General features: G+C 35.6%; 1 long non-coding RNA gene across 1 annotated transcript; it reads left to right on the plus strand.

Annotated features, from left to right (window-relative positions):
- Nucleotides 1–8,730: 8,730 nt before the first annotated feature.
- On the plus strand, nt 8,731–38,237 carry LOC131698539 (uncharacterized). Its single transcript, XR_009307624.1, has 3 exons — nt 8,731–8,780; nt 21,217–21,305; nt 38,118–38,237. It is a non-coding gene; the product is annotated as an uncharacterized LOC131698539 (long non-coding RNA).
- Nucleotides 38,238–60,948: the final 22,711 nt, after the last annotated feature.

Consider the following 60,948-nt stretch of genomic DNA (forward strand, 5'->3'; position numbering starts at 1 on the left):
CTCACAATTTCACAATTACTTTTAATTTCCTTTTTATATCCACTTTAATGTGGATGTAATATAAACTGTACTCCGTATGGTTTCATGTATTGTTATTTGAATATTTTTTCTTGTTCTTAAACATGGACTTTTCAGCAATTCATTTTAGCTGAGCACATGGAAAGGTTGAGCACCGTACTGTACCATATCAGCTGCAATCTCATCTTCTTGAGACTTCTATGGTATAGATCTATGGAACCTTGTTTAACCATCTGCAAGCACAATTGTTTGTGATAAAATGTCCCTCTGATAGCCTAATCCCCCTGTTGACATTGAGTTATATTTATTGCAACATGGATAATGTGGTTCAAACTTGCATCATAATAACATCATAGGTGTCTACATGTCCAGAGTATGTGTTTTACAATAAGGTGTATCAGGCCCTTTTAAAGATAAAGGTTACTTAGACTCTAACTTGACCCATTAAAAATATTTGATAATTATGTATTGAAGCATCTGAGCTGTTGACTTACTCAGTACGTTTATAAGTGTTCGGTGGCTACCTTTCATCATGCTGAGAGTGTTTTCCTTGCACACGCTTTATTGTGTCAGAACCACGACCAAAACATGAATAGAGGTAAACCACAAACACTTAACCTTATTATACGTCATTACATCTAAATCTGTTTATATAGAACGTATTATACTTTAAACATTTGGAATGATTTGGCATTGACATTCTGAGTACAAGACCTACTCTCGGCAAAGTTATAAATGTAGTTGCTACTAATGCATTCTAAAGAGGACATGGCTTATAATTTAAAATGAAGGAACTGTAAATAGCTTAATGTATGCCAAAATAATACTGCTTTTTTAAGTCAGTTGTATTTTAGCTTACATTAAAAGTGGCTCCATAAATACTTGCAATATCTTTCATTAATGTTTCATTAACCTGTGGTGGTCCACAGAATTGGACTGTTCACAGAAGGTTGTATTTAAACTATCTGCAGCTTCAGAATTACTTTACCTTTTGTATAAAGTACAGTACATTTTATTGGTACAGTATTGTACCATACTTAGTAGACTTAGGAGTCAATTTGATCAAACTGTACCCCATCAGAATGTTGGATTTTATTGGAACAATTAATTGCACATGGGAATCACCCTAGATTGCATATATAGGCTAGTCTAGTTTATCTTAGTATTCACATGATCAAAGGTAAGGAAGGTATGGATAAATCGGCCCAGTTCCCTCTGGCTTTCTCCTAAAAAGAGCAGTAATGAATAAGGAATTCCAATTTAATTATTCATGATTTGTCTTTAGTACAATTAATTGTACAAATTTCACCTACAAGTGAAACGTAATAGAAATATATTTTGAAAGCTTTTAGTTGTTGTGATCCCCATGCTTAATCAGACCATAAAAGGATGAAAATGATCTGAATAGCGAATGTTTAATGAATGATGCCCTTGGGGTCCAGTGCACACTAAGCTGGGAAATGAAGGATTTGGACGGGTGTCACATATAGAGGAGTTTAATACCCCTTAGTTCTGCAGCAGTCTCTGGTCAGCCTATTAGAAAATATTTAAGAAGATCCCAAGCATTCTGACAGCCTTCCGTCATATTTAGAATGGCTACAAGCATCTTCTGATTTGCTCATCACTTGCCTCATCCTTTGTTATGTCTATCGTCTCTGTGGCCTGTCCTCAGGGAACTTAAACAAATGCTATTCCTACAAATCTGAGCCAAACCGCATTTCCTAAGAAGTGTTAGACGTTTATTCAATTAAGAAAGCTCAATCCTAGAAACTGTTAAATCTTGTTAATAAACAACTGATAATAGTGTTATCAGTACTCAGTACTAATTTAGTACTACCTACGAGCAAATTATTGTTGATGAGTTATAAGTGAACTGACCACAGCAGGTCAAATGGATCCCTGTGGCAGAGCAAGACCTCTGCCTGTAAATAGTGTGTTTTTGTGTGTTTTGGTAGTGGTTGAGAATGTGGCTGCTCCCAAATAGAATAATTGGTGATAATTGGGAGCAGCCACATCCTATAAAAGGAGAGCCCAAAGCTCCATTCAAAGAGAGAGACTACCAGGGAGCAAAGAGGAGATACAGTGTTTGGGTTTATTTGTAAAATGTTGGGTTTTTGTGACCGGTAAACAGCTCAGCTGTCTGGTATTGTTCAGAGCTGAAATGTTTAGGTAGCACTCCTGGAAGGCATTAGGATTTTGTTTTGTTTATTTAGTTTTGTTTAAAATAAAGATACAGGCCTGCCCTGTTTAAAAACCTACCTGTTCTCTTGAAGTGCTGGTCTTCTACACAGAAAGACAAGTGAAGATGGTCCTGCATGTGGCAAGCTCAACTCAGTTTGTAACAATCCCCCTTATTAAAGTTTTATTGCAAACTGTATGTGTTGCCATGCAATAGTTCATTGCTTAATTTTCTTATATAATGGATTACTTCTGTTTTAAGACAACTAGATACCTCATGACAGATTTCCTTTCATTTTATCAGAGTCACAAGCTGGCAGGAGCTTGTCAAAATATTTTCTGGTCTAAGAAAAGGTGTGATTTCCATGAAATAGAAATGATACCTCCTCTTTACTCAACTTAATTTATGACTCCAAATTTCCAAGCTGTAAATAAACTGAAAGCTTCCATTTCTGTGTGTTTCCCAGTACAAATCAACTTGCCTGTCCCCTGACACCATGAGATTAGCTGGAATGTTTTCATTACCGGTACAAGAGTGTCTCTTTGTCAGGTGCCAGTGGAATAAAACATAACCATTTACACTACTTGGCAAGTTTGTTCATGCTTTTAGTATTGGTTTGGAAATTATATTAGTATTGAATGCAATTGCCATGCGATATTCCCAACTATATCAGTTAAAACTCCAGTCCCATATGTAGACTGTCCTGATACTTTTTGCATGTTTAAAATGTAGAAGAAAATGGGCAAAAGCAGACACTTTCTCTAATATTTGTCACAATAGTTTAGCCTGAATGCTCAAAATTGAACCACGTCACAGCATGCACAGTTAATGAAAGGTTTTTGTAAGGACTGTGCTGATTTGAACTGAAACCTAATAGAAAGAGATGTTGATGAATGGGGATGGGGTGAAAGGCTTTGTAATGGTTTTGTGCAAACCATCCTACCATGAAAAGACCATTAAATGTAGACGAATGTACGCCACAGAGCAAAGTGCAACGGGCTGTACAGCTCTATCCCAACCTTCCCCAGATATGTATTTTGAAGATTAAGTAACTCTGCACTGAATAACCTGCGATAATGACTCACACACTCCTAATTCCTCCCTCTCCTCCTACATGTACAGTAAATAATTAAAAAACACCAACTTTGGCATAGTTTCCTTGATTCAAAGCTCAGTGTATAAACTGAGCAGAGCACTGTATCATAGAGAGTAGGGACAGAGAAAAGAAATCAAGGGTCAATTCATGGAATATTAAGGACCATTGCCATTGACAAGTGTGTAAACACATACCCCCACCCCTCTTAAGGTCTTAACTACTAACCAATAGCAAGGTGAACCAAAAGGTAATTTTCTGAGAAATAACTTTTTTCAGTAGAAAAACAACAGCACCATCTAAGCTTCATGAAGGATATTTTAACTTTTCATAGTTGTAAAAAACTTAAATGACATTATAATGCATATATTTTACAAAAGCCATGAGCACCATTTTTTCTGAAAGGAGAAAAGAAATGTCGGAAATGTTTTTGTCCTAGCACACTTTCAATGTGATGAGTTCCGCTTCCTTTTGACCCAGTTCACAATAGTATACAGATATTGTAATAGTAGTCCTTATCAGTTTCTTTTTTGAGAAAAGAAAAGAAAACTGACAATGGGCCTGCAAACCTTCACTCAATGTTACAAAGCTCTGTGACAGGCATAAAAACCTAAAAAACATGCTAATGCCAATTTTGAGAAAAACTTTGAGAACCTTGCTCAACATCTGTTTGCTACTACTTTGCTAAGTAGCCTATAAAGGGTGTTATACATAATGCAAAAGTAGAATTGGATTATATAAAAAAATTACATGAAAATACATGTGCTTGTGATTTGCTAACACCAAGATATTGTATATTCATCACCCTTTCAAATGGGAATACATTTATTCAGTGTTCTTAGTTTGATGCCTTAGTGGAGTATTAAATAGAGCCTCACAGTCTTTTCAGGTTATTTAAGTCAAACAACTCATATCATTGCTTAACACTCCATTAAGCAAACCAATGTCTTACACTGACCTGTATGATAATCAGTCCTTTCAATTTTATTTTAAGCTACATTCTCTTGCAGTACATGTTCCTGGAAATACCCAGCAGTAATTCCATTAGTTATAAAAATTAAACTGGAAGCTACAAAGGACATTGTGGATACATGGAAGATCAAATACCACTATTAGAACAAGGACAATTGGTTGTGATAGGTAATAATTAGTCAAATATAAGTATTAATGCCCCAGAAGGTTGAAGTTGAATCCTATTTTATTTACCTTAAATCCCCCTTTAGATGTGGTTAATGCTGATACAATCCAGTACATCATTATGTTTGGTTACACATTTGGTCTTAACACTATAATTAAAATGTAATGCCAACACATGTAGCAAGTTAAGCACTTGTTTTTCAGTAGACAGTAAAGTGGCAAATTAAATTTGGAATTCATTTTCAGATCACAATATTTTTTTTAGATTATCATAATGAAATTATATGTAACACATCTGTATTTAGTGTGGTGTTTCTCAGGAGATTTCCATTACACAAGAGTAGATGTTAAAATTGTGTATGGAAGGTCAGGTCTTCAGGATGTGCACATGGGCTTCAGTGCCTTCTCCCCATGATAGGTAAGCTTTTTAGAATGATGAAACCTTGTTCACTAGCATTCATTATATGTAGAAATTATACCAAGCGTAGCTCCAAACAATTATCCAAGAATACTTAAACCTGCTCAGGGGACACTGCTTTGCACTTGCACTGCCTGTTTTATTCAGGATTATGCATACATTAACATGGAAAATGAGACCGAAGGGTATAGATGGTGCTTTTATATTGTGCAGCACTGTGCTTTTGACACTTTATAAAAATGCATTGCCTCAAGGTGTTTCGATTAGTGGTCAGCAGATCTTATAGGTACAGTGCAAATAATACAGCCAGGGGAAGGCAATGTAACAGTCCCCCAAGATCAACAAGCATATAGATTCTTGATGACAGATACCTTGAAACACTGGAGGTTTAATCTCACAGCTTCAAAGAGAGCTTTAGCAGGAATTTATATCATATCCCAAGCAGTGGAACAGACAAAATCTCAAGGTCTTTTGACTGTCTGTTCTACTCTCCCTCATTGTAACTTTGACTCAATGCTTTCATTTACAGTTTTTGAACACATCCACCCAGTTGAGCATTTGGAATAGTATGTGTCTTTGAGCTGTATGGTACCAAAAACATCCCATGATATTGCTAGATGATGCTAAAATACAGCAGTGAGATGGAATTTTCATGAGTCAGTGGAAAACAGGCCCACTTCCCTATGGACGCATGGAATGAGCTGTCATGGATGTATACTGTAGATCATAATGTTAAATTTAGTTTGGTTTTTAACTGTGAACCGCCTACTTATTGAGAACATTGTAAATCACGCAATCAGTTATTTAATTTAATATTTGTGACAATTGCTGTCATTTGAGTGGTGATTCAGTAAGTTAATTTAGTCATCTTTAATTGAGAATGTCAAGCTAAACATACATGAGCTACCTTCACAGTTTCACAGCATGTATTGAAATTCTTTCTCATAATCTCATATCCCAACATTTTTTTCAGATTACTCATGAGTAAGGCTGGGATTAAGTCAGGGTTAACGCTATATGTATTTCATGGTTTAAATCTACAGCAACAAAGCTGTCCTCATTGTTGGATAAAACTAAAAATTGTGTAAGCAGATAACAGGGATTTAACCTTAGAGACCCACACACCTATTTGAATACAGTCTATCTGCATCTTTTTTTCTGAAAGATGGCCATTGTGCCTCAGACTCCTCCAGCTCTCAGAGAGTAAACATTGCTCCGTCTTACAGTAAAAGCTGCGCCATATTCTTGCTGACGAGGCTTTGCAGAATAGTCTGTTCTAGATGAGCAATCTGTTCTCTCTGAGCTGCGAAGTAAATACGTTTGAAAAATTAATCTTGTCAGTTGGCCCAGTTTTTTCCGTCTTATTTTTCACAGAGCAGTGCTGAGAAAGCTAAGGACTGTCAATTACAGTGGTAATCGTGCTGGCCCACAAAACAATCAACGTGTCTCAAAATCTGTTGCCACTATGAAGAAAATATATATATATATATATATATATATATATATATATATATATATATATTCCACATTTTATTGTGTTACAACATGGAATCAAAATGGATTTAATTAGGAGTTTTTGCTACTGATCAACACAAAAAAGTCCATAATGTATGTCAAAGTGAAAAATAAAATCTACAAATTGTTCTAAATTAATTACAAATATAAAACAGAAAATAATAGTTTATACAGTGTTAAGATTTCAGTACATGTTATATTATATAGTCCATAAATTGTGAATTGCAATGCATGAAAATAAAATCTAGCAACAAACCACTGTGTTTTTGATTTATGTTGTGCTTATCTTATAACATGATGAAACAGGACAGCAATGCATCTTTGCAAGTGTTCAAGGGTACAGAGGCAATGCATCCTGCTGGCTCTCTTCAGGGAGCCATGTGTAATATGTTAAGCAGTTAGAAACAATGAAACATAAAGCCTTGTAGGTCATACAGTACAGTTTGTTTAAATTTCTGTTCTTATTGCAGACCTGCTAACCTGTACGCATTTTGCGTATCCGCTATGCATTTCGAGTTGGTAATATGCGGGTACGGTTTCATCAGAGATGATACGCAATAATGTGATATAGTAGAAGTAGAAGGGGCCAAACACAAGCAGTTGGCAAGCGCTGTAGCATCTGTCCCTAAGGTTAATACAATGTTCCTGCCAGCAGATGACCTTAGGACCATCCGGGCAGAGACACTGTTCACATCTTTCCTAGTGGAGCACAACCTGCCACTAGCTGTAGCAGACCACGCTGGACCCTTGTTCAAAAAGATGTTCCTCGACAGCAACATCAGCAATATTGTGAAGACATTGTCTTCTCATGATGAAAAACCCCCTTTAGTATTGCTACAGATGGCAGTACTGATTTTGATGACATCAAGATGTATCCCGTTCTAGTGAGATTCTTTGATGCCAGTGTCAACAGAATTGTTGTTTTACTGCTGAAGATAGTGGAAAGTAGAGAGTCCACTGGCCAAGCGATCTTCAGTGTGGTGGATGATGAGCTGAGGAGGAGGAGGATACCCTGGGCTATCTGTGTCAGCTTTGCAGCTGGCAATGCTGCTGTGATGCAAGGCCTGGGAAAGGGAGTGGCAAGCCAGAACAAGTTGTTGCCATAATGAAAAATGTGGGAAGATGTTTGAAGCCCTCAGACCACTTGGAGTGGGTCATGAAACGACATGCTTCATCAAAAGCCAGATGAGCCGACACATGAGGCAGGTTTACAAGGATGCGAGGCAGGTCTTCCCATCAGCTGCTGACTACATGATCCGGAAATTTCCTTTTGGAGATGAGGCGCAGCTGTGGCAGACATCCACAAAAGGCAGTCAGTCAGCTCCCGCTCTCTCATGTTCTTCATCAATCACTTTGCCTGCCTTCTGCCTGAGGGGGTCACAGTAGACCAACTGGAGGATGAGTTCTGCCTGTATCAGATAAATGATTTTAAAGACTGCATCCTGACCAAGCGCATTGACGAAGCCGGGAGAGAGATTGCCTTGATCAAGGTTGCTGACAAGCAAGTCTTTGCAAGTCTTTCATCAGTAATGCTAGGCATTTTGGTCATCTTCCACAATGCTGACTGCTTGGTGACCAAAAACAAAACCCAACACAGAGCCAGCCTGAGCACAGACATGCTAAGTTCACTGGTAACGCACAAAGTCATGATAGCAGCGAAGCAGCAAGTGTGTCACACACAAACTTTTACTGACACCTTGCTCAAGAAATCCAAGTCAGCCACCTGTAAAGCTAAAACATTCAAAAGGCAGATCTGAAAGTGCAGTTTGACCTGTTTGGATTCCTCTCTGTTTTAAATAATTCACTTTGTGGGAAGCTATTACATTTGGTGCTGACTTGAAACTCAGTGTATTTGAAAGTTTAGGTTTTTTTTTCCTTTTTTGAAAGTGCTTTGTTGGGGAGAAGATTGAACTGTATTCTCACTTTGTGAGAAGCTTATACATTTTTTACATTTTGACAGTAAATAAAACACAAACATACTTCAAACATGGTTATTTCTCTGTACTAGAAATACTTTTCAGTTGTTAGAAATGAAAAAGGTTTTATCTATACTGAGGTAAACATGAAATAATCAATAATCATCTCATTATTTTTTTTACTGAAATATTCATACTCAAAACTCGCCAGAGTGCAGCATTTAGCTGTTTAAACCCAAAAAATTTGCCCGGGGGGGCATGTCCCTGATCCCCCCTAGTATGATGTCTGCGTCAGGGGTGGTACTCAAATTATTTTTCAAGGTTGGCAGGTCTGTTATTGTAACAGGTGGGGATAACAAGATACAGGTGATGGCAATAATGAACAGCAATCAAGGCTTAATTATCTTGTATATAAAATGCACCTGGGAAAGCAGGAAAAGAGTTTAATCCTTTTGCTGGGTCCTAGGTTGTAGAGTTTGTCAAGTTTTCCCCACGTGTTACAAGGTAAGCTAGTTGCACCGTCTTAATCTTCTTTCTAGTGATTTGGTACTATTTTAATTGTTTTAAAATATATATTTTATTAGGTATTTTTATAGGGAGTGTTCCAGTGTATTTTGTGTACAGGCCGGCCATTTCTCTGAACTCCCCCAGGTCATTGTTTTGAATGTTCTCCTCATACAGAGTCTATAACCAAGTGGCTGATTTTTGTAATTGTTTTTAGAGCACTGGTTGTGTTGACTTTGTGTTTTTATCATTGTAAGACATCTGCCAGCCACGGCTTTCTTGTCTACTGCTTTTATCTGGGTTTTTTGAGATTTGTAATTTTTTTTTCAATTCACAGTAGAGGTTCTCTTCCTCTTTTAAACTGTAGATGGCGTAGACAAGGTTATATCTATATATTTTCATGAAACTGACTGCTACATTATAAAAAAATCTACTTTAAGATCCCTGTATGAATCCCCCTTTATTCCTGTGTTTTTATTAATTTAGTGTGCCCAATTATTTTACCCCGGATTTTAGGAATGCCCAGTCATTGGTCCACTCACCACAGCAATTCCCCACACAGCTCAAGAAAGCTGAAGGTTCAGTGGGTGTCCTCTGATCCCACTACCAAGCCAGCTTCCTCTTTTACACACAGGAACTTGAACAGATGTCAGCGAGCTACTGGCCTCTGGAGGTCAATGGAGTGTCAGGTTTTTTTTAGGTTTTAAAGTTTACAAGTGAGAGGAGGTCATTCGGCCCATCTTGCTCGTTTGGTTGATAGTAGCTTATTGATCCCAGAATCTCATCAAGCAGCATCCCAGGGTGTCAGCTATGCAAAAGAAACATTTGATCTTTGACCTGTGGCCTAATAAAGCTGCCACATTGTAGTCCGATTTATTTTATTTCCAAATGATAAAGACCAAATGCTTTAGAATATTGGCTTCATATTTGGTACACAAAATGATATAATTCTCAGAATCAAGTTTGGTTATGGGTATCCAATGAAGAGTTACCTTTTGTCGAGTCCACTTGATATATTCAGAAAGTCCTTTTTGAGATTGCAATCTCTTTTAGAAGAGAGACCTGGCCACCATAGCAGCAGAACAAGACAAACAAAACAACAAAAAAACAGTATAGTATCATAGATAGTTAAAACAAGAGCATGCATTAGTTCGGTATCCATCAGTTACACACTGAAATGTGTTTAAAGAAAACAAATTGCACATGTGTTTTGGATATTATTCCAGTGCCGGAATTTTTGTCATGGATGGGACAGGCACCAACTTAGACCAAAAGCTACGAAAATATTTAGTATTTTGTGAATATCAGTGTTTTGTAAACCATGTTTGTTTTAAATGTTTTGTATGCTTAGCAATGTAATTAAATTGATGTGCAGTATATTGTAATAAAATAAAAAGATCCAGATTTAAGTACCGTAAAAATAACACCCTTTGGTATAATTTTATTTTTTCCTTTTTCTTTTTTTTTTTTTAACAAACTTGAAAACAATCTCCTTGGTTTTTACATCAGTATTCAGTACTGCATTCATTCACTTCACATTCAATAATTAGAAGGCAATTGAAAAACTAGAAAATATGCAAAAAAAGAAACATAGGAAAATTATTGGGTACTTTTTGAAAAATTATGAAACGCAATAGACATGGTTTGCCAGCCAGATTTGACATTCTGACAAGTAGATCTACCTTAGTGCATTGTAGAAAACCATTCAACCATATCCAATGAATTTAAATCACAGATGCTGGAAGTAATCTGTGAGGCTTGCTTAAACAGCATGTGGGTTTTTGAGATGCAAATACATAAAACCAAGCAAGGCTTTTTAAGGTAAAATTGAGAGAAACAGGTATTTCGAATTTCTCAAGAAGAAAACGCTGAATGAGTTCCGAGGAAGAAGGGTAGAATCAGAATGTCCAGCTCCTTTTCGTTCTCATGAAATCATGTCTTGGTTAGCCCGTTATCCTGGACACCCCTGCACTTGAACTTCATTTCATGACTTTAGCAGAACCCTGTTGTATTGTGTTTCCTCCCCAAAATGTACAATTGATAAAATAGATTAACTTCTAGTTTCACTTTTATCTAATTTTTTTTTAATTGGATATCTATATTTAGTCAACATTTGTTTCTTTTAACAGGGGGATTTCAATATATTGTTGCACTTGAGTGGGGCAGCAGTGTGGAGTAGTGGTTAGGGTTCTGGACTCTTGACCGGAGGGTCAAGAGTCCAGGTGGGGGACACTGCTGCTGTACTCTTGAGCAAGGTACTTTACCTAGATTGCTCCAGTAAAAACCCAACGGTATAAATGGGTAATTGTATATATAAAAAATAAATAAATAAATAATGTGAAATAATGTGATATCTTTTAACAATTGTAAGTCGCCCTGGATAAGGGTGTCTGCTAAGAAATAAATAATAATAATAATAATAATAATAATAATGATCCTGGAATCTAAGAATCATCATATTGTCTCAGTGCAACCGATACACTCTAACCAGGGCCCCCCCATGACATTAGGCATCCTGACTGATGACCCCCCCCCCCCCCCCAAATGTTTTATTTTGATACCTTTAGTGAGAGAGGTTGTTCATTTGTACTGGTAGAAGTACAACAGCTTTCATTCTGTTCAGTGTCATTTCTCTGACGTTTAAGAAACCGCTCTATAATAACTGCAATCAGTTGTACTCAGTCTGACTGCAAATGCAACATAATGCTGCCTGTAATGGTAATGGCAAGCGGTATGGTTTATTTTATGCATGTAGGGGAAGAAAATATATGAAGAACTTTTACTATATAAAAAAAAAAAACATTGGCAGAAATCCTGCATTAATTAATGTATTTCTTTATTTAAATTTAAAAAATGATATCATTATAAAATGCATTAATATTATTACCTATTTTGTTCACCCCCTTTTTGTTGTATGATGGTACATACCTTTAATGCAGGTACAAGCTGATGTCATTGTTGCATTTGAAATAACTCCCAGGCAGCTAACAGCAGCATTCTTGTGAATCATTTGAACCCCTGGTCTGCGAAGCATTGCTCTGCCCGGATCATTTTGGAGAGAACAAGTGTGTATGTGCTGCAGCCCCTCTGAAACCATCTCCTGCTCCAGTCTGGGAACTCCTGATCTAAACAATACATACAAAATATAGTTCAGGTTTTAAGTATTATATTAAAGTATATAACCAAAAGTATCAGGGTTATTTAAGAACCATTACAACGCCATGCTAGATGAACTGGGTATTAAAAAGGTAATCCTTGACCAGCCTCTTCTCAATCCCAACATTTCCTATGTTCTAAATGGAAAAGATAAAAATAAACAGCTCAGCAGATCAAAAGATATTAACAATGTTGTCTTCCATCTTTTCCCTTATCTGGTCGCGTCCCTCCATTCTGCCAACCAAGTTCTTGCCTGGGGCTTCTGTCACCAATGCAGTTTACTCAGGCATTGAAACAAGATCAGTTTAATGTCACATGTGTTCCTTTATTAGCCAGTTATAGTTGAGATGTTTCCTTTGGCAGAGTTTATTGGAGTGGCAAATATATGCGCACATGTGTTTGTATTTTATTCTCAGAATTCATTTAGCCAGTGCAGACTGGATCAATGTTATTGTTTAATGTTTATCCAATTTATTTATTTAAGTGAACAACAAAAATGACTGCGTTTTTGGTTGTGATAATTTTAAGCCAGCGTTTTAAACAATACAGTTAAAGACAGAAACCATTTCACAAACATATAGAGGGTCCTCATAATCGCACCATTATGCATGGAAAACAAATTAATTTGTGACATCCCCAAATGCTATCCAAGAAGTCTATCCGCTAGGTTAGAAGTCTATAATACAAATTCAAGGCAGCTATCACGTTCACCATGTAGAGTGTGAGAGACAGGCGGACACAATCAGTGCATACAGGTTCACATTTTGAATGAGGACACTGAACAAGAAACTTAGACCTTTTGAGATATGTTTATGTACAGTAATTGGTGAATGCCCTGCACTTTTTAAAATATGTTTGTGTATAACAACTGTTGTATTTTGGAGTTTTAAATGGTTTTCCATCATGGGTCAGTTGCAACAATCCAGATCAATTCTAGTCTTAATATGATAACTGTAGTTCCCAGGTACATGTGTGGTCGTATATAAATTACATCTTTAATATACTATTATGTTCAAGTTTGGTGGCGTTTTTAGCAAGAATATAGTAACTCTATATTATATACTCTTGAGAATCGAGAACAGGGCCAAACATTCAGGGTGGTCATGAAGGACAGCAGGGTGAATCATTCTTGCTGTTCAGCTTAAAGGAAGACATTAATCAAAACCGTCAGTGGACTACGAAGAAAAAAGATTGATGCGCTGATAAACCAGGTTATCACTGACTATATATGAACTAGGTTATTTTTCTGCCTTTTCTCCAAAGGCCAGGAAAAACAAACCACACTGTACTGTAGACAGGACAAGTATAAACCAGGTAAACCAACATAAGATAAATCCTGCTGTGTCCATAACCCTTGACCTCTACTTGTCAGATTCTTGGAATAAGTTTGGATTTCAAAGGGTCACTAAACATGTGGTGCTTAGTACTACAAATGTAAACTGTAGGTCTATTTTTTTGCCTTACAGTTAACAATAAATAAACAGCACTTTCAGGGGGTCCCACTTTAGTTTAAGAATCCATTTATAACATGTTGTATGACCTGAAATAACTTTTTTTTTTTTTAACAAAATGTTTAATTACATACTGTTGCTGGAAAGATTTATTTTGTGTGAAATTCTAATATTTGTTTGAATTACTCAGTTGAATGTTGCGCAGTTGAATGCAATGTTATACCCTGTTTATAATAAATTACCATATATTTGTGTTTTTATGTAACATTCTTTAAAATACATGTATACATTAGTGATATGTTCTTGAAATTTTACTATTACATCATCTGAAACTTTCTCCCACAACACTTAAGGCTTCAGACACTCCATTGCAATCAGTGAGACGGAACACTTGGTGAGGGGGGAGCTCCACAAATTTAATTGGCATTATTTCAGAAGTATTAGATTTGCAGATGTTTTTCTGTTTGTTTTTTCAAGGGCTTTTTTATGGCTGTTTTGTTTCTAATATTCCATTATAAACTATATCTTTAAGTATTTTTTTAGTTTAAGTAGCATAGATTATATAGCTGTTATATTTCGTTTGGATAGCATGGAAAACCCTATTAGAACACAGTAGGAAGAGAAGCTTACGAAGCACAAAATGCAAATTAAGGAGCATCCTGGAGATAACTTGACACAGTTTGATCTGTTATTCATAATTTATAGTTATTAGATTATCGGAGTTATATAGTAACCATTCCGATTCTGTTCCATGTGGTGGGTATCTTAAACTTCAGACCTCGCTGAGCTGACATTTGTATCTTACAACTCCTGGATCATGAATCCACTAGGGGGTTTCTCCAACCACTCAAGCTGTCTGAAGAATATCTCCATAATGTCCCTTTGGAACTTGGATCAGCAATTTGTTTTTATCCATAAAACATATCAGTGTGTGTCAAGGGAAGCTTGTATGCATCAGAAGTCTTCTGCTAGGGTTGTATTCTTGTATGCATCAGAAGTCTTCTGCTAGGGTTCTATTCATCTCACATGTTAACTTTTTAAATTATGTTGGATCCAGATACAGTACCAGCAATAATTTCTCTTGAAATTCAAAAATGATAATGTTTTAGACATATTTTAAATGAGCTCCTTACCATTCAGATACATGGTACAAAAGGTGAAATGAAACCCTTATCTGCAACAATATAAAAAAAATATTTTAGCTCAGGTGTATAAAAGTACCCATTCTATACCTCAATTTAGACTTCTCCGACTCTAGGATTTCCAAATTCAGTATACTATTATCAATGACCAAAAATAAAAACATTTTCACTATGTAACCCTAACCATTACATTACACACATATTGACCACACTCCATCTATACCTATAAATGCATTATCAAATGTTTTGATGGTTATTAACAAGGAATGACAGTTTATTGAAATATTGCTTTGTACAGTAAAACCTACTGCAAGTGATAAAGTAACAAGGAAGCATGATTTAGTAGAAAACTGAACATGATTGTAAGGCATTGCAGCTATAAATCAGCTTGTCTCTTAAGAGGAACTGTGAAAGTCCCGAAGCAACAGCTTTCTAATTAGCTGCCGCATTAGTTTTTTGAAATAATTAAAACTTTAATATGATAACTTAATTTTTCTTAATTTAAACCATAGTTACTGCATTAACTCTCTTGATGTTTCTACTGAAATGCTTTCTGAGAATGAAGGACTCTCAAGGTTAGGTTTTGCTTTGGGAAGGATAACTCCAATCATTTTTTTTCTTTCCTTCTACCAAGAACTTATGCTTCATATTTAATTTTCTTTGAGATCTAAACTACCTTCCTGACAGGATCGTTGGTAAATTGTCTAGCTGTCCTGTTAACAGACTCCCGTCCAACAGGGACTTGACAAGATGAGTTTGTATGCAGAGAAAAAAGACTATACAGCAAACTGTGATTTATAAACCAGATTCTTCCATAACTTTTAATACTCAATCACAATATAAATATTACTATTAAACATTTAGACAGTGTATTTTCTTTTTGGTAGTATGGTACCACTCTCATCATCATTCTGTATTTCACTACAGCCTGCCTGCGTTTAACTAGCATGCCAGGGTCATGCTGCTGCACAGTGCATGTCAATTGGGTGGCATTTAGTCTGAACTCATTTTAAAAGACTGGCAGCAGTGCCAATATTGTAGAGGTGATGCTATAGCCATTAAAAGCCAGATGGTGCTGGGGTTCTCAGACAACATTTGAAATTAAGATACTGTATGATATCTGCAGTTGACAGTGTGTAGCATGCTGTATTAAAATGTCCGAACACTTTATATCCACATGCCATATCCTTCATGAATACTTTGCAAATGGACATAAGATACTTGATGTATTCATGATATGTCATATAAGAAATATTTAAGAGCATGTTATGTTTGTTTTCAATTTTAAAATGATTATATATCTAGTGACACAGTGTTTTGACAGTTCAATACAGTCTTTGAAATCTGTTGTGAATTTTACATGTGTGAACTGTTTCTGTTTCTGTTAAATCTTTGGGGTCTAACTGGCCTATGACACAGATTAACCAAAAATACATATCTGGGCACCATTTCAACAACATTTTACATAATATGTTAATCAAACTACTACTGCAACAATAAACAGTCCAACCTTTTAAATATTATTTATTTCTTAGCAGACGCCCTTATCCAGGGCGACTTACAATTGTTACAAGATATCACATTATATATTATTTCACATTATACAGATATCACATTATCTTACATACAATTACCCATTTATACAGTTGAGTTTTTACTGGAGCAATCTAGGTAAAGTACCTTGCTCAAGGGTACAGCAGTGTCCCCCACTGGGGGATTGAACCCACAAACGTCCGGTCAAGAGTCCAGAGCTCTAACCACTACGCCACACTGCTGCCCTATTAGCTATCCAGTCACCCATCTGAAGTTTCCCAACTGCTCCATCTCCTTTGCTCTCACCCCAGGATTGTAATCATGACTGTGGAGAAAACAAAACACGTTATTACCTGAGTCACACTTTTTTTGGCACATTGTCTGACAGCTAATCAATCTGAAGAGTCTTCAGCCAAACTGGCCCATCTATAAAACTAGTCAGTTGTGTTCTCTTTCTAAGAGTGATAAAAACTCATCACTTTCCAAAGGCATTCTCAAAGACAATGTCAAAAAGCCTCTTCCTGAGATTTAAGGTCATTGTGATGTTCGTTTAGGGAAATATTTTCCTGCTGAAGTATAAATGGCTATATTGTTTTATTGTGTTTAGTTATTGTATTAATCTTGCCAGACGGATATTTGTCTGTTCCATTAATTTATGCTTAAATTGTATTTTTTTTATTGACCACATATAAACCTTCAGTTGTAATTATCTGCTTGTCACAAAGACAGCCGGAGTGGGTGGCGTCAGACCAGAAGCAGGAAATACAGACAGAGACTTGTGGTTTGGTGGAGCTGAGCGAATGCTTTCGCTCAGCATTTAATAAACAGCACAGAAAATAAAAGGTTTGAAACAACAAAAACACAGGACACGGCACTTTCGCCAAAATAAATAGACAAACAAAACGACTACACAGACAAACAAACACGGTGAGCAGATACTCTAACTCTTCACTTTTACGATGCACAATTACCTCCGTCTCCAATCCCGTTCTCCACTCACCGAACACCCAACCCCGACTGAATGAAATGTGCATCTATATATACTGTTGTGCTGGGATTCAATTACTAATTAATTATTCACTTGAATCCCAGCACGTGAATTAATTCTGTGCAACCCCGTGCTCACATATTACATTTAACCAGCACGTGAAGTGATTTGTGCCCTCCTCGTGCCTAAATACAAATCTACCTTTTTAAATCACACGTGAAACACAGACCCGTTTATATCCCGTGTACCAATCTATACACCAACATTAACACACGCACACAACATACAACACATAATATGCACAAAGAGGCGGGGCACATTGCCACACTGCTTCACAAGGATTACAATTTCTGTGCAGATTAAGCAGATAAAACTGTATTAAGTACATGGTGTACAGAAAAATATTTCCCACCTTTAAAAGAAAAATGACTAAAGCATTATGACATGAACAGTAATATCCTCAGGTAATGTTCACATTTACTGAGTCATAAACTGAAGACACTACTATTTTAGTTTACATTTAAATAATTATGCTTTGTTTAATTTTTAATGACATGCATTCATTACAATTTATCAATTGAACCTGCAAATCCATGGTGGGGAGACATAAAACAAAGAACCTGAGAGAGACACATGTGGCATTTTAATGTTTCCTATTAACACAAAAATAGGCCATCCCTGATTCCATTATAGAGACAATAGACAGGCTCTTATTCTGGAAATGACCCTGACAGCCTCTGCTCTGGGCTATTTACACTGGATGAAATCTGTCAAGGGCACATGAAATCCATTCATGCTGAAAAATGCTGGTAGATCATTCTGTATGAAGTAATACAAAAAATATTGCCCTCATTGAAAGTGGCATTGCAGCCCACATGTCAATTGCTGTATAATAGACACAGGAAAGAGTGATTCAAAATATACTCCCTTGTTCTGTGTTTATACAGTTAAGAAATAGATTTTGCTGCAAAAATTGTATGGAAAGTTTTTGAGGTGCTAAAGGCAAAAAAGATATTGACAAAAAAAGAACGCTAGCAACCATATTTCATATTTTATTTAAATAAATTAATTGCATTAGAAACTTCAAAACAAGAGCTGAATGCAAAAAAGAGATTCCCAGGTTAAAGCAAGCGCTTTGCAGCTTCGGTGTGTCACAGACCAATCTTTTTAGACACGTGTGATGGGGTGCCCTCCCCTTGTGGATATTTATGTATGTATTTATTTGTGTTGTTGTTGGTGTTATTATTATGATATTATGTGTTGGTGTGCGGACAGACAAAAGCCATCCGTCATTGTTATTGTTTTAGACCGGCGAAAAAGCTGGTCTTGTAAGGTGTGGTTGGCGTGGATGGGGTTGAATCCCCATCCCAAGTAGCTTGTGGGAATGTGGCTGGAGCCTTAATAATGTAATTGTTTAATGGGTAATTAAGGTTCCAGTCATAGTATAAAAGACCCAGTCTGGGCTCAGAGCAGAGAGTCAGAGGAGTTAGGAGCGAGAGCGAATGCTACCCGGAAGCGAACCAAGGTACTCATTATATATAAAAGATCTGTTAGTATTTCGCTTTGGCCAATGTGCCTTTTTTTATTTTGGTTTCAGTATTTTGTGTTTTGTTAACCTGTTTTGTTTTATAATTTAATAAATATACTTCTGTAGTACATGTGTTATTGTTTCATTTCCCTGGTCTGACATCACTGCGGCAGCCCTCACAGTCACAACATACTGTACCACTGCTGTGCTCCCTGTTTTATTATTTGTTTATGCATTTAATGCCAGACATTTGTGAAGGCTGCTGGAACAAAAGTAAAAAATAAAACAAAAAGGTCTTCAATACAATGTTTTAAATATTAGATGGATTTGGTACTGTATCTTATTGAGTTAGCTGACAAAACATTGTGGATAACTGTTAATACAATGAGGGCGAGGACGTTTTAGTAATTTCTCACTTTTCTTTAAATATTTAAAATCCTTATTTGAAAATCGAGATATTAACTAATTGGTGGCTGTTATAAATCCAAGGGCATGACAAGAGATTGATGTTAGCTTATGCCACAAATGACATGCAATTCTACTGAACCAAATTACAGGAGCTCTCATAAAAAGGGGTCATTGCATTAACTGGAGGGCAAAAGTGGAAGAAGAGGTAGTTCAGATGCAACTACTTTCATTTAGTAACTCATTTTTCATTTTTAGTAATAATTTGTATTTGACTTGCTAATAGAGTTCCGTACTGCAGCCTGACCACCTGAGTCCCCACTAACAAGGTTATAATCTATTGTATGGCAAGTTATTAATCTTTGGCACCATTTCTCTTAGGAGATGTGCCCAAAATGAAATATGAGTTTCAAGTACATCTGAAATGGGCTGTTTTTAGGTTTCTATTTAGATAAATAAAAAACATATTCACATTTTGTGTGTCATAATAATCACTCAGTTAACTTTAGGACAAGAACATTTATGTTTCAGATAATGCTATCTTGAAGAAAATAGGCATTTAATAAATACAAATCAGTACAATACAATAATATACAGAAAATTAGCCAATCACAACTGTAGAGTTTAGTGCAGTGGTTGCTATGGAAATGACGAATCTCTTACCAATATTCAGACAGGGAGCAGAATCCCTTCAGGTAAGAGTGACTATGTATATGTTTGAGAAGATGTTGGTTCAAGGGGGATGTTAACACTAAATAACATATACAGTAGCAGATTTCTCATAGGTGCTTGTGTTATTAATTGCAACAGTCATTAGTTATATATTTGTGAAAGGAGAATAGAACAGGACATGAAGCTTACAGTATTCAGTGTAGAGGATACTAATATGTTTTGCTCCATACTGCTCCTCAAGTTGAGACTTGATTCATTAGTAACAGAAGAAGCAAAAGCTAGAATTTTCATGCTTTCATTATCTTTCAATTAGAACTTGGATTCATCTTAGCCTTTTCAGCACTGGTTTGTCAAAAAGGTTCCATTGTCTAAAAACAATTTTTGTAATATTGCTTTTCAAGACAGCACTCAAATAATCCCATATCTTCATTCTTTCTACATTCTACATGTCATCCAAATATATTTGCTTCTGACAATTTTAATATTCCATCTGCCTCTCTGGACACCTCTATTCAATTATGACTAGGTACAGCAATTTAAATATCAAAACGAATAAAGGGACATTTAAACCTACAGTCTACAACCAATTAACATATAACTGCACCAAAATGTGTCATGTTTTCTTTAATCACATCTCGAGATGTCCTCTTTATACACACAGTGAACGAATAAATTGGCACAGACATCTTGTTCCCAAACCCAACATAACTGTCAAATAAATTAAACACACTAGGTTATATTTTTAGCATGGATTTATGTCCTGCAACAATACATTTAACATTTAAAAAAACATTCTTGGAGCACTCACATAGGTGGTGACAGAACTGCCAAAAACTATTTGTGTATTGTTGGCCTGAAATCCTTTCAAATATCAAAATGTATTTAATGTTCTGAAAAAATGGATATGGTTTGTCAAAGAAATAACATGTTTTTAGATTTTCTTCAAACATGCACCCTTGTATATTATCTTGAACTGTCAGGCCTGTTAATTTTTTTGATGCTTTCAGTACTGATAATTAAAGGAGGAACATGAGTACAGAATGAGTTGACCTTTTTTTCTGCTTTTATATGTTTACACGTATGGCAGTGCATAGGCAGCAGTGTGGAGTAGTGGTTAGGGCTCTGGACTCTTGATCGGAGGGTCGTGGGTTCAATCTCTGGTGGGGGACACTGCTGCTGTACCCTTGCGCAAGGCACTTTACCTAGATTACTCCAGTAAAAACCAAACTGTATAAATGGGTAATTGTATGGGGAAAAAAATGTGATCTTGTAACAATTGTAAATTGCCCTGGATAAGGGCGTCTGCTAAGAAATAAATAATAATGGAAAGATCTGAACACAAAGATTGCATGAAAAGGTAATGCAACATTTAGGCACTCAAAACAACAAAAATAGAAGGCTCTTTCTGATATGTGCACTGTTTTTAGTTTTACTGAGACCTCCTACATACTAAACCAACCAACCACAAGAGAAATTTTCAAGAGTAAGAATTTGTGTAGACAACAGTTTTTCAAATCAGAGCTTTCTTTTTTCTTTTTTCTTTTTTTGAATAAATCCCTAGTTGATTGGAACCACACAACTGCAGCTGAAAAATACAAAATAAGAAGTTCCCAGTCATACGAGGTCGGAAAACCTTATCGCCCTGCTGATGTGAGTATCAAAACTGTAAGTCTGGGGCGAGTACGGAAAAACTAAAACATACGACTTCAGATGCTAAGTCATGTTTAGTTAAATGGTGTTTTAAATGATGTCCACTTTCTTAATAGTCACCTGCCTGTATATCCTAGACACTCAAAACAATACATTCTGGCAACAGGCCATTCGTCTTGCCACAGTTGATTCCAATAGCGTAACAGATTGATTGCAATATTTATCTTTTTCTTCTTCCAGCAAAGATTATCATTGACACCCTCCATAGGTATGGTTTATTTATTTAATGCCTTGTGATTATATTTATATTTTATATATATATATATATATATATATATATATATTATATATATATATATATATATATATATATATAATATCATTCTGATTAAGGCTATGATCACTAGCTCCCACATCAGTGTTAGAACTATCACATATATTTTGAAAAAAAAAAAAATAGGATTTGATTACCTTGAATTGACTTACATATATAATTTAAAAATATGTGTTGCACATTTGCAATACATAACTGAGGTTGATCTGGTGATTATCTTTTCAAGACCATGTGCTCTATGTTCACACAATGCTAATGCCAGCTCTGCTAAAAGACTAAGCTGCTTAAATTAAATGATGATAATTACTGATCAACCAAGCATATTTATTAAGTGGTGCCTTTGCCTGGGTAATATTCCAAGAGTTGATTTCTGTTTTCTGGTGCAAGGTGATACATTTTACTTTGGTTAAAATAAATCCTAGACCATAACCACAGAATCCTTACTTGTCCTGTTGAAGAAAATGACAGCATTTTGGTGGAAACGCAGCAGGAACATTTTGAATTTATTACAAAAAGAATATGAGATTTCATCATTATTTAACTACATGTGTTATACATTATATTTTCCTTCCATCAAAATCTAATAAATGTGTCCTATGGTGAGGTTCTCATGCATTGCTCTAAAATCCAATCCTTCATTTACTCTTGTACATCGACATAGAACATATGTGCATGAAATAATTATGAAAAATTAGATTTAAGCAGGCAATAAAAAAATAAATGATAAACAAAATATATATTTAATATATAAAAAATGACTAATGTTAGAAGCACAGTAATACACCCCATGGTGTGTAGTTGTAAGATACCATTTCTCTGGTTTGTGCCTCATCACACCAGATGCATGATATATTACACAATAACTGCACACCCTGTTAGAATTCTACCTGTTATAAAAGCAATGGACGTCTAAAGTGACATTACTCAGGACTGAAGGATATGCCTCAGAGTATGATCGCTTGTCTTATCATTTATACCCCAGAGGCAGATCTACAAAAAACGGGGTTCATGTGCTGTACTTTAATATAAAAGTAAGACAAATTAAGCTATTTATTGTATTGTCAAAATGTGAAGAATAATATAAGAAACACATGATTCCATTTATTAGTGTTAGTTTAAGGATTAGTATTGCTATCTGCACATTGAGTATTTAATGTAAATGTAAACTTTGTAAAACTGTGAGAATTATATTAAATGCATATGAATTAATCATTAATTAAATAAAGCATTAATAAGAAAAGCTTTACTGCAGTTTTATTTAGTGCAATCTTGGATATAAAAAACCCTTCCTCACACAGCAGGAAATATTTGACGTATGTGTATTAAAGAAAGAAACAAGTTATTTACAGTTTTAAGTAAAACAGTAATATTGAATTGGTCATGCTTACAGATCAGCCAATCAATGCAGTATATTTAGAGTTTGGTCATAATAACATCAGAGTTTGAATTATTCGCATATGTTACAATATGAGAACTGATAAGATACCGTATTTAACCATTTATAACTCATTTATAATTGATCTCTTCAAACAAAGCCACCGACAGCCCTAGGGAAGGTGTGTCCTCCCTCACTGATAAATGCCTCATGTAAAGTATTAAAGTGGAATGAGGTCAGCGCCCTACATCTCCTTTAAGCTATATATACTCATGGTGCAATGCTCAGCAGGTTTCCTTTTCCTGTAAGGGATTCTCCTTGGAGACTGTGTGGTTAAAAACCATCTTCTAGCCATACACAAAGAACAAAAGGGCAGCCAACAAACTTTCTTGAATTTGTTCAAAGCTGAACTGCAGGACGTGTACATTTATAACAGCCCATCCGCGTATTAACCAGCTGTGATCTCAACTTTATGTTTTAAGTGTCAGGATTGCTGAACCCAGCACCTGGGTTCGAATGCAATAAGATTAGTTACACTATTACCAGAAACTTGGTTTACATTTATGTAACTCTTAGTCTTGGCCATAAACAATGTTCATTTTAATGCTGCAGGGATGTGGTTTTGTAATAATTCTTTATTTCTAGAACTGTTATTGTATCTTCCATAGTTTACTCTTCTGTGAACCCTGCAGTGCTTTATCAGAAACCAGACCTGCTGCAGCTTGTTTTCTATTAAAGCCTATATCCCACTCTGTTTACAATAATATTATCTGTAATTGTCTATTCAGATAAACATTAACCCAGCCTGGAATGCCACAGTCCATGTTGAGAGGTTAGACCCTGTTGTGGATGACCTCACATACAGTACAAGGGAAACTGCTAACCATTTGATCCAATATTCTGTATACTCCAATTGAATTATTTCCAATGTAAGCGTAGGACGATATTATATATTATACCTGCTTTAGGACCGTGTATCATTTTGGCACAGAATGAAGCACATTTTTCAAGGTAATTGATTCCGTCATTTGTCTTCCTGACAATGAAAAAGATACGGTCATACAGCACACTGATACAGTTTATCACTTACATGTATGTCACCAGCAAATACTTAATCTTTATTAATGAAATGTCACACATACAGATTACAGAAGCAATTGTTAATAATAAATACATAATCTTTCTGATACAGTTTATTCAGAAGAACTACATTTAAATATAGCATTTATTAAGTCAGCGCTATCAATATCAATGAATTCCAGTCTGTTTGTGGGGGTACAACCCCATTGTGTTTGGGATATGTGCATGCAGGTAGCGGGTTCGCATATCCCAAGGTGAGAAAAGAAAGAGAGAAATAGGAAATAATACTTTGATGCCTGATGAACTCATAAAGTAACTAAAGTAAAGCTTTCTTCACTATGGAGCATTTAGCAAATTCCTGATTAAATCCATAAAAAATATAATGATATTATGAAGCACCGCATTCTGAACAATATGGCTTATCCTGAATAAGTCATCCTGCAGAGCCAGCAGCCAGTCAGCCAAACTAGAATAAAGCTCAATGAATAATGGAATATTTTAATATCCTATCCCATGGCTTCTGTGCATGTCATCAGCTGCTTTTGAGTAATCTTGGACTGAATTGACTGACTTTATGATGAACATGTTCCAGCTCTGAGCCCAGATTAATCCAAGTCACTTAGTTTGAATATGTAATCCATAGCTGCAACAGCCAAACAGACTTGCTCTCTTTAGGCATTTGTGGTTCTCTAATCCACATGTTTTCAGAAGAAAAATAAACACATTTTTTATTTGCATTCATTTGAATGTATCTCCAAAATTTTAGATTCCTTTTAAATCATCGTATACAAAATCTTAACTTCTACACAAAGCTGTAGGTTCCTCAACAATGGTTACTGTAGGTTCCTAATTGACACGTTCCAGAAGGAAAACAAAATGAGATACAGGTACAGCAACAGGTACAGTAACTACATGTACTTACAGCCAAAAGTTTAGCATCACCTAATTTTATGTTTGAGACATAATTTAAAAAAAAACAAAACTATATGAACATAATTTAGATCTTTTAGTTAACATCATGTAACTACAAAATTATATCGCAAAAGTCTAAAGCCATAATAGCAGTACAGATTTTGAAATGTCACATTTAATTTGTCAGTTTTTCATTTTCAAGTATATGGAAAACTACAAAGTGGTATATAATTTAATGTGTTAACGTAACATTATTCAGCAAGTTTCATTCGACTTTATGAAGCAAGCTTTGTTAATTCTATAGGGTGACATAGCTGTACATTGTAGTTACCATTTACTAATATTTACATGTACTAGCACACAATTGTGAAAAGTATTACATTTGTTTTCATGCTGTATGTAAATGCATTAGTTCATTATATTTAGGGCTTCTGATTTTCAGTTTTAACCGATAAAAACTGATAAAACACCCCCGATACAAAAAATGAAATCGGTGTATAGCCAATAAACGCTGGAAAAACACTGGAAATGGTTACTCAATTCACATTGACTTCATCCCGTTCACATTTAAAAAAAAAAAAAAAAAAAAACCCTTTCCCAGTGCAGTTGGGCAATGTCCCTCCTTCCTGACTTGTATCTATCATTGATTTGTTCTGAATACTTTAAACCCGCCCCATCTACTGAGTGTCAGCAAATTCCTACATTCCTATTGTAGACTCTGCTTGTGAGATTTAAAGAGATTACAATTAGAAGGCTTGTTCACGGGATTTAAAGCTATATTACAGTTAGATAGGGAGAATTTAAAGCAGAATTGCAAATTGTGGCAAGATGTAAAAAAAATGCCTAGACACACAAAAACCCCAGAAGAATGTGAAAAGGATTTCGCTGTGGAAGACAGCAAAGGAAATACTTACAACTTAAGTATGCAAGTACTGTCGCTTTTCTATACATATTGTGAAATAAAAAAAAAAAAACGCCCAAGCATTTTGGAAAGTAACCAAAAACAATAATTTCATACAGTATATACAAAGCGAAAGCCCTGGAAAAAAAATTACATAACTCGAAAATAGCAAAAAAAAAACACTGAAATATTTTTGGTGCTTATATATAAAAGCACTAATTATAAAAGCCCTAATTATATTATACAAAAGCAAATCATAGCAATAGTAGATATATTACCATTTTGAATTTGAGTGTGTATAGCCATCCTCTTGTAGTGTTAAGTCTTTATCTAATTGGCATAAGGTAAAAAAAATATATAAAAAAGAAACTGGAAATGTGAACTCATTTTTTGTTATAACTGATCCTTAATCTGTTGGGTGTACACCTACCTGTTTTTCCCATCACTGGATGTTGGGACTCAGAATGGGTTTCATTTCTCCACATGGCCCTTGTGGGTTTAATTAACCTTTAGTTTGTATCGTTCCCAACACCACAATTGAAGTGCCATATAGGAACCTTAGGCGCTTAAAGGTTAATTTCCCCCAAATTAGTTCCCTGGTGAAGCCACTTGTTTCTACCTGAAGGGCTTCAAATGCAGCAAGGCAGTGCTAAATATAGACATAAGCATACGTAATTGATGCTGTAATCTGTGACATCATTATATTGCATACTGCCAATAAAAAAAGAAAACTGGTTCTGCAGATATTTTCACATCTTTGGTGCCCCCAGCCAACAGAATAAAACCAAAAGCATTCTTTAAAGAGGTGGCCAAATATATCTTTTATTGTTGCAAATGATCTATACAGTATATCAAATACCTTGGATTAAATTCAAGAGCTTCTGCTCTATTTACATGAAAACGTCCTTAAATATTATGATACATTTATTATTATTTAAAATGATCAATTCATACCAGGCAGTCTAATGTGGCAATAAAAGATCATGCAAAACACTGATGTGTCCTTGCCTATAGGCAAACAAAAGGGAAATAAAGCATGTACAGTGCTGAAGATTCTGAAAAAAAAAAACACAATTATCTCTTCTCCAAGATGTATATATAGCCTAGATGAGGTCAGCAGGTATCGTTACTGCCTTCTTTGTCAGAATGTGATTAATGATGATATTAGTGAGGGTCACAATAGCAAGTGCTTGAATAATTGCTGTTATCAAAAAGGGTCTTGCTTACCTGAAATATGGATGAATGCACTTTCACTTGGCAAGCGATTGGAATTAATTACTTTTAAGTACATTTCTCATTGAAATCTATTAAGCTCCACTGTTCTTGGGCTTTCTAAGGAACAGACGTTATAACCCACTCTGTGCAACTTCTAAATGTGTATCTCAGTGATTGATAGGTCAGACAGCTACAGTAACATTTAACACAGTAGCATGCCGACATTAAAATAGTACTGAGGTGAGACATTCCTAATTAAATGAATTGTAAAATGCAATAGATGCAATAGCAACAAAAAAGAGCGTGGATTTAAAAAGAAGATATGACTCTGCTGCTGTTCCCTTTTGGTCTAAAGCATTGTGGAACAGTGTGGATTTCTTAGTCAGTAGGGGACACAATGCTTTTGTTATTAAAGACAAATAGTCCAAAGCAATGTATCACTATACAATGTGTTAGTTAAGTGTTCCTGAAGAAAAAAGCTAAATGGCACATGTTTGAAGGCAAAACAATAACCTTTGGTCATCAGTTATCCAAAAGATTCAGCAAAAATTAAGACAACAGCCAGGTCCCATAGAACTTTGTATGAGCTTATGACACTCGGAAACCTTCACTGTTGACAGTACAGTACAGACTATTATTTGCCATTTACTGTTTAATACACAATATAACTTCAGACAAACCCATTTTGCCTGAGGGTACAAGTAGAATTACAGAATACAACAGTCTGTAGGGATTTTAAGAAAAGCATGTCATGAAACTTAAAGGTATTACTAATGGATTAACCTTGAAACTGAGATTCGATCAGTCACATACTGTTACAGTATAATCCTTTTCTCGTTCTGAGTTAAATACCTCAGCTACAGCAAAGTATCTCCTTACAAGGTGCATTTTCAAGGACACTGTAGACAATGTTTCCCCATAAGTCAATGCTGAGGACACACATGTGATTCCTGTGGGCAACAAATGTGTACAATAGTATGTTACATTAATGGCTTACGTCCGTATCACAATAAATTAACATTTTCAAAAGAGGTGCTTGGAGACCATGAATATTCCAAGGTAGCAATGGTTGTGAATTGTGTATTGTCAATTTTAAAACGTATGGCCTAGGTAACGCCTCCTCGGGAGCCGAGACAGGAGAAAGCACCTACAGTAAATGGCACAGGATCAAAATCAGTAGTCCGACTGTCACTGAGGGAACTGCGTCCTCAGAATTTATATCATTTTGGTTAATACATCCCATTGAGTCCCTTATAATTCAAAGTTTCTTACAGGTTTGTTGTATAGGGCAGTGGTACATAACTGGGATGTAATCAGAGGAGAAAAGGTAAACGGACAAGAATAAAAAGTCATAAAATGTTTATTAGGGACATAGACACTGAAAGTAGGAGGGTCAAACCATGTAGGATAGTAAACTTTATATAAAATCGGCTAATTACTACAAACAATCAGCAGCAGCTTCTAGAAATACTGCAGTGTTGTAGTATTTTTGTATTTCATTTGTTGTTCTTAAGGAGGGCCTTCTAAGGCGAAGAATGACTGCATTACTTCTGTGATCATTAAGGTGCAGTGCAAGGGCGGAGAATGGCACGTTTTACCAATGTATTAACATACAGGGAGGCTGTGCTGGAAAGCAGCAAATGAGATGCTTCCATATAAATTAACATCTATGACATTAATACTGAAATACAATAATAGTGCTGTGTGCATTATAGAGTAGATGCACTGTAGGCTATGGCAATATAGGATTCCAGTTTCACTGCCAAATCCCTTTGCACTCCACAGTCTAAACTGTTACTATGTTAACATATTCTATCTTGATGCCTATCTTGATGTCCCTTTTATTTGCTTTTTTCTTGTCTACACTATATTGACTTTCAAGGAGATGCATACTGATCAACAATTTTACTTAGTCTTGTTCCCTTTTTGTTCTCAGTCTCACTTTATTTTCCATTTTAATATTTTGTAAGAGCTGGATTTACAGTCTCATACCAACTAGTAAATCCTCTCATTACATTTATCACGTTAAAAAACAAGCACATTGAATAAGCAGACATCAGTCTCTTTGGTGGCAGGTGAATTAAAATTTCACTGTATACAATTTTGCCAACAAAAAACAAGCCCTCACACATTTTTTTAAACATCTCAAACCATGAATACATTTTGACATGATTTATTAGATGCAACACATACCTAATATAATTTGCTGGCTGCAGATTTGTCAGCAAAAAATGTAACTGTCTTTAAGAATGTAACCATTGTCAAATGGCTTGGGCTCCTTTCAACAGAAAATAAAACAGAATTCCTTGTTTTGTTGTTAAGTCAGAAGTCTAGAAATGTGTTATATTGTCTTTTTTTTATTTGTATATTTTTTTACACCAAACCAAAAATATTGTACTTTTCTGTGTTATTAGCATCCCTCTGATTTTAAATTCAGTATAAAGTGTCCATCACTTGTAGTTCTGAAGAGAGCAATCTGTTTTGTCTTTGGGGGGGTTGGTATGAAAGCAGGCTTATCACAACATTCCCTTTGGCCTTTGTGAATACAAAAGCAGCTCTTAGATTCCGGTATTCTCCACTTTGTAGATGCCATCAACAGGACATAACAGATGGTAGACTTTCTGATTCAACGTTTTCCATTGTTTAAAATAATTTTTTTTGAAGAAATAATGAAGGGACGACAAAAGATCATAAGCATACAATAGGTTAACCACATTACACAATACTCATACCAAAAACATAATTGCATCTACCTCAGGTTCTTTGAGGATTCATGCAATATTTTATTCCCTCTTAGATATTACCAGGGCAAAAGGGAATATGAACAAAAATAGGCTCTATTTGTGTTACTCTTTTAGTGCCGTCAGAGTTTTTTTTTTTTTTTCTGTACATTGTCAAGAGACATATTTTTTTGATTCTCTCTCTTTCACTGCCATTGAAAGAATACAATCATAAATTGATCTTTTGAGCATTTTTCAATTTCTAATGAAGCTTAAAAAGAAAATGGAGAATTGTTGATTTACACTTGCCCTAATGCTGCAGTCTTAACAATGGTATCAATGGACCAAGCACTGCAGGACAAGAGAGACTGACAAAGGATCATGGTGGTCCTATTATAAACAAGGCCAGAGCTATACCAGGGTACTACAGGGAAACTGTAAGGAAACAACAGAAATATGTAAAACTTCAAAGAAACTAAGGAGGTGCCATGTAATCAAGAGCAGAATATCACCATGAGCCTATGTAGCAATCCTCTGAACTGCTCAGAGACAATGATGGCAATAAATACACTCTCACTTGGGCCCAAAGCAGCCAAGACTATAACTATTAATACATAGCTGCCTGGATCATGATAAGCCTACCTTGAAGCATTGCCCTCCTGATCAGGGTAGTATAAGAGCATCCCAAGCAGATTCAAATGATTATGTATGCCTGTTGCCATAGCTGCCCAAACAGATCAGTGTGTGCTTGTATAACAGTGTACATTGGTACACAGTGTTGGTGGAATGAATATTTCATGCTAGAGTTAACATGTTTTATTCATGATCAAAAACAACAGGAAAGGTGGGATAACTAGCAGCATTGAAAACAGCAAACAAGGAGGCAGAAAACCTGTACTTGGTGACCTGGATGTAATTGGAATCCTCAGTTCTGTTGGTATTGAAAAGGAATTGGCTGCTGTAAAAATACTCCACTGTACACATTCTAAATCATTACTGACCTCTGTCTCTTGGGGGATTGTTCTATCAGCATTAAGCATGGGTGGTGCATTACTCGTGGTTCAAGATTTAAGACACTGTTTTTATGTTTCTATTAAGGCACAGTGTTGTTTAAACATTTCAAGTGTTGATGACTTATGTTCTCATTTGGTTGACTTGATGGCACCAATAACGGGCTTGAGAGTGCTTAGAGACTTTGAATTATATGAATTATATTACTTAGAAGTTTGGTTCCAGTTTTGTAAAATTAATTAACTGATTTTGTCCTGCAAATAAAATAACTCTGCATATGCAATGACTCTTCTAACTACAAATGTAATACCATATAGTTCTGAGGAGAGCAGTAAACAACGGGCACTATTAAATAATACTCCTTTTTATTTTGGCAAGTCTCAAATTCCAAATAATTAATTAAAGACTGTAAAAGCATTTGTACAATAACACTTTTATTTAACATCAATGCTCAAAATGTAGGAACGCACTCTATGCAGTTTTTAAACTGCACAGTTCAGTTTCAAATCCATCCAGTCTCTTTTAAAGGATATTATCTAACAAACTTGCAATCATTTTTAACCCTAGCCAGCTGCATATCATTCTTTTTTCCGTGCAGCAGTCTGGCATTTTACTACCACTGAGCTAAAAGACTTTAATGTACGATACATCGTATTATTTTACGGTATATGCATAAGGTTGTCATTTCCCTTTCAAATTCCTTTAAACATCAGCTCTGGCATTTCTGTGCCAAAATAGATCAGCAAATGCTTTTTATTTTCAATAAAGTGTTTAGTTTTATAGCAGTAGTAAATATCAACGTTGGTTCCTGATAAAAATGAAGCCTGACAGATCCAGTAATCTAAGCAAGGTCAGTCCTAGAATCTGTTGATGGGAATCATGTATTTAATGGTGTTTGTTATCCTTGAATGTTGGCTATAACATTAACTCTGAGTATGATTCCTGGGGAAATTAAGCAGATGGTGATAACTAGCTGATGAAGCTTATTAACTGTTTATAAAGAGTCTAATTATATCATTTTGTTTACAGTACACGTGACAAGAGAACGAATTGGGCACAGGCAACAGTGTGTTTACAAAGTAAGCTGCTGTTTTATGCACCTGCTCCTAAGGGCATATAAATTCAGGTACTTAGACATTTAAAGTGAGTGTTTATAGGCATGGAAATTTAATAAAACGGAGCTTAATTTAATTGTGATTAATATTCCCATTACTTTGATGTATTACTTTAGGATTGTACACTATATGCAATTTTAGCAATACAGTTATTTTAAGCATCTCACCTCAGAAAATGTAAACACAATATCACTAAAGCATGGTTTGGGATGTGAAAATAATACATGTTATGGCGAGGCCTATGGGAGCTGCTTGAATAAATGGTAACTTTTAGTAACTTGCTTGTGTAGAACTATAATATAAGATGATATATTACCTGCAAGATGCTTGCTCTGTACAAACAAATAACCTGCTTTTGTTTGAATTATAAAGACTTACACCCACCATGTTCTTCAGTGGAATCATAAACACAATCACTATATTTAAGGCACTTTACATTTTTTGAAGTACTTTGTCTACTCTGACACAGTGAAGTACAAGAGCATGTCTGCTTGTCAGTCATTTGTGCTGCAGACCCGGAAGAAATGGTTTATATCTAAGGTTTGTTTTTATTGACACGTGGCCCAAGCTTGGTATGGCAGGTGTAATGAAAAATACATTTCTAATGTTAATATCAATTTTTTTATAACACTTTCTAAAGGAGAACAGTCACAAAGTTTACAAGCAAGAAAAACTTTCAATTACACTTACATTTGTGATTGTTATGTTCAAATCCAAATGACAGAGTTTTCCACTTGTTTTGACACATGGAATGCCAGATGGCTGAATTGTGGATGTGCACTGCTGCTAGGGGTTTTTTTCTGTTATTTTTTTCATGACAGAACCTATTTTAAGAAAGCTAGAGTACACAACTAAATGATTTGTGCAAGAGAGCCATACTACTCTAGTTGTAGGCGTCATCTTTCTGTGTTCTAACTCAGGTAACCAAATGCCTTCATAGGCATGCATATGTACAGTAGATGGGATAGGCAGTCAAAACATATCCTATAGATTGACCAAGCTTGTTAATACTGGTTGGCCCAGAGAAAAGAAAATATGTGCAGAAGGCAAGAAAAACTGCCTTCCACGTGTCAAGAAAAACTGGATAGCAGGTGCAAAATTTCCACAGATGTCCATTAATTATCTTGCAGAGTGTCTTCAAATCATTTAAATTAGAATAACTACGAATAAGGGGGTGTAACTCAAACAAAGGCACTCAAATATATTTTCTTTATGTTCTGCTGGTATACCATTTTTTCTAAGTGGTATTTCTTATTGAAGTATTTCTCTAGGAGCAGAATGTTTCAGGGGGGAAAGGTTAATGGTTACACTCTGGTGTACCAGCTGAACCTCAGGCCACAGGGGTGCAATAAACTTCTGATGTTTAAAAATAATGTGATTACTGAAACAGGAAGAAGAATATATTCATTAAAATAACTGCTATTTATCACATAATCATGTAAAAACATGCATTGGCAAGAGTTGTGGAATGACTATGGTATTACCAGGATAGAAGTTTGGAAAAGTGTTGTGCTCTATTATTGTGTGAAATAGCCTGTTAGTTATGTAGGCTATAGGGTATAGAAAAAACATCTTCTTTTGTCATAGCATGTAAGTGTCAACATGTATTTCATTCCCTAGTACCAAGCTTTTAAAAACAAAAACATTTGTGACATTTGCCTAGGTTTTTGAATATCTTGGTGCTATTGATATGCATCCAGCTGGTACTTTGCGATCCATCTGATAATTAATATGTGGATAGAAAAAAGGTTCTAACAGGTCATTTCAGATCTCATCTGTAATATGATATGACTGGAAACAGAAATATATATATTTCTTACCTACAGTTTAAAAAGGAAACATTTCTGCACACTTCCAGTGCCCATTGGGAATACCAGAGAAGTTACTGAAAAATGTATTCTTTAATAAAAGGTCAATAAAAGGCAAACATCTGAGACAGCTGTTATTTATTTTTTTCATAAATAAATGATGTCTTTTCTAGACTAATACTGTGTTGGTTCAAAGTAAACAGATTTCGTGAAGGGCAAAAGGGAAAACTTTTGGGTTTAGAAAATATGCGGTATAATTTGCATGCAGGACATAAGATTGTATATCCTTACCTATGCAGGCATCACTTCTGAAACCTTTAAGTATACAATTACTATTATTAAATTAGATTACAACTCAGATTCCTATTGGTTAATTGAGACAAAAATAGCCGTTGCCCAACCATTATTGGCTTGAGGACCCTGGGGACATGAAGGTACTGTGGGCAGTCCTGGCTTCCCAAAGAGAGGGAGAGGTTTTTGTTTAGTTAGCCCATAAGCCCACTGTGAAGTTTGTTTCTTTCATCCTGAATAAAACTGTACAACTGGTGCTTGACTCCGAGATATTGCTTCCTTGTGGCTGCTTCTCCAACATCAAGAGTCTTTTTACCCATAATGTGTGCCACACCACAGCTGAACATACTGAACTGCATAAGTTGATGAAGATTTTGAATTATTTAAAAAATTATCTTAAGAATGCCTTAGGGCATAATACATATTATTAATACTAATTGCTAATTCAACAGCCAAAAAAATCACTTTGTAGAAAATAAATATTAACTTTGGGCACATATTATGATGACATAATCTATGAATTCCTGCACATTCTTTAATATCACATAACCATACATAATACAGTGAACGTAATAAACTGCATAATACAGTTGTTGTCAGAACTGGAAGTAACTAATTATAGCTAAAAATAAGTGTGTCAAGGCTCAAGTGAGAATTAATCATTTTCTGTGTAAAGCCCATCCAGATACAGGGGGCAACTGTGTGCCAAAAATGTGCCGAGTCCTCAGCATACCCCTATTTTAAGGCACATTATACAGTACAATAACACATACAGTACATTAAAACAACACCCATTGCATATGTCTTGTGTACTTGAAAATGCATGCATGTGACATGCCTTACTAGTGATTGTAGTACAATATGAATTTAATATGGTAGACTGCTGGGAGCCTATACCAATAAATACATAATTGCAAATATTCTTTTGTTGGCTCTTCAGGTTTTTCAAGGTTAAATTTAATGTGATATCTTATTTTTCTTGATCTATGGAGTCACAAACACACCAGCATTCTTTCATTATTCAATATGTCAATGAACTGTATACATTTAAATACTTTCTCTTATACATCTTTATTTTTAATTCCAGCTGTTTCTAGCTCAATAGTTGATTTTGGTGCACACTAGTAAGTTAAGGAAAAGGATACCATTTTCAAACCAGGTCATTTATTGATGGTTCTTTTTAATCACCATATTGATGGGAACATGTTGGTAGTCAGTCTTGTCTTAAAGGAAGCATAAGCCCTGCACTTGTCTGCAATTTTCTAGCCGAAGCCCAGCACCTGAACAAATAAGCAATCAAAGAGGCAATCAGAACTGGACTGCTGAAAGCCACTATCGTAGTCAATTCAAAGAAGAATGATTTTCTCGAAACACAAAATGTAGATGAAAATGTATTTCCAGAAATATAAGAAGTCTGACAAAAGTTGTTACATTCCTCTGTTTTATTAAACACATTTTGACTGTTTCCTTTTCATAGTGGTTGTTACAGTTAATTTCTTCACTGGCCAAAAACTTGGCCTTAATTGGCCTTAACAGTGAGTAGGAACCAAGTAGTCCCTGTTACAGTGTGTGGAAGCAGGTATGTTGTGTCCATTGTTGAAGATGTATTTTATTTGGGCCATTGTTGCTTTACACAGTACATTGCACATGACTCAGTCCACCATGATGAGAGTTGTGCTTTCCAGTGGTTTTCTGCAAATGTTTTCATTCTAGGAACACACTGGTCAATATAGCCACTTCATTTACGGACAAGTCGATAGCACTGGCACCCACCATAAAGTCCTTTATGACGTCACTGAGATCCTACTGCTTTCTGTGATGGTCGCTGAATAGGCAAAGACAACTCTCACACAGCTTATGTGTATATAGGTCAAGCAGATCATGTCATATGTCACATGACCACATAAATTAAAGTACATTGCATAATCAGGGTTTTACTCATTTTAAAGGATGGAGTACCTGAAGGGAAATAAATCCAGCTCATAATATTAGACATCAGAACAACTTACTGTATATAAAGTCATCAAAAGCACACCTGTTGGGGAAGCTTTACAGGGTGTCATAAAATGTGTGATAAGAACCGACAGAGCTCAACAGCACTTGATCTTTCATCCATATAGAATTGATTGTTGCAAACCAAGATGTCAGCATGTTGCTTGCACTTATAACGTACTTGACAGACACCCAGGAAACAACCGCCTTTGCAGCAAGATAGAAGAATAGAGCTCTGTGGAGACAATAACAGTATCCAGGGCTCTTAGTCTGAGACTCAGCTAAAATGCCAGTCAAATTTAGCAGACCTTCTGACAGATTACTGCAAAAAACATTCAAAGAAACTGTTATCGCTTGACTGAACTAAAGGAAAAGAGACAGGGCTAGCACCAGAAGTGTCTCTGTAAGAGAATCTCCAGTACTGGGATTAATTACTCACATGTGGTAAGACAGTTCATCAAACTGTTGTTCACAAGGGTCAAACTTGCTATGTGTTGCTCATCAAGTAGGAGGAAGTGTCTAAGGGTAAGAGATTAAGCAGGTTTTAACACTAGTTTAGTTGGTAAGTTACTGTGTACTTTAACATGTTTTACCACATTGATATTTGGTTTGCTAAATATACCACTCATTTTGTGTTTTTACAAATGGTCCAATTCACTATGTTTTAAAATCTTTTAAATCTAATTTACTATCCAGCCCACATTGTACGTGTTGGATCAGATAAAGGGTGACAGAATCAAATTGTTTTGAGGGGTTAAGCCAATTCATGACCTGGAATGAGGAAGAGAAATAGAAATGATAAGTTCCAGTAACATCGATAAGCTGCTGGGCTTATCAAAATGGTTTAACAACACTTGTAAGTACTCAATTGAAAGTATCATAAAAAGGAAAGTAAAAAAAAAAAAAAAAATGTTAAAATGTCCTTTGAAGCTACTTTCTCTTTAACTGAAATGGACATAGTTATTTTAAAAAAAATTACACTGTCCCACTTTGGGGAGATTTTGAAAGCCCACTTTTCTGTCTGTAATTGTATTTTTTTTCTTATTCATTAACCCTTTTTGTCTTGCAGCATTCTGAGAGGGAATGTGTTTAATGATCTCTGTTTACTCTTTTATTGTAGTTTAATATGCAGACTTTGTCTCTTCCATTCCAGTAATTGCAGTCAGTCTTCGAGTTAATCTCTGGAAGATTATCCAGTGTGATGGGGGGGTGGTCATTATTTTATCCTAAAGATCAGTGTAGTTTCAGTCGTTGATGGATTTTACTGATGAGCAATTGAGAGTACCTTCTAAGAAAAGCATTTTCTTCTAATCATGACCGTGCATTTTAAATGTCTGAATTACCGAAGGTGACTATACAACTTGAATACCAAAAATCAAGCAAGGAACTGTTAAAATTGATTTACAATGCTGCTTGGTCTTAGAAGCAATCAAGGAAGTTCAAAACTCAACTAGACTTCACACATGTTTTTATACCAAATTACACCAAAAAAAAAAAAACAAACCTTGAATAGATCTTGGTTTTCATGAAAAAACGTGGCATTAAAAGTAACTACTGTCCTTGGTTTCATCATAAACATTCCCATTTGCAACAGACTGTTAGGATAAATAAAGAGACATTGTCCGATTTTGAAACCATAACCAATGATCGAAAATGCTGTCTGGCAGCAAAACAGCACACAAGACTGATTAATAATAACTTTAAAAAGGTAATACAACAGTACAATTGACTACATACTACATACGATGCTAAGAAAGGCAGATTACAAGGGGCTATGCTAATATTTCGTATCGCACACCTTGTACCATTAATTAAACACAAATTGCATTAAAAAGGGTGTTTACAATGACTTTGTACAATTTTAGAATGTTATTACAGAAACTTTCCAATTTTACTTACCTAATCGTGGCTATCCGTGTTTACAGCAGTTAAGATTGCCACATAGCACAAACAACATTTATTAATGTGCTGTGCTAAAGTTGTGCCAATAGGCTAACGCTACTACTTACTCAATTGAAGTTATTTTTTTTTAACTACATACTATTAACATGTGCTTAGTTTTATAGATACCGCTCATAGTCAGCAATGTGACTATCAGAAGAGCTTCATAAGAAAATGTACGAAAGAGGAGGCCATTCTTAAGGACCGCAAGATAAGGCTTCATTGAGTGAGCTGCACTGAGAGTTTGATTTGCTGTTGAAATTTTATCAGCGCTGTGCATATCAACTATACTGTATTTGTAATTTGTATTTATAATAAATTGTACAGTATAAAGAGATTAACCTGTATTGAGATTATTCTTAGTTGTAAAATTCCTAAGAAAGAACTCTTGGCAATTTGTGGGGAAGCACTGATATAGCTCAGTGCCTTTTCCCTGGTTGGCTTTTTATTCATTGGCCCTTTCATTATTTATTCTGAAGTTGTTCTATAAGCATTTCTTAACATAAGACCTGCAACAGGACTACAGGAGATAAGGAAGTGTATTTCTGTCTCAGTAAGAAGCTGATACTTCAATTTGACACATTTTGACCATGGAACGATGTTAATCGTACCAAACTGGCATTAGCCTACCCTCTCCAATGCATTTCCAAAATCTGGAAAAATCTAGTACAATAATGGTATGATGACATCAGTGTTCTAGAAAAAGAACATTCCATTCTGGGTGCCAAAAAGTAATTGTAAACATAGCCATTGATAACGACCCATTGTACATGCTAGAAGCTATCTTACTTTTCAAATAGAAAGCTATTCCTTGATAAAGTTCCATCCAATGGATTAATAATCATCAGATTGACTGCAATATTATTGATCTGCTGCAGCAAAAGCTACTATTAGTTTGTACAGTTTTGTTGAAAAGGCTCAGTAATAAAAAATATCCAATCAGCTATTTGGCATTAACATCACCCACATCAGTAAGTTTATACACATGTTTGCGTTGATATGTGGCTATGCTTTCCGCACCAGGATTGAAGTGGTTGATGGGGTGCAGTTCATTTAATACTTCTATAATGAATACAACCATCTGGAGATACTAAAACATCAGAGTTCCAGGTGCAGTGGCAAGGCAACATCATGTTATTATTACAACAATGATGATGCATGTAATAAAAATAGCCTACATGTAATTATTGTGCAATTTACAGCCATCATCTACATCCACTGTCATTTGCAACTGTGATTTACAGCAACAACAAAAAAATGCATTTGTTAATCTGCCGGCACAAATACAAGACAAATGTACATGCCTGGAATTAACTAATGGGAATCTAAGCCTAGACAGCTTTTCACCTTTCTGTGTTATCTTTTATAGACTGGCACTGTTTAAATTCCATAGATTAGTAAGAAGTGTAACATGAATTTCAAAACAGGCTAATTGGAAATCAGAAGAAAGCAAGATACTTAAGCCCAGCTGCCACTTCCTCAACTGGCCTTTAAACTTTATACAACAAAAAATAATAATAATTACAATACCCCAAGTGCATTGTCCATCATTGCAAAATGTAAGTTTATAATGAACTGTAGATAAATCTAAGTGACATCGTTTCCTTGGATTCCAACTGTTCATACTCATTAAAACAGAGGTTGAATTACACAATGATAACATTCTAAAGCAAGTCATGCATCATAGATGTCAGTTTTAAATTGAAAGATGTAGCTTCAGATACTTAGCTTCTCCCTCCTTTGATATTCAAATTATGTACATTAAAACTGTGCCTTGAAAAACTGTTATATTACATCTGAGTATTTCCTATCAGTATAATCTTACTCGAAAGTGTATTACATTTATTTCCGGGCTTAGATACTTATCTGTGGAGTACAGTGTATGTGCTGTGCATATCAAGGCCATTGATTTGTATTTAAAGAAACTCATGGGTTCTAGAGCACCAATATCACCTTTGTATTGGCATAAATAAACAGGTTCTATATTTAAAATGATTAACTTGCTTAATTTAATTTTAAGGCTGTGGCAAGTGTTACAATGATGCATAGCACAACCTAGCATTTAAATACAGAGTAGTGTAACTACAAAAACATAAATGTAAGGAATAAATGACATCATAACTACAAAAAAATAAATGTGAGGAATGAAGTACATCAGCCTCCACAGTTTTATGACCTTTCTGAATGGAAGGCTAATAAACAAGGTAATGTAGCACCAAGGACATAATCATCCCTCAATACATTATGAATTAGCAGTAGGTGGAGAACCTCATTGTTATCATTATTATTATTATTATTATTTATTTCTTAGCAGACGCCCTTATCCAGGGCGACTTACAATCGTAAGCAAATACATTTCAAGTGTTACAATACAAGTAATACAATAAGAGCAAGAAATACAATAACTTTTGTTCAATGTTCATTATACAGTACTGTGCAAAAGTTTTAGGCAGGTGTGAAAAAATGCTGTAAAGTAAGAATGCTTTCAAAAATAGACATGTTAATAGTTTATATTTATCAATTAACAAAATGCAAAGTGAGTGAACAGAAGAAAAATCTACATCAAATCAATATTTGGTGTGACCACCCTTTGACTTCAAAACAGCATCAATTCTTCTAGGTACACTTGCACACAGTTTTTGAAGGAACTCGGCAGGTAGGTTGGCCCAAACATCTTGGAGAACTAACCACAGTTCTTCTGTGGATTTAGGCAGCCTCAGTTGCTTCTCTCTCTTCATGTAATCCCAGACAGACTCGATGATGTTGAGATCAGGGCTCTGTGGGGGCCATACCATCACTTCCAGGACTCCTTGTTCTTCTTTACGCTGAAGATAGTTCTTAATGACTTTTGCTGTATGTTTGGGGTCGTTGTCATGCTGCAGAATAAATTTGGGGCCAATCAGATGCCTCCCTGATGGTATTGCATGATGGATAAGTATCTGCCTGTACTTCTCAGCATTGAGGAGACCATTAATTCTGACTAAATCCCCAACTCCATTTGCAGAAATGCAGCCCCAAACTTGCAAGGAACCTCCATCATGCTTCATTGTTGCCTGCAGACACTCATTAGTGTACCGCTCTCCAGCCCTTCGGCGAACAAACTGCCTTCTGCTACAGCCAAATATTTCAAATTTTGACTCATCAGTCCAGAGCACCTGCTGCCATTTTTCTGCACCCCAGTTCCTGTGTTTTCGTGCATAGTTGAGTCGCTTGGCCTTGTTTCCACGTCAGAGGTATGGCTTTTTGGCCGTAAGTCTTCCATGAAGGCCACTTCTGACCAGACTTCTCCGGACAGTAGATGGGTGTACCAGGGTCCCACTGTTTTCTGCCAATTCTGAGCTGATGGCACTACTGGACATCTTCCGATTGCGAAGGGAAGTAAGCATGATGTGTCATTCATCTGCTGCAGTAAGTTTCCTTGGCCAACCACTGCATCTACGGTCCTCAACGTTGCCCGTTTCTTTGTGCTTCTTCAAAAGAGCTTGGACAGCACATCTGGAAACCCCTGTCTGCCTTGAAATTTCTGCCTGGAAGAGACCTTGCTGATGCAGTATAACTACCTTGTGTCTTGTTGCTGTGCTCAGTCTTGCCATGGTGTATGACTTTTGACAGCAACCTCACCTTGTTAGCTGAGTTTGGCTGTTCCTCACCTAGTTTTATTCCTCCTACACAGCTGTTTCTGTTTCAGTTAATGATTGTGTTTCAACCTACATATTGAATTGATGATCATTAGCACCTGTTTGGTATAATTGTTTAATCATCCACCTGACTATATGCCTACAAAATCCCTGACTTTGTGCAAGTGTACCTAGAAGAATTGATGCTGTTTTGAAGGCAAAGGGTGGTCACACCAAATATGGATTTGATATAGATTTTTCTTCCATTCACTCACTTTGCATTTAGTTAATTGATAAATATAATCTATTAACATGTCTATTTTTGAAAGCATTCTTACTTTACAGCATTTTTTCACACCTGCCTAAAACTTTTGCACAGTACTGTAATTCTAAAACTTTCTCTGTTTCCTATTTCTAAACCATTTCGGTGCACTAAATATGTTAGTACTGATATTTTAATATTAATATAATACTTTTATATCATCGCGGTGTGTTCTTTAGGTAAAGTTAAAATCTATCAATATTTTGGGTTTTGCCCCTCCCTGTGGTGTAGTCAGCTACTGGCTTGTCCTGTTAAGGGCAGGTCAAATTGGGTTCAAGAGTTAATTTGGTGACATGAATCTTGCCTAGGGTATTCATTAGGCACTGGCCTGCTTTACCTGCTGCGGTGCTGACCCCTACATTACTCATGATTATAGCAATAACCTCCTTTTTCAACCCTTCTAAAAGCTGAATTACTGGAGTGAGAGGTTTTAGAAATGACCACTAGGGCTGTGTAATTGTATTTTCAACATCATCTGCCCTTGTGGCAACTGTGTAATAGACTACCTTCTTCATACTACGACACCCACCGCTCTCTCCGAGTATAGTCTGTCATGATATCATCAGAATAGTTTGTAAGCTTGTAAAATAATAAAAAAATAATGAATGCCAGAGAACAGACACATAATATGATATTAACTATGGTAAAACTTCAAATGGAGCACTTTGTTTCTGTAAAATCCTTACAATTATTATTATTAGTTTATTTAGCAGACACCTTTATCCAAGGCGACTTACAGAGACTAGGGTGTGTGAACTATGCATCAGCCTCAGAGTCACTTACAATTATGTCTCACCCGAAAGACGGAGCACAAGGAGGTTAAGTGACTTGCTCAGGGTCACACAATGAGTCTGTAGCTGAGGTGGGATTTGAACCAGGGACCTCCTGGTTACAAGCCCTTTTCTTTAACCACTGGACCACAGCCTCAATTATACACAGAAACACCGATACACTGGGTTTATATGATTTGTATCAGATGTACTGCAAGTCAGTTTTCAGATATTCTTTGTCTTGCATTTTTGGTCCTCATTAGGGTGCAATATGACACTGCTGAGTTGTATAGAATTGAATGTTAAAACTGTTGACAGTGCTGTGGAGTTGATAACTGTGTGCAAGGTGCTCATTAAGGTGCAGAATAATGTGGCTAGAGAACCGATAAATAAGTGCTGTCATAAGAGCTATATAGTGCTGTAGAGGTGCACAGCATGAACATCAAGTCTAATATGTATTCCCTTTTAAGTTGTTTTCATGTACTTTTACATAACACATAGTGCCATCTATAGCATTGAAAATAGAGTTAGCATACTATGATTGTCATGCTGTTATTCCTGAAAAAAATCACTTGACCCTGTCCTTTTTTTTATTTTGACAAGGGTTTACAACAAATTTCTCAGTGTCATTTTATGGTAATTAAGGAGGGGCCATGCAAATATTTCATATAACATGCATAAAAACATACCAATACTAAAATGCAAATCATAGATTACCTATATTGTTTGAAGCCCCATACTATTGAATGTAGATTTTTATAACTGCAATTAATCTGATTGTATTAATACTGAGTGATAGGCATTTAAGATTTAAATCATGTATTTTTTATTTAGGTTTTTCTTTTTAATAACTGTTAGTCTGTGACTAATTGGCTCATATTCTATAGAAAGGAAACTTACCAATGATGGGTAAGGAAAACACTTCCTGAAATGTGATCATACTGTAATTGAGTTCCATAAATCCCTTACCAAATTCACCAAAGCACATTGAAGAAGTAACTATACTATTACCAGAAAGTCAAATCCGCTGTTGTGTTGCATAAAAAGATTAGCTGTACAGTAGTTCTAAGATGCCTGCTACTTTTTTTCTATCAATTGACATTTCCCTTCTTTTTTAAATGTGAACAGTAAGCAGCTTATGTGATAATGTCAGTCTTACCCTACTGTTAAATCGATTCAAGCACTTAAGGTCCTGAATAAAGTACTAGGTGTATCCTGAGCTGAATTTCCTTAAAATAATTGTCAAGTCTGAACTGTAACACAGACCTTGGCATTAGCAATTAGTGTACAAACATAATATCAGCAGCGGAAATTGCTGATTGTTAAAAAATGACAGTCAGCCAACTGGTTTTCTCTACCCGAATATTGTATTTACATATTAATATGTCATCAGGGAACAAGCTCCTAGCTTATTAATAATGTAGACTCAGCTTTTCACATAAAGACAGCCAGAAAAGTTCATAATTTGCATAAAAGCATGATGGATGCTTCCAGTTTTTCATAGCTGACATTCACTAAACTGTATCAAGAAGATGTATGTTATTTTCACCATTCTACTGTTTACACTTCAAAAGAAAGATGGTTAATTGTCTAGGTAAGATATAGAGAACATTGACCTCTCTTTATATCTTTGTCCAGTTTTCAAAGAGTGAAGGTCTATTGTTTAAGTAAACCACAATATTCACAACAGCTGTAGGGCTGTAGACTTGAGCTCCGGTGCCTGTAAGATTTCTGTCTGTGTTCAGTAAAAGCTCCCGGGGCCTCATTCACCTTGTACTTGTTTTGTACAACAAGCCTTGGCCTTCGCCTCCTGATTCGTGGGTGGTCGAAACTGTGTCAAATTCACATGAAATACATATATCTTTTTGCGCCTCTAGATATTTTGAGGTATGCCTACATTCAGCATGTACAAAAAATAAGAAGGTCTTCTTAATGACTCATGCCACCAGTACTGTAGTTATCGTAGACACAGGCAATGAGTGTGGGATGTTTATTGGAGTGAGGGAAAGAATATTAAAACATATATATTTCAATCAATTTTAAATTTTAGCAAACACTTCATGTAATCCACAGCACATTATCCGTGGTAGTGAATCAGTCTCTAGTTTGCCCTATTTTTTGACCTGCTCTTGTAAAGAGCAAAAAATAAGCTTTTCTCATTCTTATTATAATGAACTTACTAAGAATCTTTAGAATTATTTAATCAATCAGAATACTGTGCAGAGATCCATTCAGAGTGCATTTTATGCTTAATAAATTTAATTCATGAAGCTTTTAAATATGGTGCTTGACCCTTTAAATTAATAAATTATGCTAAGGCCTTTGAAGTTATTGATAGTGACAGGTACATTTACAGGCAATCAAAGACATCTTATAACATGCCATTTTGTCATGAACTTTTCAAGGTTAGTCAAGGTTAGTTTTGTCATTTCTCTCAACATAAAATCTATTCACAGACTCCTCCTGTCCTTCATGTTTTACACAGGTGTTGTATGTCTATTTTATACCACACATGTGGCTCAGAAACTTGCAATGGGAAACATTTTATTATTATTATTATTATTATTATTATTATTATTATTATTATTATTATTATTATTACACTAAATGTTCCTTTTCTCAGGAATCATGGTTTGGTAATCACAGCCATTGTTGCCCTCTCAGCTTCCTCATCAAATATGTTTCTATTGAATTAAACTTAAAGAAAACAAACTAAAATGACACAATGTGGTATATGTGGATGATTTGTGTTATGCAGTCCTCCTCAATCATGTAAATAACTATAGTACTCAGATACATAGTGTAATCTTTTTATTTGGGCCATTGTAAGTTAGGACTGGGCACCTGTAGATTGTTCTTCCAGAACTTAAAACATTTAGAATTCTAAGGTAAAACTCTTAAGAAACTTACTGTGACTATTAGACAATCAAGACAGAAGTGCCTTCTTTGCTGTAGATTAAAATATGTAGTGGTAAAATAATCATATTTAAATGTGTACAAAAACAGTTTTTCCAAGCCACGATTACCATAGAAAATATTTCACTAAGCCTGTGACACATAATCTATTCTGTTGAAACAATTCCTGTGAATAAATTATGTAAAACGCCTCATTAAACCCATGAAAAGAATAATACTTTCACTATCAGCTTTTTGAGTCCTCCTGAATACATAATTATGACTTTTTTTACGAAGCATTTAAATAAGTCTGCCCTCGTAATGTTTGCTACACCAGACCTAATGAATGCCTCATTTTGAAAAAATAAATAAATTTATTATTTATTTCTTAGCAGACGCCCTTATCCAGGGCGACTTACAATTGTTACAAGATATCACATTATACATTATTTCACATTATACAGATATCACATTTTTACATGCAATTACCCATTTATACAGTTGGGTTTTTACTGGAGCAATCTAGGTAAAGTACCTTGCTCAAGGGTACAACAGCAGTGTCCCCCACTGGGGATTGAACCCACAACCCTCCGGTCAAGAGTCCAGAGCCCTAACCACTACTCCACACTGCTGCCCAAATAATAATAGCAGCATAAATACTTCACTAGAATAAATACTTCACTAGCTGCTGATGTGTATGCCTACAGCTATAAGTTTTTTCCATCCTCATTATAAAAATTTAAAATCCAACTGATAGTCTTGTAAAGTATATCAGTTCTTGGGCATTTTAATATATCCTGTTAGATAAGCCAATGAATATAAATCAGTACAGTCAATTCTCAATGACAAACTCAGAATAAACGCATTTCCTGATGCTACAGATTTTGTACATGGTCCCTGACAAATTTCACAGTAGGTTACTGTAGATGACTTCTTAGAATACAAATTCACTTATCACGAATTTCATGTTTGTGCAAATTATTTTGTGTCCCCCCCACCCCCCCTCCTCCCCCCAAGAGAACAAAAATGTCAATAAAATGAATTGCCCTTGTTCAAACAGTGGAGTGTAAAGGATATTGAGAAATGTATTAACTTGCATCCAAATTAGTGCCTCTGTACTCTATTTTAGTGCTGTTTTGGGACTACTGATCCTATGATACATTTCGATGCCATTTCCATGAAGCATAGAAATGAGTGAGCACCGCAATAAAACTTGCATTACCCTTGCAGACAAAAGTGGAGGTATTGAAAGTGGTGGATAATGCACCACCGTACAAGGAAAAGAAAGATGTTGCTGCAGATTTCAACATTCCTACTAACACTTTGTCCACCATTCTGAAAAAAACAGGATGCAATAACACAGGCCTGTGAACAGCAAACTGTGGATGCAAGTCGTCAGCATTTTTGATTTGCTCACTATCCTGACGTTGAGGACGCCTTGCTTTTGTGGTTTAAAAATGCCCAAGAGCAGAACATGACATGCAGATTTGAAGTTGCAATGTATACGTTGCTGGTACCTTGAAATTCATATTATTGAGAGTTGACTGTATATAATAAGAGGTAGTTGACACAGCTGGTGTAACCTGCCATTATATGACTATTAAAATGACAGTTTGATTTCATCCACCCCTCAAAACCCTATAATATCTCAGGTCTGGTTGGATTAGAGATTCCGCAATGACAACAGATCAGAGATCCTTACAATGCAATTTAGAAGAAGGTGATTGACACAGCTGGCCTTTTTTAGCTGCCAAAGCAACCTTAGCCCCTGGCCAAGGCATGCAAATATAACAATCAATATACAGTAACAAGCAACTCAAAATGAAATTGTATTGCTGGCATTTCAAGACATTATTACAGGCATTTATTTATCGGGCTGAGGTCAGACACTCATTTCCACCTCAAACTGTCGGCAAACGACTTCTTCTGAATTCTGTCTTGTTAAAATGATGTGCAGTGGTGGATATGTAACTGGACAGGTTAAATGTGTCCTTTTATTTTTTTTCATTTAAGCATGAAGGAAAAGGTAACAGTCTACAATTTATAAAGAACACATCTGACAATCTGTTTCTCTCATGCATGCAGGATGCATGTAAAGAAGCTTGTTACCATTTTGTTAATTTATTAAGAGATGTACTGTGTGCTCTACAGTTTCACTCCTAGGCATTAATGGGCTAAAGAATATGCTGGTTCCCCTAACAGCATTACCTGCAATTAGTATGTATACATGTTAGTACAGTACATTTCAAATGACTTTTTAAATCAGCACCTCAATGTTAATTATTTGCTTTTACTGTAACAATGTGTACCATACATTGTTAAAACCTAATACAGCAGAACACAGTCTTGTATTAACAAAACTGCAGTTTAGCACCATGACTTACTGCTGTAGTAATTTTAGAACATTTCCAACCAATTTGTTCTAAGGCAAGGCACAGAGGACTCCCAGAGGGCTTCTATTTAGGTTCTTTATTATTTTTAATGTATATAAATGACTCCCTCTTGCCTTAATTCAGGTTTATATGGATGACACTGTGATATAGTATTTTAATAAATATATTAATCAGCTTGATGTTTCACTAAATTAAAACCTTGCAAAGGTAAGCTACATGCTTGTCAAGTAAAAGACAATCACAGCCTATACTATAGCAGTCAGCTGTAGGTTCTACCCAAGACAGTGGTGTATGATATATAGGTAAGCAATATGTTCTTATATTCTGAAAGTTACTCTTGTTTTTTTCTATGGCTGTATGTCAGGGATAAGCAGCCTGGATGTGACTTTACTTAAATCTCAACTGAAGAATATTCAAAGTACAATGTACTTTTAGATGTATAAACCCATTCAATTAATCTAAAGAGTATAAGATCTAAGTATCTTCTCTGTTTAAACAGTTAAAATAGAGCGTATTGTCAATCAGATTTATGAAAATCAAACACCTTACAGTCTCGACAGATGATTCTTCCAATCAAAGCCAGAAAAATGATTAGCAATGGAAAAATCATCAGGAATTTAATTACTTGCTTACAAAATATTTTATATATATATATATATATATATATATATATATATATATATATATATATATATATATATTGTGGCAATGTGCTCCGCCCCTGTGTGCATTTCTGTGTTGTATGTTGCGTGTGGTGTGTTAATGTTGGTGTATAGAGATGGCTGCACGGGATATAAATGGGTGTGTGCAGCACGAGTTATTTAAAATGTATGATTGTATTTAGGCACGAGGATGGCACATCACTTCACGTGCATTTAAAGTATTTAATATGTGAGCACGAGGTTGCACATAATTAATTCACATTCTGGGATTCAAGTGAATAATTAATTGGTAATTGAATCCCGGCACAACAGTATATATAGATGCACGTTTTACTCACTCGGGGTTGTGTGTTCGGTGAGTGGAGAACAGGTGTGGAGAAGGAGGTAAAATAAACGATAACAAAAAGAATAATAATAATAACTGTTTGACTCACCGTGTTTGTTTGTCTGTCCATCCACCGTTTGTTTAAGTGTTAGTCCGTTTTGTTTATCTGTTTTATTTGGCCTCAAGTGCCGTGTCCTGTCTTCTGTTTGTTTAAACCTTTTATTTATAATAAACCGCGCAACAGCGCTTTCATCATTTCACCTCATCTGTCCTGTCTCTGTGTATTCATTTCCTGGTTCTGACTTCACCACTCAGCCAGCCGTGTGACTATATATATATATATATATATATATATATATATATATATATATATATATATATATATATATATATATATATATAATATGTATTTGGCCAGGTGGTGGATTTCTGAAATATTTTGTATCCATTGCCAATCATAGGTACTTTAGGTTGCCTGGCCTTGCTTTGATTAAATTGGAAACCCCTGGCAGACACTGTGTACACAAGTGAATCATTTTCACAATTATCGTCACTTTAAGAGCTAATAAAAAAATAGCAGTGTAACATGTTTAGACCTTTAAGGAAAATTAAATATAACAGGAGGGAAAGAATATAAGAGAGAATATAAGAGGTTAAAGTATTTAGGTAGGATAAATAGGATAGTAGTCTGTGTTACTTGGGTACTGTGGCTTCCACACAGACTTTGATTCCAGGTTGCCATGGAGAAAGTCAAACACCAAATCCCTGACGAGTCTGTCTTATTGTCCCTATGCCCTGCAAGACTAACCACCCGAATACATAAGCATGCATACTATGAATATGTAAGCCCTTGTATCCTTAGACAGGCTCTGCCATTTTGGCAGCAGATCAATTTACAGCTTCTGTGGAATGATTTTGAAACCCAGCATCTCTTTGCCCAGCAGCCAAATGTAACCTTTTCACTGCTATCCTTTTGTAACCTCATCATGATCATCAGAGAGTGGCTATTGTGACCACACATGTCTCCCAGCTGAACACCAGTTATCTTGTTAATAAAGCTTTGGTTATCAATGATATAATTGGCATTACCTGCATTGACATATTGTATCTGCCTTTTAGTATTTGACACCATATCATTAAGGGTCAATATCCATAGGATGTTTTTGTTCCATCACAGAACCTGTCACCCTTACTGAGAGGACCAAAGGCGTGTATCTCTGTCTAAAAGCGTCTACTAAATGACTAAATAATAATATTGAGATTTCTATATATATATTCCAATTAGCAGGCATTTACAAAATAATCTGTGCACACAAGTCATATAGACTGTATTCGTGTGATACAGTTTTCAAGGTGTTTCGCATTATTATAGTGCCCTATCTGGGCAGTTTTGACTTGGTCCGGAAGCATTGTAATAAAATTAAAAATATGAAAACTCATATAATGATAATTCTTTTAAATGTGTAGTTTTGTTTTGGTCCAGCCTTCACCCACTTCCTCCTGCATATTAACATGTCCAGCTACTTTCCTCAATGAACAAAGCTATGTCATCTGACCCTTTATTATGGATGATTAATACTGCCAGACTCAATTCTTATAGAAAAATAAAACAGGAAAACTGAAGTGTCTGCTTACTCCCTACACAGAAGGACTGCTTTTATATATGGATGCAGTTTCTTCTACTAATGCACAGTAAATCTCAGTTACAGGAATAGCAGGAGGCATGCACTTGAACCCTGGCATTTTATGGGCTGTATTTTTAATGGGAAGTGCACTGAAAGAACAAGTCGTTATATTGCCAAAGTTAATTGTTTCTAAAAAACATAATCACCACCATCAACACCACAACTGAAATATATCCAGGTGCAGCCCTTAATATTTGTTAAAACACCAGAGTGGAGTACTCAGATTGCTTTTGGAAATGCATGCATGCATTTGCATATTTCCTTACTTAGAGTAACAGCCATGAGGTAGTAAAGAAACAACAGTATCCATATGGACATGGCCTTTAAGTAAAAGATGCTTATGGGGTAGTTGTTCAAAACCAGCCTTTACTGGTCTAGAAATACAATGCAAACAGCGTAGGGTCCTCTGTGCCTCCTATTTAATATATTACAGTATTAGGCTTGTGCATTGCAAAAAAAGTAGGCTTGGTCCATAATGTCTCTTTTTTTTCTTAAAGACAGTAGTCAATCATACCTAAGCTTGTCCAACAACTTACATACATTTGATTATGCCTCTTAAGATTTACGCATCTGTAAACTGGAGGTTTTCCAATTGAAAGGATGGCTTGTTGACAAAGGGTATTCTCCCAAGTTTACTTTACCCCTGAGAAAGGTTACATTGTATTCATTGAATCCCTGCCTTTGCAGTACAGTCATAAATAGTAATGGAGCCCCCATTCAGACAAATGCAGATGAGAATAACTTACCAGACGTAAAAGGTTCAGATGGCAGAAGGACTGTAATTTACACAGAAGTACATGTGGGATTTTATTGACAAGCCGTTCTGAATTTTTTAGAGGAATATGGCATATTTGCATAGAGAGCGTTCATGTGACGTTTGGCAGGCTGCTTAGTGTAAGCCCTTGACATGGTTTGCTATCAGTGCAAAATGCCATTACCCTTTGATGACCTTTGTGTCTGAGCATAACTATACAAGACTGTAATTTTGATGGCATGATTATAGACTTGCAATGGTGCCGATCGGTTTTCTAGATGTTCCTTATTATTTTACGGGTCAGGAGCTTTGGGGATATAGTGCTGTGCTGATTAGCTTTAAGTTCTATTCCAGGCACCAGCAAGAAACAACTGGTCTAGAGTTAAAATACAACCAGGAAAGGATGGCCCATATTTCTTAATTGGAGGCAGAGTTCAAATCCCAGCTCAGCTGCCAGCTTACTGTGTGACCTTGGACAAGTCATTTTAACAGATGAGAAAAAGAAGCGTGCCTGCCTGTTACACAAGGATGCATCTGTTTAACTGGTGAGAAACACATTGATGACGATTGAAGGTTTATTAACATGTTGGTAAAAGAGTTGAAAAAATATCAAATAAAATTGATCTAACATCTGGCAAATCTAAATACTGCAGTGTTTAGATATAAAATGTGTTCTTTAGTGTTTGTCATCAGTAACAACTGTGTTGACCAGGCAGTTTTTAGATCCAACACCATAAGATTAGTTGAATAGATTCTATACAGTAATTGTGATTCAATTTGCACCTCAGTTTCAGAAGGCGCCTGCACGATACTTCAGTTTTGTTAGCCAAGGCTCAGCTGTTGAATTTCCCAAAGGAACATGTCAACTGAGAAATAATTTATCAAATTATTATTATTATTTATTTCTTAGCAGACGCCCTTATCCAGGGCGACTTACAATATCACATTATTTTTACATACAATTACCCATTTATACAGTTGGGTTTTTACTGGAGCAATCTAGGTAAAGTACCTTGCTCAAGGGTACAGCAGCAGTGTCCCCACCAGGGATTGAACCCACGACCCTCTGGTCAAGAGTCCAGAGCCCTAACCACTACTCCACACTGCTGCCCAATGCTTGGATGGCAGAATGTCAGCAGCCTTGATTGAGGAAAATAACGCAGGCTAGAAACCAATGGACCACGGCTGTGGTCCTTTAGAGACAGCTTTGTTTTAATTACACAAGTCATGAAAGACCAAGCTAGATTCCAAAATAATTAAAACCTATTTAAAGATAGAATAGTAAGAGACACGACTTAAAAATAAATCTCCATGTATGTGTTTTGATTCATGCAGTAGCTGATATTGTACATATTTGGTACTATGTGAGCCCTTACTTTATACATAAAACACAGTTTTAAAACTCACCTCTCGTTAGTATATTAATACTCTCAAAAGCCTCCTTTGTGTTTACTGATTATTGTTGCATATTATGCCATGATGCTGCGCTTTCATGGTATCTCAGTATTATCCTCCAGTGTCAATGTTATCTACATGCAACATGTTATTTTGTAAAACGCAGCTTGGTACACGTGGACTTGCACTAGTTAAACCATTTCTGACAAACGAACCTGGACTGAGATATACAGATGTGTTAAACATGTATATTTCATCATTCTCATGGAAATGATTTAAGGCAAAGTTAATCCAATTGAATAATCAAATTAAATATGTTTTACTTGGTTAACTGTCATCTTCATTAGTTAACTGAAAAGGAAGCATAACTCTTTCAGAGCTTGACTAAAATAAATAGGTTTCTTCTCTTCAGAAATAAAGCACATTGAAATGTGTTTTGTGTATCAGAAAATATTAATATGCTTCTCTCAACCATGAAAGGTATCCCCAGCAGAAGAACCAGTGGGAATTAGCTTATACAGCATGACAATACTGACTACAGAAGGCCGTTTTTAGCCTGTTGACCAGTGAGCCTACAATAAGCCAGCAATGTGCATCACTGAAGACTGGCTTTTTGCAAGTCACTAACTAAACATCAAGTGAAACATTTCTAAACCAATTTTGTAATCCCTCCAGTAATCCATCATCTGTTGGCGAGTCAACATTTGACCACAGGGTTTATTTAAACTCACAACAAACAAAAAAGGTCAAACTGGTTCATTTAAAATCATAATCCTCTTCGAGTTATCCCGACAACATGTTAAGAACAAAATTGTTTCAATTTAGAGCTGTGTTATAAAGAAAATGCATGTTTCCACTCTCAACATCCCCCAGACCCCACATCACATGCACCACCCCAAAAGGATTCATTCCAAAACATGTTTAGACCAAGAAGGGGAAAAAATGTAATACATTTGCTTCATTAACAACTCTTTTTTTAAAGAAATATTTTTTTAATACAGTAATACCAGTTCAATATTTTTGACTGGAGTTCATTGTCTCAATCCATGGAATTTGTCCTACAGTACATGGATTTTTTTCTCACATAAAAACCTTATATGACCCAGTTGGAAAATATAATGGCAATATCTCAATCTTCACTCTCTGCAGTAACACTCTAACTACCATGCCTTTAAAGTCTCAAGTTGAAAATTGATTTGTGATGGGAAATTCAGTTGCCCAGGCTTAAGGTTTCTTTACAAGTGATGGGGAGTAAATTGGAACTTACCTTTCTAGCATGACGGCCGTTACTGAAGTATATACACTGTGAATCAGCAGCTGGGTATGAACGCACCTCTTATTATTTGTATCTATTGTTTTTAAATTATATTAATAAAATGAAGCCTTTTTATTATTATTATTAGTTTATTTATCAGACGCCTTTATCTGAGGCTACTTACAGAGACTAGGGTGTGTGAACTATGCAACAACTGCAGAGTCACTTACAACAACACCTCACCCAAAAGAATCCCCATCCAGTGTTAATTCTGCCTAACGAATTGTCCAAATTGTTTAGGAATGTTTACATACAACAAGATATATGTATTGCTTGAAGAAAGCTAAAACCCAGTAAGGAAAATCTCTGCACAGTAATTACAATAAATCAGTTAGGGGACAAGACTACTGCTCAATGTTACAATGACAGAACATTCGGCAAAACCTAGTAAGTACTGTATCCTATATTCTGAAAGCAGACAAGAAATGTACATTCATCCATATTAATTTACTGTCACATATAATATCAATGTTATCTGATTAAACCCTTGCATGATTACATCACATAGTGTTGCTAGTAAACATCAATGAATGAAACAGTAAATTATAAAACGGATTGTTAGAATGTTGCATGCTGATTGGTCCATCAGTGTTCCAAGCCGTTACAATATCCAGCACAATAACACGATTAGGAACTAGTTAGGAACAAAGGCAAATCAATGCACCTGTGCTAACCACGTATCACTGTGCCACCAAAATCAAAGAAAACACCTGTCTAAATACCTGCTGTCATGGAAGATACTGAAGACATCAAGCTTCCAGTTTATATTAATTTGCACAACGAACCAGTTTGCTAACAGGACGCTGTTTTGGTAATTTATTTGTAGTACATACCAGTCATATTCTGTAACTTCGGTCGGATCCAGTTGTCAGATATTCAGTTTTATTTTCCTCCTTTTAGTTGGTATCAGCCGTCATTCTGTGAAACTGACTTTATTAATTTTTAACTGTGGATATTTTTATATTTTTCGACAGTATTTACATTACTATATGCAATGTCTTAACCATCCGACTCTCACCTTTCTTCACTGTCTCTCTTCTCCTTTACTATTGTGCAGTCACTCTCTTTACCAGGTACAAAAATGTAACATTGATTTGCTAGAAAAAAAACTCCAAGTGAAATTAATACCACAAAACAAACAAATTGGGCTGTAAATGCTTAAATGACTGGCTCCCGTCCACGGTCGGCAGTTGAATAGCCTGGACTCAAACCAGCGACGTCCAGGCTATAGGGCGTCTTTACCGGATGCGCCACTCAGGAGCCCCGTACCAATGCAAGTATTTAATTTGGTTGATTGGCTCGGTAGTACACATGACTTTTTTTGTTTGTTTGTTTTACTTTAAAGTTGAAGTATAATGAACTCACTAAGCACTCACTTTCCTACTTTCATGTCCTGAGAGAGCCAGTGCCATGACCATGAATATAGAAATCAGTCAGTAGAGCATACCAAGCAGCCATTTTGTGTGGCATGTTCATTCGATGTAATGAAATAGATGGAATGGAGTCAGAGAGGAGCTGGTTCACAGTAGAATTAAACCAAAATAACACAATTTCCTACCTAGTACTTTTAAAATATTCTTGCTTTTGTTTTGAAAAGACAAAGAGATTCAGATGACTGGTGAGAGAAACCAGAATTACACCAGAAGTGTTAATATTGACTGGAAAGGCCAAACATTTAAATTAAAAGTAGCCTGCAAGCTGTCATTTATAACATGTGCAGTAAACACTCCTTAGTTCAACTGGGCATTGTTTCATAACACATTGTATAGGGAAGTGGAAGGTGCGTGCTACATATATTAGTTTTGACTGTAAATTTATATTATTTTTACACACATTATATTGTACAAACGTATACTGATTATGTATGTGTGTGTGTGTGTATTTTGTGACCGCTGATGTTTTTGTTTTCTTCTGACACAGGACAGTGTTGAATTATTATCTATCTATTTATTTATTTATTTATTTATTTATTTATTTATTAGCAGAATTAAAGCCAACAGTGGCATCTGCCTTTGTTATGTGTTCAATTAGCATTCAATTTTTCTGAATTTTTTATAGTTTATATGCATTATAAAGCCTCCAGAAATCTTCACTGTGGATTGATTTGCATGGGTTCTCAAGTGTCATCATAGATTGCTACACGTCAATGTCAATCAACACTATGACAGGAAAGAGACTTTTGACACGTGCAAACCATACAGGCAGTGGTAGCGCCACCACAAAGGAGCATCTGATGCCCTTTCATAACCAAAGTCTGATGTCATAAATAATGTTTTAATGATGTGAACAGCAAAAAAGAAAAATATGCATGGAGTTACTGAGATTATGATGTAATAAAGATAAGGCTTCACATATCTGCAGTATATTATAAGGTTTTTCATTAACTTTTTATTAAGTATTTCATCCATTGCCCAGTATGAGATGTCTGAGATGGGCTTTGCGTTAAGCTAAGGCATGCATGAGAGGTTAGTTAATATTGTGGTAGCAAATGATTTCTGTGATTTTTCCATGTGCAGTGTGTCCCATGACAATATGAACCCCAATATTACTTATTCAGTGAAAAGAATGGATTGCATTCTGCCTCATCTTTAAACCACTACTTTAAGACAGAGGTGTCAAGCTCAATACTGTTATTTGTGAGGTTCAGAAACAAATGCCTCTACTGTTTTTGGGGGAACATTAAGAGGTTTATAGAGGTCAAATAAAACATGCAACATACCTAACATGTACTATAGAACATTATAAATGTATGCCTGTCTGCCTTACTGCAATCTCATTCCCAAGGATGAATGGATATTTGAAGTTCTTTGGATGTCAGATTACCAGAAACTTCCCCAAAAGCATTGTTAGAGTACCAGTATGCTCCAGTGTTCCCAAACTCACTAGTGTCTCCAGAAGCTCTATTGAGTTGAAGAGAGGTCTGGGTTAGATGTGTCTGTGAGGGATATATTAACCCTTTTCAGTCCATTTATTAAGTGCGCGTCAGGTCCAATTTATTTTCACACGCAACATTTCCAATCTTGTAGAACGGAAATAATTCCTGTTTTGAAAGAACAAATAGTGTCACCTAAAATTCAAAGAAGGACATTATGCAGGATATGTAACCTAGTTTTACAATTATTTTTTAATGTGCTATGATACACTACACTCATATAAATTAATAATGCTTTTTTGCATAGATACAATACATATCACATTGTGGTGACAGTGAATTATCTTAGTGACCCCATTTTCCGGACACTATCGCAATACACAAATCTGCTGATGTTAGAACATGTTGGCAATGAGAAGAGGCACATAGATGCTCATCCCTTGCTTGTGTGCAGTTAGCCCCAGGGAAGTAACTGTTTGTTGAACCACTGTTAATTTCTGCATACATGGTTTGGTAATAACATTGCTGATATGCTAGCTAATATAACTAATAGCACACATTTAGGAAGTAAACAACAATTGATGTAAAATGATCTGCTAATCTGAGAGACAAACCTTGAGAGTGTGTTGTAAAGACTAGAGTGAACTCTTTGTAAATATGTCCCCATGACACTAAAATATGGGTGATCGACCACAATGAAATTGAATATAAACTTTGAGCTGAATTTAAGGTAAAGTAAAATAAGCTATTCTATCGTAGTAAGCATTTACACTATACAGTATCCCAAATCAATAAACAGATATAATAATCAAATAATAAATGTATAAATAAAACTAAAGTTTGAAATAAGGAACCATGAAGTACATATTTTTGTTTATCAAATACCAGTTATGTTTTTTAAACTCTCCCCTAAAATACATAATTTGAAAACAGACTTCCACTATGTATATTGTAGGCAGCTAAGCAAAACTGGCTGTTATACATGACATAATAACAGCTATGGGATTTAACAACACATTACACATCCAATGTTGACATATTGAAGATATGTATACAGCTTTGAATTGTTTGAAGCAATTAAAAAAAAATCAATTTGTTTTTTATGTGCCCAAAGAAATACACTTTTCTTAGAAACCCTCCAAGACACAAGCAATGAGATTTCAAGAAGAATGTTCTATATTGTCACAAATCTAAAAAGCACAGTTCTGAAAATGTGACCGAACACAAACACGTATGCATCATCATGTTTACAATGTAAATTTACTTTACTGAAAATACCTTATAAATATAATAAACAAGAAACATTTCAGTGACTCTTAATAGGCACACCGGAATATAAAAATTGTGATGTAAAAGTTACTACAAAATATCAACTTTTTTTTTTCTTTTCCTACTGAAGTACCTGGGTTCTGAAAAACAAAATTGAGGACACCTTAAAGATGTAAGATAAGTACTGGGATTTTGTTTTTCTTGGGGTTATTTTTAGGTTTACTTGCAGCACGTTTGACAGCTGAATTCTACAATATATTTTAAAATATTTATTGCTAAGTGAACTGAGCCTTTATGCTTTGAAAATGGTTATATTTGTTTCTTTGGTTGATCTTACGTCAACCTCCTCAAAACAGGTGGAAACATTGGAATGGAAAAAAAATAAATAAACTAAAGACCACTTGTCTGGGAGCATATCTGCCAATATGGACCTGAGATACTGAAACAAGTACTGATACAAGATGATGCTGGAAAAATACATTTTTGCAAGCAAGTTTCTGCAAGTAATATGTAATATAGACAATTCTGATTGCTTGAGGCACCACTGCTGGATGTGGTTTTAACTGTAATATCTTTAAAGTGTTAACAGAAATACATTTTGCACCTGTGTGCTACTCATTACGGAAACTTGTTTATTCCCATTACTTGGCACACCCCTACACCACCTCCCTTGAGGTCCCTTCTCAGTAGCACTCTTATTTTATATTGAGATGCATTGAAATAGTGGTCTACTTCACCCTGGAATTCATCTGAACTGACACATATGACATATTTTCATTGGTTGATTTATTACATTATATTTATTATTTATCTCCATTGGTTCTGGTTTTATTTCCTTAATGTGGTGATTGATAAATTAGAACATGCCATAATTTGATTTTAAACATAATTTAAACGTGTACTAAATACAACATTCTATAGAGTGGTCAGCACCCCTACTCTTGACCTGCTGTATCAATATAATATCCAGACAAACCCATCACACCAGCCCCTAGAGCACTGCTGCACACTTGTCGTTATGCATGCCTTTGACAAGCTGCTGTGCTCTGGATTACCAGCTGACGGCTTGAGCATTGGGCTCTCCCTCGCGATTTTAACACGTTCCACTTGCAATGCTTCTGTTCCTCTTGAAAAACCAAACATGTTCCCTCCGATGTTCTCTTAATTCCTGTTTATTGGAATATCTAAATGATGCATATATGGAAATTATAAAGCAGCTTTCCACAGACCACTGCAGACACAAGGCTTATTAACATTCAGACACCACTTCAGATGTAGGGTTTAAATACACAATTGCAATTAGTATACATTTCAATTAGTATACATGTAGTATACGGTATACTACATGGATATACAGAGGTAAATAACTGCTGTGCACCATCCAAAAACAAAGTGCAATTTCTTGCACACCTTTAATGCTAAAACAATACAAAAATAAGGAAAAAACTAAAATCATTAAGCACGTCACCAGAGTCTATAATAACAATTAATCAATTGATGCAGAATGGCACGCACCTGTGGCAATTAGAGTCTGGATCCTGGGAAAGCTACGTGACAGATTGTGCAAGATTATTAATTAGTGAACCCAGCAAAGAATAAACAATATGCACACATATTCAAAACAATACATTATTCCAAATAAATCACACAGCAAAATTCAATAATGATTACAATTAACACAAAAGAACACACACCTGCACACAACAACTATAAATGATATACTACCACACACTCTAAATTAGTCACTTGTGACAGATATTCTTATACAGAGTGGGGAAAATATGCCACACCAGTGTAAAAAGACTCGCCTCTGAATGCTGAAAGGGCTAAACTTACAACCAGGCATTCTGCAACATGTCCTCAACCATTGGTGAAAGTGGATCAGCATTAACCATCAAGAGAGCTCTGCTCCATTCATGCATCTTTTGCAGTGAATGGACTTGTCTTTCTGATCTCTTACGGCCGATACAGTATGTACAGTAACTGTACTATATACAGTTACTTAGTAGGTGTGTGACTTGATAAATATGTTGACAGAAGAGCACCTACTGTATCTAGTGCTTAAGGTGATCAATTTCTTTGCCTGGGCTTCATGTTATGAGGAATTCTCTGAATTATATAGTATTAAAATGTATAATTCCTTAAGTTTCCCACCAGGACACTCTTATCAAATGTAACCAGCCTCAGAAACAAGTGGGGTTATGAAGGATAAACAATTTCTGACAATTATGTATCCTTTTTTGTTAAATGGAAACACACAAGAAAATAATTAGCCATATGAGTTTAATTCCTTCATCAATAGCCTTGAATTAGACAAAAACCAGGAGTTTCACCTCCCACTGTGAGCTTATTATACTTTTAATGAATCAGTGCCTGTCTCTAAATATATTCTGAGTGGCTACAGTTAGGGAATCTATGCTTTTTTAAGCACAAGGTGTGAAATGAGGGACATTTCTATTTTTATAGTTTTTTGTTTTTTTTTCTTGACAAGGCCTCTATATTGCATGTGACTATTGCCCTTCAACAGCAAGAGGCATTTAATTGGAATTGGAAGCTTTGCCAGTGCTATTTTTGTCCAAAATAAATGTAGTCAGCAAGAAATTGAATAAAACATGGGGTTTGAGTCTAACTGAAAAGAACAGCATAGTCCTGTACAAACAAAAAAATCACTTTC

Source organism: Acipenser ruthenus, chromosome 18 (genome assembly GCF_902713425.1).
Source record: "Acipenser ruthenus chromosome 18, fAciRut3.2 maternal haplotype, whole genome shotgun sequence".
In the NCBI taxonomy this organism is placed as follows: Eukaryota; Metazoa; Chordata; class Actinopteri; order Acipenseriformes; family Acipenseridae; genus Acipenser; species Acipenser ruthenus.